The sequence below is a fragment of the Hylaeus anthracinus genome, unplaced genomic scaffold (genome assembly GCF_026225885.1).
Source record: "Hylaeus anthracinus isolate JK02 unplaced genomic scaffold, UHH_iyHylAnth1.0_haploid 11982, whole genome shotgun sequence".
NCBI lineage: Eukaryota > Metazoa > Arthropoda > Insecta > Hymenoptera > Colletidae > Hylaeus > Hylaeus anthracinus.
This window is the reverse complement of record NW_026534330.1, coordinates 1855355-1927443: the sequence shown is the minus strand read 5'-3', so window position 1 is coordinate 1927443 and position 72089 is coordinate 1855355. Positions and strand designations below refer to the sequence as shown.

General features: G+C 40.6%; 3 protein-coding genes across 3 annotated transcripts; 1 reads left to right on the top strand and 2 right to left on the bottom strand.

The window, feature by feature from the left end:
- The first annotated feature begins 2135 nt into the window (after positions 1–2135).
- LOC128885879 (solute carrier family 28 member 3-like) lies at positions 2136–8055 on the top strand. Its single transcript, XM_054140196.1, has 12 exons — positions 2136–2380; positions 2629–2694; positions 3796–3961; positions 4040–4211; positions 4304–4469; positions 5360–5554; positions 6320–6481; positions 6540–6633; positions 6715–6874; positions 6981–7149; positions 7505–7844; positions 7915–8055. The coding sequence occupies exons 1-12, from the start codon at positions 2351–2353 to the stop codon at positions 7998–8000; spliced, it is 1806 nt and encodes a 601-aa protein (XP_053996171.1). The 5' UTR covers positions 2136–2350; the 3' UTR covers positions 8001–8055.
- Positions 8056–8113: 58 nt separating this feature from the next.
- On the bottom strand, positions 8114–9902 carry LOC128885880 (ceramide-1-phosphate transfer protein). The gene is made up of 4 exons (XM_054140197.1): positions 9420–9902; positions 8916–9124; positions 8666–8841; positions 8114–8607 (listed from the first exon to the last, which is right to left on the bottom strand). Exons 1-4 carry the CDS (start codon positions 9545–9547, stop codon positions 8485–8487), a joined length of 636 nt encoding a protein of 211 aa, XP_053996172.1. The 5' UTR covers positions 9548–9902; the 3' UTR covers positions 8114–8484.
- Positions 9903–17328: 7426 nt separating this feature from the next.
- Positions 17329–70177, bottom strand: LOC128886495 (uncharacterized). The gene is made up of 3 exons (XM_054141432.1): positions 69023–70177; positions 23507–23709; positions 17329–21152 (listed from the first exon to the last, which is right to left on the bottom strand). The coding sequence occupies exons 1-3, from the start codon at positions 69123–69125 to the stop codon at positions 19593–19595; spliced, it is 1866 nt and encodes a 621-aa protein (XP_053997407.1). The 5' UTR covers positions 69126–70177; the 3' UTR covers positions 17329–19592.
- Positions 70178–72089: the final 1912 nt, after the last annotated feature.

Genomic DNA, 72089 nt, shown 5'->3' with positions numbered 1-72089 from the left:
GAAATAACCACCGAAGCGCGTGGACGACAATTATCGCTCAGGAAACGCATCTCATAATTTTCTCGTGGCGGTCATTACACGGAACCGAGCGCATTGGTCTTTTCCAGCACGCGGTTGTTCTCCGTCTCGATCGCAACCAGATATCGAAGATTGCTGCTCTGAGTTTTCCCAGACGGTTCACATCGCTTTACATCTTAATCCAGGGCCTGCGTATAATTCCATAGAGATATTGACGTGCTCTGTACTTTCTTCTGGAATCGTAAAAAAAAAAAGTAACAATTACTGTGTGTATCTTCCTTTGCACCAGCTTCTTCAACGAATTGAACAGGATGTAAACTTGATACTTAAATCAATATATATAGGACGAGGATTGACATTCGTAATCACAAAATAAAAGGATTTTCAAATAGGCGTTTTATTATTAAAAAAAAAAAATCTGTAAAATGCTAGTTACCGTGTTCGGAGTAAAAAGATTTAAAGAGTACGTCTTTCGCGTTTAACCGTAGTCGTGTATGCATTCATTTTAAATAAACGAATCGGCTTCATTTCATACAATTTATGTTTGGTCAAGAAACAAAATTCGTGTCCCTTTTGGAAATCCCTTTAGTTTAGTTATATAATTAATAGACCGCGGATGATTGCGCAAATTAATATATTCGCATATACAGAAAGAGAATTGAAACTTGAATGAAAGCAAGTCTTATCTTCTGAATGGTATTCGTTCGTTCCAAAAATTAATTTGTTGGACTTATTGATAAATAAAAAATACGAAAAAAACAAGACTGACTAACATATTTTAAATAAATTCCGATATTCTTATCTGTACCCAATCATTAGGTTGTACATCCAACAGTATTCAACGTAACGTTATTTTACATTTCTGGACAAAGAATACGTTGTCGTTCATTTCGATAAAGGACACATGTGTAACCATTATACTTTGCGTTTAACTTTGCAAGAGATGATTGCTCCAAACGTTAATAAATACTTAGTTTTCTGCGTAGCATTAGAATAAATTGAGATTACATTCAAATGTAAAAGACTGGCCATTTTTTACCTCATCTTTGAAATCGCCTTTGAAATGAGATTAAAGGTGAATTAATTAATTTTTCTATTTAGATATTGTTTCTCAGGATTTTTATTCTATTTTTGGACATGAGTACTCCCTTGAAATAAATATTCCCAAGCGAGACTTCTTTTATGCGGTCTTTCTCCATCGCATAAAAAAAAAAGAATATTTTCTTCAATATGATATGAAAAATCATTTGTCATAGCTATATATTTTAATTTAGACTGACGTTAATGATGTCGTTGTACTTGCATACTGTTGCTAAGTTCATCAAAAATCTTGTTTGTTTCTTCAAATTGAGCGTTGGAAGTAGATAACCGCATGCCACGTTTAATCGATTGCAGTAGATAGGCACTGTAATTAAAAACTCTACGAATAGATTCCCGGTTGATAAAGCGTTAACCAAGCAGAAGTCGGAGTCAACACGACAATGAAAAACCGGTGGAATAACTTTCACAAGTTGACGCGACCGTCAAACGGCCACGCGACTAGTCATCGACAAAGAATATTGTCTGACATATGCAACGATAATTCGTGATAAGCCATTCGGCGCAATTTATTATATCTTATCGCCCAGCAGGTGGAAATCCGTGATAGTTACAATGTTTAACTCGTGCACCCTATTGCAGTTTGAATCGGATCGCGTGAAATTAGGTCAATTGCAAAATCTTGTACTCGAAGTTCATCGTTGTACCGGCACGGGCTTCCCCTACATCCTTATCATTGACGTACTGTCGAACGATAATAATCGCCACCGATCAGTTTATCGAATCGTTCGTTTCCGTGCACGTGAACCATCGGCGTCGCGCGATACCGATGTAACGAAACACAACTCCATCGGTAGGTAGCAGTTGTAGCTTCCGCTTGCTTCGAGGCGGATCGCAATTAGGGACACGGAATTCCCGGTGACGATCCCGAGCATCGTTTCGAAGATCAACGTGGAAACCGCGTGGCCATCGAAGGAAGACGATGTCCTACGCCGATCGCGACTAGTCACTCGAATCGCGAATGGGAGAAAGTGATTTTCGAAGAGCAAGATAGTCGACGCTGAACCACGAGACACGGATAACTCTTATCAGCGTTATCTGCTATCTACGCGAACGATTGTCATCCGGGCCACGAAATACCTACGCTCGTCAATTACGCTCGGTTCAGTTGGAATAATTGTTATTCCTTTTACTCGGTTACGAAACATGCGTTCGCAGGTTTCGCGTCAGTATTGAAGAGCGTCTGTCACGGGGAACACGATATCGCTGCTTCGCTGCTTCAGAACGCGGAAAAATGTCCGGAATCGCGAATCCAGCATTCGAGGTATTCTATATTTAATATTTCGTGTCCGTGATTTCTTTCGATACCGTTCATTTAGCCACTCCTTGTGTCACGTTTTTTTTTTTTTTTTTTTTTTATTCGACAGTCTAACAGCGATACTTTCACTCGAACCTCGTTCCGTTGCCTTACGATCATTTTTTCCGTGACTAGATTGTACGCGATCGAACCTTCGGATGATATCGGTCAAAAATCAACCGATCGTTTTCGACAAAATGTCGCTATGTTTGCAGGACAGGGAGCTGATCACGTTAGAGACTGGTAATCGAATCGATGAGACGAAAGACAAGACGAGAGAGGTACGCAATTTGTTTAGAATTTTTTGCGTCTGCAGTTACAAAGGAATGTAATTGTTTCACGGTATCCGTAGCACTGTACGCGTTAGCGACAAGATATGTCATTGTCTCGTCGAGACGAGTAAATTCGATTTGAACGCGTTACGCGCTTCGATCTTAACCCTTTTAGCGCCGACCCAGTAAATTGAACCGAGAAATGCTGAGCTTAGCCGATGTACTTTGATAAAGTTTTGAAACAAACGTTAACAGAATTTAGTTTTAGATGATAATTACAAAACTTGAAAAGAAATATGTTAACGGCTTGTTAACCAGGCGTTTGAAGCAAAATTATTCCGTGAAGTCGACTACATTTCCGCAATCAAGCAAAAATATTCGAATTAACTTTGGCAAACTTTATTTACGTATGAACTCAAACATTTTCTCGGGTTTGGTATACAATATAGATTTTACTAATACCCTTCATTTATACGTGTACGCGTATAACGCGTGTATTATACGGTTGTAATTATTCTGAATTGTTTTTCACGTGTAAAGAAGCACTGAATTTATTAATTACACGGGTACGTGTGTAATTAACACACGTGTCTTCTGATATCCGTGCCTCGTAAACGTTTAAACCGGATACACGTGACACGTGGTTAACATAATGTAATGTCAACGACAGAAATATGATAAAATTCTAAATTACTAAATGCATCGGACCAGGTTACCAGGACTTCTTGTTTCCAAAGGTAAACGTTTGAACAACGACGATATCAACAACGATATCGGATTATGCGTGAGTCACTATGCATTCATGCTTGAAAATCACAAAACTTAACTCGTTAGGTGGATTTAATAGTTCGGAACACATTTATATTTTCACATTGACGTTACATTACGTTAAACCTAATTATAATACTATAAAATATGTCTCTACAGCGCGATGGGTGACATAGAATTAGTTCAATTGACTTATAATGTAAAATTAAATAATAAAAATAGTTTCTACTATTATATAATAATGAAAATAGAACACTACGCTGTGATATATGTACTTATAATAAATAACAGATCAATGTATTTTCAAAAAACATCGTTAAAACCCAATTTGTATACTCGCAGGAAAAATCACCTACCAAGTCCTACAACTATTTAGCAATTGGGTACGACACTCTGAATAATATACTGCTGGAGCACCCCAGGATTAGCAAATTACTGTTCCTAACTCTCTTGAACGTCGTGATATTGACCTACTTTGTTTTTGCCACTTTATATTGGAACAACTACAGTAGGTTAACGTAATTTCGTTAAGATTGCGTAGCCAGTGTAAAAGATACAATTAAAGGTACACGTTTCTTTCTACCAGACGCCGGGTACGGTTTCGATTGGTGTCACGGTTACGGAATGTTAATCCTACTGTACGTGTTTGGCTATGGCGGAGTTCTCTATAATTCTGTTATGAAACGCATCGTCAAAAAGGCATTCGCTCTATGTAAGCAGCCCTTTCAACAGTATGTCAACAAATTCCGATCAAGCAAGTAAGAACATTTATGGATTGTAACGTACGATCTTGGCGTATTTTAAACAGTGCTTCAATTAATATAAAGTGTTTTCCTCTCGTTGTTCTCAGACACTGCGCCGTCATTTGGCAATCGGCGATATATGTATGCATATTCGGTGCTATAATCGTCTTTCTAATTTTCGATACAGTCGACTCGAGGGAAAGACTGATAAGTGCCGGCGGTATCGTTATCTTGATTTGTTTCGGATGGATATTCTCCAAGCATCCCAGTCATGTAAGCGAATCTGAACCAGACTATTATTAAACGTTTCTTAAACTCGTTACAGCGATTATGAATTATATATGTTACGGTGAATGTGATAAATTCTGGAATATTTATCAAGTTCACCGGTGATCTTATTAATGGAGAATGTGATAAATGCACTTGAAGGGTCTCGGGAACTAATGTACTCTTGAAATCTGAAAACCGTCGCGAAACCGTACTTTCGATAGAAATAGTGGCAAAAAACACCGTTTTCAGCCATTTGTTCTGAAAATTTTGAAATTTTAGAATATTTCAACGCTTTTGAAATTTTGAAATTTTAGAATATTTCAACATTTTTGACATTTTGAAATTTTAGAATATTTCAACACTTTTGAAATTTTGAAATTTTAGAAAATTTCAATACTTTTTAAATTTTGAAATTTTAGAATATTTCAACACTTTTGAAATTTTTAAATTTTAGAATATTTCAACACTTTTGAAATTTTTAAATTTTAGTATATTTCAACACTTTTGAAATTTTGAAATTTTAGAATATTTCAACACTTGAAATTTTAGAATATTTCAACACTTTTGAAATTTTGAAATTTTAGAATATTTCAACGCTTTTGAAATTTTGAAATTTTAGAATATTTCAACATTTTTGAAATTTTGAAATTTTAGAATATTTCAACGCTTTTGAAATTTTGAAATTTTAGAATATTTCAACACTTTTGAAATTTTGAAATTTAACGTCCTTACAGCCGGACATTTACCACGAAACCGTCCAAATATTGCGAATATTACTTGCATGCATTTTGCTTTCGTGGGAACGTGTCCGTAAGAATCCTTTCGGTAACCCGCTAGCGTTGAGGGTTTGCCACCCAGCCAGTGACGTTTCCCCCTTGTGTAAATTCATGTAGATTCAATGGAGAACCGTTCTATGCGGACTGATTCTGCAATTTATCTTTGGTCTGCTGACGATTCGATGGGCCGTTGGACGAGCGATTTTGAAGTGTATCTCCGACAAAGTGGCAACGTTCCTCAACTTTGCCAAAACCGGTGGAGCCTTCATCTTTTCGCAGAACCTTGTCGACCAGGGAGTCTTCGCATTTGCTGTCAGTGGTTTGTTTTAATCTTTCGATTGATATTACGCGTAGAGGATGTTTCATAAAATATTTATATAAAAGTTATGTACTTCAAATAGAGAAATTATGTGGTATAAATAATTTTGTCGTAAGTGAAGTAGTTGGAAAGACTTGAAAAGCAAATTAAATTTTTTAAGTGAAATCTTATCTATTTTTATGAATAAGATAACGGTATTTGTTTAGATAAATTCATCGACCTATAAATTGTAGGCTATAATTCATGGTCATTTATCGTAAAATAAAGCTTTAAATTGAAATTTCAAGTCAGTAAGTTTAACGCAGCTCGCCAGTCGGTCAAACAAGGATAAAAGACAGAATGAAGGAAAGAAAGTGATCTATCCTTTTTTGACCAACTGGCTGACTGCGTTACTGATAAACATATGCTATTATCTAATGGATAAAAGTATATAAGGTTTCGCTTAAAAAAATTGATTTGTTTTTCAAGTCTTCGCCGTTACTTTACTTCAAGGATTGCTTCAAGGTAATCGGAGCTGCCTCTCTTAAACGTAAGGTTTACCTAACTTTTTTATATTATTTAATTTGGTGTGTAGAAATTACAGTTTTGACTTGGAGTCGCTGTATATTCGATTGACAGAGTTCGCGCTAGAAAAATAAGTATTCCGCTCCTAGTGCGCATTGCTTAGGCCAAGATTATTCAGTACTCGGAGAGTTGACCAATTTTTCATAGCAATCGACAGATAGTTCAGACACCAATCGTTGCACGTTGCTTTTCAGGTGTTGCCAGTAATTTTCTACTTTAGCTTCTTCATCCAAATTCTCTACTACCTGGGCATCATGCAGTCCATCATCTTGAATCTAGGCCGTGTTCTGCAGAAACTGTTGGGGACGACGATTTGCGAATCAGTAATTAGCGCTGCCAACATCTTTATCGGAATGGTAAGGAGATAAGAAACGTGACGATTATTCGAATACCATAAGTTTTCGCCTATTTCAGACAGAATCTCCATTACTCATCAAACCCTACTTGCACAAATTAACTACGTCGGAGTTGCACACTATCATGTGTTCGGGTTTTGGATCGGTATCAGGTTAGTAACGAGAAACTGCATGATTTATATTTTAATCGATTCTTTTCATCGGGAGGATTGAAGTTGTCTAGTTCTATTTAGGAACGGTGTTGGCTGCCTACATCGGGTTCGGTGCGAATCCTGCTCACTTGATAACGGCTTCGCTGATGGCGGCACCAGCATCCCTCTGTTTCTCCAAATTATTTTATCCCGAGACAGAGATATCTTCCATTTCGAGCGATGACATTAAACTGGAAAAATCGTGAGTCGTGTAGTAAGGGAACGGAGTTGTTACCCACTGTTCCCTTATATTACACTCCTCGATGAGACCGCCTCGAATACAAATTGATATCTATTAATTCGTTCAGAGATGACGCCAGTTTGATGGACGCCGCCAGCAAGGGTGCAGTGGCAGGGATTCCCCTAGTTTTGGGCATAATCGCCAATATCATCGCATTCGTGTCTTTCATCGCGTTGGTAAATGCGCTACTGTCTTGGATAGGCCTGCTGGTTGGTTTCGATGGATTGAGCTTTGAAGTAAGTGAGACAATAGGACGCTTCCATAAAGGGACGACTTATAGCAAGTCACAGAATTATTGGCATACGGAAGGAGTATCGTGGTGTGAAACACAACAGAAATAATCAAAGATTTTTCGATTTTCATATTTATAAATCATACTATTAATGTTCATTCTGGTAGCTTTATTAATTTCATAACATAAGTGCTATGTTTCTTAAGTGAAAAGTATAGAAAAATCTTGTATTACTTCTTTTATCTTTCATATGTCTATTCATTCCTGTGGGTACCAATATTTTTGTGAATCGACGTACTTGAAAATAGCCCGTCAAAATTGATCGTCATAAATACTGCTAGTCGTTTCATATTTTCTAGTTTATATTATCGAGGTTGTTCATGCCCTTAAGTTGGATAATGGGAGTACCCTGGGACAAGTGCGAGTATGTCGCGACTCTGATAGGTCTGAAGACTGTTGTCAACGAGTTCGTCGCCTACCAGAAGTTGGGGGAGTTCAAAAATCAAACGTTAATTTATGGTAGGACCGAGGCGATTGCTACATACGCAATCTGTGGTTTCGCGAATCCAGGTTCCATAGGAATCACGCTTGGCGTGTTATCTACGTTGGCACCGGAGAAAAAGGAAAATATCGCTAGCGCCGTCGTGAGGGCTTTCATAGCTGGCAGTGCAGTCTGTTTCCTTACGGCTAGCATCGCTGGTAAGATATTACTCGAGCACCAACTTTATCTTCGTGATCTGTTTTATCAACGAAGTGACGTTATTTTCAGGAATGTTAATGCCTGCAGAAGATATAATTGGTGCGACAATGGCATTAGATTTGACTCTTGCGAATGGCACGTGCAGCAGTTGTTAGTCGATTGAACGAGTAGCCATTACAAGATGATTCATTAGTTTGAAGACTGACGTTATGTATTCCTTCTGTGAAGTATTTTTGTATATAGACAGGGTTAGAGAGAAGACAAGCTCTTCGCTAATATCCATTAATATTATTATACAATATTATTTTATAATAAAAAGATTGAAAAGATAAATACACCCCGAATCATTGAGCAAACCGATTTTTCGAATTGCACGTACTAACTAAAAATAAATGACGAATACTATAATAGAAAGTACGGGATCCTAAACTAGTGCATTTTGTACATTTTCCTTACTTATAAATAAAAGTGAATATAATGTAAGTAACAGTATATCACAAAGCGTTGACAATGTTTTTTTCCTAATATGGTATTGTTGCTTATCACATTTCAAACACGGAATGTTTAAATTGTGTGCTCTTCCAAATAGCTCAAACAAGCAAGTGCAGCATTTTCATTCATTGATACCTAATTTTTATTTTATGGCAGAGTGTGAAGTTCGTGAATTTCATAAAGATTATGGGTACGGTTGAACACATCAGCTGTTACTTCTAACATTTTTGGTAAGACATCGACATTTCTTTGGACATCTGCTCCGCAAACCTAAAACAAATTTATTGAAATCCAAATTATATTATAATTGTTGCATAGAAATGCTTACCTTTTTAAATAAGAGCTCCCTAGTGGGCATCGTGTACATAGCAACCACCGCTGCTTTTCTAATCACCCATGGATGATGTTTGGCTAAAGTTTTATTGTATGCATCCTGGCAACAACTAGATGTCTTTTCGGTGTCCGAAAGGTCACATAGCCGTCTAAGAAATTCTCTTATAAAATCTGAAAATTCGATTGTTATGGGTAGCATAAAAATCTGTAGTTCTGCACAGACATACTTTAGCATAGCAAATTACCTAAACCTCTATGAAGTCTCAACAGGGTACGTGCTCCATTTGTGTAATCTCCATTGCCAAGAATATTATTCTCCTTCTCATATATTATCATAGACTTGACAGTAGTGTAATTCTGATTGTCTTTGCTTACCAACTCGATTAGTATCTCGATTTTTTGCTTTAAATCAGTAGATACAAAGCTAAACACACTGCCCATCAGTTGAAAAAATCTGTGCGTAAGGATGTAAATTATACTCTGCACAAATTAGGTATACAAAAAAATCCAGATGGTAGGAAATCTACTATGTCTTCAACAAGTATTTCCATAAGTACAATTCAAAACACAGAAAAACAAAGAATATCTAACTTAGAATCTATAAATTAGAATATATCAAAAATAGAAATTTATCTTTGATTAGAAGGAGATGTTAAAATATTGGAATTATCTGAACTTCTAACTTCTAGCTTCTTGCTGATTGAAGGTTATGTTCAACAAAGAAAACAATTGCTCTACTGTTTTCTTACTTGTACAGTTCATTGTAAGCATCCAAGTAGGCTTTGAGGTCAATATCATCGTCTTGTAAAAGAGCACGATCAAAATGATCATGGACTAGCCTCAAGTCAAAGAAATTCAATTCCAAACCCTCCGCCATGTCACCGTATCCAGTTGTATCCAGTACAGTGAGTACGAGTAGCGACTGACTTGCCACGAAGGTGCATACGTACTTATGTGTTTATTATTTCTTGCCATTTGAGGGGAATACGCTACGCTGGACGCAACCCATTCTTCTTCATTGCAAGTCCCATAGCGCGTGTATGAAACGCTGGGTAGTGATATTTAAACTGTATAATTAGGTTAAAAATTCAATCGATACATCATTACTTATTATATTTGTGTATATACATCTATCGGTCATGTATCAAAATTAATTTTTTTATTCTAACGATATTTTTGAGACTGATACATATATTGTCAATACTCGAGCAATTTGATATGAATGTACATATTTACGAGTCCCATGGAAAATGAGTAGTGCTGTCGGAAAGCTCGGAAAAGCGAAGCTCGGCTCGAATAATCAAGCCGAACCGAGTACTCGAGATGAGCGAGCCGTTTGGTTTAAAAGCGACCATTCTCGAGTTCGAACGATCAGTTTTTTCATATACGCAAGTTGGTCACTTGCACATGATGTCTCTTCAAACGGTATTCTCGAATTGGAAACGCTTATTCGAATATGAAATGTTTCGTATGTTTTGCATTAGATGGATAATGACCACACGAAACGTTATACTACAATAGTTTATTATTCGTAACATACATTGCATTCATATTTTGCTATATTGTATAAAAGCCCGACCTCACGTTCATATTACATTAATAAACCAGCCTTTTAAAACAATGAATGGGACGTATAATTGCTGCAGAGGAATAAACAGCACTATAATTGTTAATATATATCCTTTATTCAATTTATTGCAATCATATATATTCCATGTATAAGAGTATATAGGCAAGTTAATGAGTAATAATTTTTCACATATATTCACATTTTTTTGCTTTTCTCTGCATAGTTATATAATTTTTTATTGTAATTATCATAATGCAACTTGTAATTGTTGATTTGAAAAAAAATACCGAGAAATGTGGCGCCATCTCTCGGCGAACCGCCAAAGTTTGCCGTGAAACAGTTTCCACGTTGCTCCGCTAGATAGAGCCACATGTTTCGATATTTTTATTTATTTAAAAAATCAATTAGATGTTGAGATATAAAACAATCAGATGTTGAGATATAGTAATTACGATGTAAAATTATATGAATATGTAGGAAGATGTGAAAAATGAGAATATATTTGAAAAATTAGTTCGGTCGCCGCCGCTAGATGGCGATACCAGTTTGCTTCTTCGTTTGTTCTTTATTTAAAGTGCATGGGAATGAAGTCCCATACTGCACTACTATGTGCACATAATTTGCCGCTTTTACTTAGCTTTTTCGTAAATATTTTTTTACATTGGATCGCCGGTAACTTTGGATCGAATACCTAAAGAACTTTTAATTTGCATTTCCATCCGCGTTTACAAAATTAACGACCGCTTAATTCCTCCGCGTAATGCTAATGATTGCAAATGGCATTATGATTCTCCGTTGAATTCGCCAGTTAATATACCAAGGCGAAACACGCCATCGTTAAAGCTGCTAGTACTCGTCAAAGAAATTTGTTTTCGTCAAGTTATTAATGGTACTCGACGATGGCTGTGAATGTTTTACTTTCAGCAGTACGACTTCTATCACGGCTTCCTCTATTTTTCAATAGGACAACTTTTCAAGGGTGGTTTATTTGAAACTTTGGAACAGTTCACGACCATGTACAGTCTACGCGCGCTCTGATTGGTCGGGGTTTTCGCTTAATATCTCCTTAACGAAGCCCCATCCGACATTTTTGCAAAGGAAATTGTTGTTCAGAATCGTCTCAGCTACCCCCCATTTCCGGCTCCTCCCCGACTTCTGGGACACCCTGTATACTTGAGTTACGCTTACGACACTACAGAATAATACAACATAGTACAGCATACGAGGTGTGGCTATTAAATAACGGAACTGACACTGTAAAACATTTTATTTTAATTTCATACATATTTCCTTATTATCACCTTCAACATACATCCCTCCTTTATCCTAACAACGCTCCATGCGAATCTTTCATTGGTCAAAACAGTGCCAGAAGTGTTTTTCTGTCAGCTCCTTCAAGACACATGCTGCTTTTTCTTTCACAGCTTCAACAGACTCAAATCTTGTTCCTTTTTATGTAGATTTTACCTTAGGAAATAGGTAGAAGTCGTACGGCGCAAGATCCGACGAATAAGGCGGATGGTCTAACACTGGGATGCTGTACTTGACTAGAAACCTCTTGACAGACAATGCAGAACGAGCCGGCGCATCTCTTGGTGGAGAACCCCGATAGATCGGTGGATCACGCGCGCAATGTGCATACCCACCGTGTACCTACGTGTACCTGTTTCAACGTTGAATCGCTTAGCGTGGCCGTTACCAGCAACTATCAAGGCCAGTCACTCGATTACCCGCGTTTCTTATGCACCCAACGTGAAACCGTGCACAGGACATACGAAGCCTGGCACGTAATGGACGGCTGACATTAGTTTACGTCGGCTCTTTTTCTACGAGACGCCGTCGATAGAACTCGCGTCGAAAAAGAACCACGGTTCGACGCTGCCCCGTTGAAAAAGAATTCTTCAAGCCAGCACGAATTCTGGTAAACGGTCGACGACCTCGTGCCGTCGCATTTTCAGTCGAACTCCGGAGCAAGACATTGTCGGGATTTTGTATGAGAGCAAAATTCTGACGAGGTTTATGCCAGAGGTTGAACTGTGTAATTTAGAGCAATTCTACGTGTTCAGTACGTTAGCAAACGTTTTTTCAAAGGTTTCAGTGTCGCTGGAATACCGTTTGTGTCGGTTTCCTATAAACGCGAATATCGAGCGTTCGAGCCTATGGAATCGAGTGAAACCTGAAATTTATTATTTAAAGGGTTGCACCGTACTGGACGTTTCGGTGAATCGTAAGAAAATCGTTCGCATAAATCGACGGATTAGAAGATTAAACGGACAGATGCTTCTACGGTGATATTTGTATTTAAATGGATGATATTGCTATTTAATCCTGAGCAGGCACGGCGATTATGATCATGGCCCACAGGCTGTGGGACACATGCGACACTTAAAGCGTAGTAAAAGGATTTTCATCTCTGCAGGATTTCTATGTTTTTCTATGTTTTTCACATCTTTCGGTACATGTTTCTCAGCTATGCCTTATCCGATCGCACCAAACTTTTTTTTAGGGTTATTATAATATTATGAGCATTAATGTTAAGGTTATTATACTTATGATAATGCAAGAACGTGAAAAAGCCAAGATTGAAAATTAAGAACTTTCGGAAAGAAATATGTGTATACTCTATGAATACCGTACAGTCACTTACTACAAGCACAAACTTTTCAAAGATATTGTTCCACTGCGATAGATACTTAAACAGCCATGAATATTCCACATCTCTAGTCTGGTGGAACACCATAATAAAGAAAAAGGATTCGATACGACGTATCGTGGTATTCGTGGTTGTACGACGGTGGCCAGCAAAGTGGACGCGACCACTGTATCAAGAAAACAAATTGCATTCTAGGTGCAGGTGTGCCTTACGCGGCCTATATGCATATGCGTCGTGTGCTGCTGGCAATCTGACGCGGGTAACGTAAATTATTATAAATACCAGTCTCGAACGAGCGTTGTGATACTTCTGTCATTCATGCTGAACGCGTTAATCCTTGTTATTCGTGACTTGTCCGGCTCGTTACCAGTTCCGAATACCGCATTATCATCCCGAGTTCCTTGGAAACCTAAACTCTCGGTTCGCGCGTAGTTTGGTCGCGTAGTTGGCTTCATATCGGCGCGACGTCATGGACTATCAACTGGTCCTGTACTTTTCCAGAATCCCATTTAACCCGTAGCTACGACTAATGATGTCGTATAATTTATCGATGCGTTTTACTTTATTAAAGTCAGCAAATAAATTACCGCGGTCTTCTCGTCGATTCTACCTAGAATCGACCGCTTTTCACGCACACGCGTACGAGTACGTGGAATGAAAATTACACGGGGACGTTAAGTGGGCGGTCCCGTAAACGCAAGAACGAGTCCACGGCTGAACCAAATAAACAATCGCGAATCTGCGGCGTCCAGCGACACCAAGGTCCGCCATATAAACACAAATTCCGATCAAAGGACACACGAAAAAGTCTCTGAAAAACTGCCGTCCTTCGCAGCCGCAAATTGACTCCATTTTATTGTTTGGTCAAGGCTTACAACCGTAAGATCCGAATGCGTGGTTGTTACCGCAACGATTTGGTATCGTTCACCAAGGTATGGTGGAAGCTCTGATTTCGCCATTTTTTCTTTGTTTAGTATTGTAAAAATCACCTTCATTTTTTTTTTTAAATGGCACTTTTTGACTTGACAGTATTATAGCCCGTGTCGAGACGAATTCAACGACATAGTGCATCGTGAGCTTGTGATACAAGAGGTTTCATCCCGATTGGTCAAACTATCTCGGCGTAATCGATAAACAAACATAACATAAAGAAAAGAAAAGAAAATATACATGTCGAATCGAGTCATCTCCACCTTTTCGAAGTCGGTTAAGAATCGAACTGGCTCACTTTTACACGGATTCGGCCGAAAATAGAAAGATATAATAATTTCACGGTGTTGCGTCGTTGCACAAGCCTTCGCCATTTCTAAAGTTCATCGCGCGGTCTGTGTAATCTTCGTTCGCGATCTTACGAAAACCCGCGCTAATTAGCGGCGCGAGCGCGTGCCTCGTACGCGCGGCTAGGAAAAAATTGAGGAAAATCGCGCGTAGGCGTTTGTATAGATAAATAAAAGAGCGTGAACAGTTTAGAGAGGAGAGGATAGGGAGCGAAGTCGAAGTACAGCGAGTGCGAGAGGTGCCAAGGCCTCCAGGCATACTACTTTCTAACGACAATCACTTTTATGTAACGGCCATTATTCGTTCCTTTTATTACAACAAACGTAAATACAAATATCTCGTGATATATATATAATTACACATGGGCATGGACGTGGAAAGTATCGTTAGGGTAGCTGAACGAATTTCCAGCCGGGACAGATCGCATGTATTGCAGGGATTAGGGGGTTGCGTTACGCGGGGACAGGGGATAGACTTTACGGATTCCTCCGACGAGGGACTAGAGGACCTCTTTGGCGATCGACCGGTTTTACAGGGTTTCCGCAGAACAACGTCTGTCTCGAGCTTTTCCATTTTTTCACCAGCTCTGGCCAACCCCCCTGCGCTCGGATGACTTCTCACGTTCGACCCAAGGACCGCTCGGTATTACATTTTTACAGACGACCATCCCGTTGACGCGCGCGCATCGTTTCCTCGGGTCTGTGTGGTCTAAGAAGCCACGGAAATAAGGTGATCCGAAGTGCAGAGGGTTTGTTCCCCCACTTGCCCTGTGTGCACGGTCGTCGGCTTGCATCAACGTCGCGATCGAACCTTGCTACGGAGGGACACGTTTTCTTAGCCATTAGGGTGTCTTAGAAAGTATTGCACGTTCCAGAATCTTCATTTATTTAGCGAAAAAGTTAACAAAACTACAATATCGATGATGATCTTTTATTTGTGTGTGTTACAATTGTGATAACGTTTTGATTATTTGGCAAGAATGGCGGAGTCTTCGTGGGATCTTACAAGAGAAGTTAGATGGTTGGTACTCCATAACACGTTGACTGACATGCTATCCGTGTATGTATAGGTGACATGGCTATTCGTTCGGGAACTGAAGTTCCGAAGGAATAATTAATCCAAATAATTATTTTCTTTGAAATTATCTTCAGAAAATGAATAATCAAAATTTGAATTCAATTTATACATAGGAAAATTAAATTGTGCAATAACATTCTTCGTCGCAATTATAAATTGAAATCAATTTTGCTCATTCGTTTTCTATATATGATTTCAATCAATCATTAGAAAACTTCGAATGGTACTGTAGGACCATGTAAAATTAAATATTTTAATTTAAATACAAGCAGGTCGTGCCATCAAAATTTTAAACGCATAATATATTTTCGTAATCAAGGCAAAAACAACTTTCCGTTTAGGAATAACTAGGAAGCAGAGTGTTTGAAGTGCGCAATATTTTCTAGAACAGCTTAATGTTTTTCCCAATAGGATATCTTCGTAACAAAAATTTGTCGACGAAGGAAACAGAATTTTTCCATCAAAATAATAAATAGATGGAACAGAGATCGATCGTCATCAATGAGAAAGTTTCTTCGTGGAATTAACTATTGCAACGAAATAACTAGATATTTTGCGATCCATTGGTACGAAGGATGTTGTCTGAAATAATTCACAAGGTTTGATCGCTCTGTCGTCGTTTAAATAATTCTTTCCGTTAGCGATTGTTACCCATATTTTTTCCATTACACTTTGTCGGATTACAGTTTTATACGCAAAGCACACTGAATCGCAAGTCGTATATTGTCACACAATCGTACACAGATTTTATATATTTGGATGTATATATATATATGCGTTTATATCCCTTCGAAAATTACGAAAATAAATGATGAATCTTTATTTGGCGAAGGCGACTTTGTCTAAATTGATTCAGTTTACTGTACAAAAGTCGTCGTCGTCGTCGTACACGATTTCAAAAGGAACGCCGTGTTATATTCGCTTTACGATCCGAGGATCGACCGATTCTTACAGAATCAACGTAACTTGACTAATAATGCGTTTTATATACATGTACAATAAATAATCGTTCAGCGATCTCAATCAACCGAGACACTAACCACAAAATAGTCAACATATCTTTTTTTACATTTCAATCGACGATTTAACCTAAAACAATTAAGTATTTATGTACAAATCTACTCATTAATTACTGTTTCCTATACAATTTCATTCTTTTTAACATTTTTGGCACTTTATTAATTAGCATTAATTCGTCTTGGTAACGACTCGACGTTACGAGACTATCGACGATCGACAGACCACAACAATAACAACAAGAACATTAAATATGAACCTCACGTACGAACCTCTGAGAAGATAAACTGATCGATTTCACTTTTAATACATTATATAATTATAGATGATTTTTAAGAAACAATATAGAAATAACCTTTATAATGTAACGTTTTTTTTTTTTTTATATTTTGTAATAGAGTGAGTGCTATGGAAACATTTTATATCAGAAATACAATTCTTGTCTAAAATTTCGGGGACATTGGTCATACCTACTATACAGCCAGTGTAACAAGTATTCGTACAGGAACCATTTATTTTAAATGGCTTGCTGTACGAATACTTCTTACACTGACTCTACGTGGCTGTGTTTCGGAAATTTTTGAACAAGAATTTCGATAAATAAATATTCTATTATAAAATGCGTCTATACATATATGCGGCAATGCCCCTTTAATTTTGATTTATCATTAGCGAGAAAACTTGGTTTCTCAACGGATTCTCGCACGATTTATTTAAATAGTAAATTATCAGCAATTTATATATCGGGCTTCCATCAATTTTTATTCCATGTAGTTGATCGATAAGGCTTCCAAGAGACTCGATATACGCAACACGCGATACTTCGGTAAATTACATCGTCTCAGTTTGCTTCTTGTTGCTTACAAAACGCGGCACTACCGGCTCGGTCGTCGTTCGTTGTCTTTCCCTTCTCTTGTTTCAATTAGCTTCTTGGCAATTAACTTGCACGGACCGAAACGTTACGAGGTGCACTGTATGGTTGAAGAACCGATCGCACGACCTAATTACGTAGTTCAGTCACTCCGAATCGGAACCGGCCGCCACTAGTTTACTTGTTCACTTTTATTAAGTTGTTGCAAGTAATGTGTAAAAAGTTTCATAGTTGTCGTTTTACGGATCAGTTTTTTGGGAAATATCTAAAGAATTGTTTAGTTTATTGTGACGATAGACCTACGAAAAATAAAGGCAAGTGAATTTTCTACGAAAAAGGTGCAATTATTTACACGGAACATGGCGTGGAATCTTTGAACTACATCATTGAACTATATTCCATAATTTTTCAAAGGTTCTACACGACAACTGAAATAAATATAAAATTACTCCAGTAATTCGTAAATGCAGATAAAAGTTCAAAGTTTTCATGTCATGCTATAGGTAAACTATCAACTGCATGCACAGAAAAATAGTACCCCTTTTTATATAAATTTCCCTTGTCAATATCTTCAACGAGCATTGTTTTCACTGTAAACGTAATAATTTTTTAGATATCTTTGAAAAAACTCATGCATTGGACCTACCGCGGTGCGTAAACATACATTTTTATATATAAGAATTTTTACATATTGCTCGATGAAAAATTAATTTATGAAAAATCTTTGTCCTACAAGAAATAGATTGTTAAGATTGTTTGTTCATAGTCAAATGTAAAGTGACTGGATTACATTGAGAGGCTGAACAGAAGATGTGAAACGAGAGAGTAAGGGGAGATACAGGAACGGAAATTATCATCCCGATTGGTGGCAACCGGAAGTCGACGTTAGTTCACGCGTCGTCAAAACGGATGTTCGAGATTCGACCGATACCCGGTTACATTTTTCTTTCCGCCTTCTATTTTAGCTAATTATTTACAATGGTGTCCATTCTACACTTTCAGCACGGCAAGACGATAATATGGATGCGCTATGTACAAAACTTAACAATTGAAATCATCTTTCGAGCAAAATGGTGCAAAATGATGTTGTTAGAAAAGTTGGCAGTTTTATACGAAGACGGAATGATATGACTACTGCAAAGATGGCGACAGATCATCGATAAAAGTACATCTGAATTAAAATGACCTAATTAATTCGTCTTTTAATTTAACCTATAAATATTATAAAGGTTTTGTTCCGACACAATAGAAAGGGTCGAGATGCGTCGATGGTCTTCGAGTCGCATTCGACAGGTGTGCAGCATCACGGCAAGCGTCAGCGTGAATGGAAATTACCGGTTTCTCTCCCCTCTCTCTTTATTTTTCAATTCAGCACACTCTTCGGTACAGTACAGACTCGCTCTCGTCGCGAAGGGAAACTCTGGGGTATTTTCTACAAGACCGGGCCGACCGTAATAAATAACAGAAATTTATAAAACCATAAACAGAAATTGGCGCGAAACGTCCTTGAATTTTTCACCTTCTTCTTTTCCACGAAGGAACCTCGGAGATCGCCTCGCGAGGAATACTTGAGCCGGCTATTACGAAACTGGTGTAAGTCTTGATTTTTATCGATATATAAAAGATTCAGTTTTCAGACAGCGACGGAGGCTGAACAAGGCTTTCAAAATAATTGTGGTGTACGTACGGTGTGTATGACGAAAATTTCATTACGTCCTTACGTTTTCTTGATGTTCCAGATCTAGGAACGTAAAGTTGTTATGGCAGAAACGTAAAATCGATAACACTGTAACTAACCAAGACTGTTAATTTGACCCAAACATAATTTAAACTTCTGTTGTCGTAACAATAGAGAACTAATTATATTAATAAATTGGTATTAGCCTACCACGAATGTTTTTCGTTTAACAACCTAGCACAAGTTGCATTTTCACAAAAATAACGAGTCTTTTACACGAACAAAATCGTCATACTTTTTAGGCACTACTCGCGGAAGCATTATTTTTCAAAAAAATCGACCAACACCACGTTCGCAACGAGCGGCTCGATCAACAGTCGATCGAAACTCGACTCGAGTCGAGAATCGAGCACAGTTCGAATCCTGAAGAGCAAAAAAAGCTGCTCCAGGCAGCGACTTTCTCTCAACACGAGTGCGACGATTCATCGCGGCCAGAGAAGGACTGGATTGAAGTCTAGACTGCAGACAAACATTAACCATATTCCGAGCCAGCGTGCAATAAAGCTTCGCGAGCCTAGTTTGTTCGACAGTCGCATATTTGGTGCTTTTCCGTGGCACCCTACCGCGCGTGACTCGGAAAGTCCTGCTTTCGGAAGTGTGGTAATTCGTCAACACACGAAAGCTGAAACCTGTGGAAAATGTTTCCTCGAGATTGAAAGGAACCATCCCTTAATATACCCGAAATGGAATCTCAATGAAAAGTGATTTTATCGATGCGTTATTTGAAGTAATGTTTCTTTCGCGTCGACGATCTGACACAAGGCGCTTCGTTGGCCTTCGGATTTAAAGAATCTTTCCACGGGCTCCGGGTAGGTGTTACAGGATCACTGAATCTTGGCTTGGTAAGAGAAATGGACTTATGGTTGGGATCTTGGTCGATGTCACCCTCGAAGAAACGACACATCTCTCTGACAGGGACAGCTTTGGCTCCTCTGTTAAGATCGTGCAGAGACCTGGCTCGTTGTTTCCCTCTGGGACTCGGTTTCGAGGACGCTCGTCCGAGATCCTCCGTGCTCCTGGCTAGCCGACCGCCTAATCTCGAGAGGGATTCAAACAACGTTAGCTTCTCTCGCACTGGCACGTAGTGATCCACGCTCTGACATCGTTCCAGGAGTCTGGCCACGTCTTCCTCGCGCGGGGGTTCGGTTAAAACCGACAGGGAAGCCGACGACCTCGGCAGGGCAGCCGAGATACAACTTTCAGGAGCCTTGAGAGATGTTTGCGACAGCTGACGAGGTACCGGAATCCTGGACGATAATTGGGCCAGACGTTCCTTGCGTTCTTGAAGTGTCTCGACGGTGGTACTCGTGAGCTGCTGCGTTTGTAACAATTGCCCCTTTTCTCGTACGCTTCTTCTCTCCCTGGCTCTGCTTCTCCTCTCGCTCATGTCTGTTCGGAGTATCCCGGGACTCGTGTTTCCGTTCTTGGGGCTGTTGTTGTTCCTTTTGTCATCCTCGTTGCGATGATCGTCCTCGAATCTCACCGTGGAAGTTTCGCTCGGCTTCACCGGCGGCAGTCTGCTGATAACGTCCTTCTCCTTCCTCGATCTGCAAGTGTCGTGAACAGTACTCGGCTCCTTCTTTGTCGGTGTCAGACAAAATTCGTCGTTGTCGTTTCCAGAGTAGATCCTACTCCTCGATCTACTGGAACCGTACGTCTTGAGGACTTCGTTATTGTTCTCCTCGGCTCTCGCTTTCCGCCTCTTCGCGTCTTCCTCCAGAACTCTCTTGCTTCTGGCCTCGTTTTCTCGCCTCCTTGCCTCCTTGTACCTCTGAATCCTCTGCTCTCTAGTCTCCGGCTCGGGAAGAGACACCGTGGAATCCACGGAATCCACGCTCGAACGACACACACCGCCCCAAGGAAGGCTGTCGTCGCTGCCTTCGCTGCTTTCGCTGCAACCCCAAACCCTGGTCACGGCCGGCTCTTTCGTTATTATCGCCGGTATACTGCGAAACTCTCCGAGCAAGTCCTCGTCGCTCGAGTTGCTGCTAGACCAACCGCGTAACTCGCTTCTGGCCCTTCTCCTGGACTCCTCCAATATCGTCGCGGCGCTTCTGGAGTCTTTCTCCGTCGGTGAATCGCCTGGCCAGCAGCGCAACTCGCTTCGCGATCGTCTTCTGGACTCCGTGGGGCTATCAGGAAGCGGGACCGGGCCTCTCGGGCAGATGGTTAGGATCTCCAAGAAATTCAAGCAACGCTGAGACCGAAATGGCGTTTGCCTGACCAGTTCCGCTGCGATTGCTCGGACCCAGGACCAGTAGATCGGCTCCGTGTCAGCCTGAACAAACAAATACGATTCTACGTTAATAAAGAGTGTAATACGGTTTTCAAATTCTGACGAAGAAAGAAATCAGCTTGGTTCATTTTTATTTTTGCCCTTTGTGCTTCAAGCAATTAGATTAAACCTGAGAATTTGTACTATACATACTATACGTACATCGACAAATTTGTTTCCCTATTTATACACATACTCGCCACTGTAATTCACCTAATGGTTTAAAAATTGCAGTGGGAACCTTCGACTATCCTATGAAATCACATCGGAATAGGTGGAGGATGGAGATTCTTCCCTTCGTAAGTTACAGTCCTACGGCGTCTCTACTCGTTTGTTTTCTCCTATCGTAACGAGCTCCGGACGAAATAGACATCAATTTCAGAAATGAGTTTTTTTGTCCTCGACTTTTCCTTCTCAGCGAACGAGTCTCAGCCGAAGCAATTCGGTCTCTGTTCGATCAAGATGTTACGAGACGATTGCACGGACGTCCTTTGAGTGACTAAGCCAACGAGGCGAAGGAACTCGTTCGCCAAGAAAGGAGGATGGTGGGACTCCTTGACAATGGTGGGTCATGGGAGAATGGCGTACGGATCTCCCACGCGTCGGTTTATCGTCGAGACTGCGGCAGCGGATTTTGACCTTGCCTACTGACCTTATTACCTTCCGTGCCTCGAACGGATACGAGTTACGTCATCGGGCGCGTCCTTCGCGGTTTATCTTTATCTTATTCGTCAACCTTGGCGAAATTCTCGCGACGTTATCGATCGCGCTTCCGTCCGGGTCTCGAACTGCTCGATCGGATATCTTTGCTCTCGAACTAAGGGGTGGGAGGAGGATTCGAGCTATCAGAGCGATGGAACACGATTGATCAATACACGATGTTCCGACGATGGCGGTACAACCGGACAGTGGGTAATTGCTTATGGTAAAATAAGTAGAAAATGCAGAATAAAATTTGTTCATGTGAACTTCGTTTTCAATAAAATCGAGTTTGGAAAACGAGTACAAGTGTATGTAAGTAACTGTGAGCTTCGGTTTTTCAGGCGTTTCAGGCGTGTACATACATTGCAAACTGTATGAAACATTTGTTATACGAAGATTTCATGATATTCTTGTTTCTATTTAATTTTAGAATAAAATTCTTAATAGTTTTAATCATTGGTAACAAACATTTGGCATTGGAAATGCATTGAATTTAACTTCAAATAATAAAAATGCAGTGAAAGGGTAAAATGAAAAATACTGAGAGATGTCGCAACCCTTCCAACATCTACTGCAAGAAGAAGGTAAATGTATATAAATACTTGGACACAACTTTCTTGCTGAAAATCCAAAAAATATTTCATGGAGATGTATTCTTCATTCTGTGGATTTTTACGTTATGATCGTGACTTATCGACGGATCATACATGCAAACGTGGAATTATTGGCGCGACGCTTAGAAGACGACACGCCGTTGAGGACAACAAGCAAGAGAAGCATACTGTACGTTTTCAACGAGAGCACCGATCGAGATTCGTTATGCAAAGCAAGGAGAAAGTCAGGCGAATTGAAATTTTTGGTGAAGTCTAGGAATCAGAGTCCATCGGCTGAGACTATGGCCGCGGGGATTGTATAACGTGGTAGAAATCGAATGGCGGCACTGCTAGACCGTAATTAGAAGTTGCAGTGTCGAGCAAAACGGGAGCTCCTAGAGGCCGACCAATGCGAGAAAGTGTTTACGGGCAAGGAAACGGATCGTGCCGCAGATAAAGGCCATTTACATGCAATTACATTGCGTGCTGCTGAGAATTATTCTGTCTCGCCTATCCTTCTGATTTTTCGACTTACTTCTGGTTTACAACTTCGACCGCCTACGTCCTCCGCATCGTTCTACTTACGAGGAGTATCAGGATATAATCGATAGAGCACCGTTAAGTCGGACAAATGTGTGCAGTTACATTTAGAAAAAATGTTGGTGACTTTGAAAAGATCGAGAAAAATGGCACAAAAAAAATATAATATTACGACGCTGTCCTTCGAAACCATTCAAACTCCCATGTAGTCAAATTTCGTATCTTTAAATTCAACAAGGATATTCAGGTGTTCCGTTTCTCGTGACTCACCCTGTATAGTACTACCGACTTTCTGTCAATCGCGTATACATGGGTAACATTTGTAACAAACGAATTTCAACAGATTTCCTGTAGGTCTCACAATGTTCAAGAAATAGATTCGCAAAAAGAGGTGGTTTGTCTGGATGTCGAAGTGGTACTTGACTGCTAGCAAATCGTGAACGATACACGACTATATGAAACAGTTTAGTCGACGGAAAGTCGATGGTATGCGTCTAGTTTTAGTATGAGACATCGAATTACCCAAAATGTGGCAAGAGTGTGGTCCTGCGAGTTGCTCAGCGTAAAACCAAGGGCCAACGCATGAGGTTGACACAAGCTGGGTGCTGCCTGACGTAGGTTCAACGCCCTCAGAGGTAGCCTCATCGGTGTACCCTCAACCCACAGCCAACCCATTCTGATGGAAACGATCCGCCTCTCTGCTAGGTCCTCCACGTACAGCTCGCCTGAAATAAACATAAAATTAGGGTTCTAACGAGGATCAATCAGACCTAGCCAATTCGTTGATTTGAATTAATATTAATCGGTCCCGCGGTAATTGAGGGTACGCGCAACGACTATTAGCTTCAATCGTATCTAATTAAAAGTATCCCGTCGAATATGTATAATTTATTTGCGACGATGTTTCCACTCGAGCCAGAGTTCACATCGACGAATCGAGTGACATTTCTTATATTTCGTGGCTCGCACTTTCGTGTCCGCATCCGTTTCCATGGAAACGGCATCGAGTAATTCGCAAACCCCATTGATGTATTTAATCAGAAGTTTCTATCTTCGATTCGAGCGAAAGCGGATAAACTGTAAGCCCCGGGTTAGTCGAGAGATTGACGTCATTCCACTGAACCGCGTAGGAGTGAAGATGGGCTTGACATTCCAGACACCCTGCGATCTCCCTCCGACTCGTTTCGATTCGCTCGAGCAATTACCACTGAAAACGGCACCTAAACACGCCTACACGCCGTCCACGATGGATATTCGTGACTATTTCAGTCTGGCCCTAAGGTAGAAATAGACGTCAGGAGTCTCACTGCTCCTGGGGGTGGGTTGCCTTTGGCCTCTTCCAATTTTACGGCATCCATAAAAAACCCCACGCTGATCCTGACAAAGTCGATCGCTATCAACCCTATCTCTGTCCGACAGCCCGTGGCTGGTTTCACTTTCGCACTTTAATCAACGAATTTAACCCCTTATTGTTCCAAGAATATTACGATACGAATTTTAGCCAACCACGCGAACGAACTTCGTTAATTTCGAAGTGCTTAAGGTTTACAAACACGATGCATACATTTTTTAAGGATATTAGTAATGGTGGGTAAACGCAAAGTACGAATAGAAAAGTATAAGAGTAAGACCTCCGATGGGTGGCAGCTGGTATCTTTCGTATTTGCCGAGGTAATACTTCCAAAAAATGTTCTCAAAGTTTCATTAAATTATATACATTCCCCCCTTAATTTAATATGTTAATTAGAAATGCTTGCGGTTTGAACTTCGGATAATTCAGTAAAATTCCATCTCTGAAATAGCGTGTTCACAGCGGAATACTCGTCAAAAAAAAAAAAAAAAAAAAAAAAACACCTACAACGCCATAACTTTTTTAATTTAAAATATTTCTAAATACGAAAATTGCGATTTATTTTGAGTATAAAAAATGATGAGTCGATCGAATGCTTTGACAGTAAAATTTCAAAAAATTCAAGAAGCGTAGTTAATTCATTTGGGCTGCGAACGACTCATGCGTTACGCACGAATAGGTAACGGTTCGACTCGAGAGAACGAACTTGGAACGCGTCTCCAGGGAGCTCCGGAGGAATCGTTAACACCCTCGCTCTTGCGTGGCGAAACTCTATTATCTCGACTATTATATCAAACTCGAGCCGCCGTACAGCGAGGCGTACGAAGTGACTCGAACAAGTCGTCGTTAAGCACGTCCATTACCGCTCTCGAGGAATTCGTTATCAGAGGCGAAGTCTCGAAGGACGTTCGGTGCTGGAGCGTGGTATCGGAAGGACGCGATCGACCGGATTCCTAGGATTCCTAGGCCGATAACGCACGACCAGTAAATTGGCGTAGAGGGACTGCCTCGAGGTCCTTCACCTGCATTCCTCGGGCATGTTTGTCCGCGCAGATGGACTCCGTGGGCAGCGTGTTCGACGTTGGCCGACCTACGACATACGCCCCCAACTGGTTTCCACGGAAACCAGCTGATGGTCCGTGTATAGCCATGATCATTTCCATATTCGCATCGATCGAACGAGCTGAACATAGAATCACGGGGACACCTTCGATGACAAGCATTTTCAATGTAGAGCCACCATCTAGATCATACGGCGACTCGTTAAAGGGGACAAGCCTAGCGAGTGGGTGCATATTTAAGAATTTTTTTTGGGACAAACGGAAACTTTCCTGGTAATTAATTTAAGGGCATTCGGAAGAACATTTCTTAGTGCATGTATCGCAATTTTGTAACTTTTTTAATTGAAGATATTTTTAAATACGAAAATTGCGATTCCTTCCGTAATTCACTTGTGTACCGAGGAAGAAAACTTGTTATTCCCATTTGCCTAGCAGTATTAGCAGTGATATCAGAATGGATGACCGCTATGCCGATTTCTCGTTACCTTCCTGTCACTTTCGTTTCTGTTAAAGTAGAACTACCTTATGCTCCTTTATCAGTTGCTGCCTTACAATCTTGATATTACTTTTTCGGCATCATATTTCCGAAACTTTAGTCGATGCTATCGTTAATTATAATTTTACCCCCGATTACAAATCCTTTTATCCGATCGATTTCAAATTTTACCCTTAGGCAGGGTGGGGAAGGGGTTACTGGAGGTGGTTACGGTGGTCGCTGTGATCGGTCGATGCTTTTAATAATTCAAAAGCGAAGTCCCTTCCTTACTGTTCCTTGTTTTGTGTTTAAGAAAACTAATTGTCCGTATTAATTTTAGCATAGCAATGATCGAATATTAATTCGGGTAAATTTCCAGGTTAAAAATAAACAAGATGCGAGCTGACTCTAAATCATTGAACCAGAACAGGAGTTGCGACAACAGCCTGTACTCAAATCGCTGTCCTTCGCACTCGTCATCGCGGATACCAGTCGGCAGCCCCGAGAAAGTGCGAATTAAAAAATCTGCAACATAAATTCTCCGCACTCGTTCTCCTCGGTTCGACGATCCGGGGCTCTAGAAATCGGCACGCGGCGCTCGCATAAATTACCTCTGGGCAAAATATGCAGCACGCGGTGACACGCGAGCCTGTCAAGTCGATCGTGACGTACGTGATAGCCTGGAAGAACTATCGGGATCACGGTGTTTCGCGCGCGCTGAGAAATCTTCCTGTTTCTCGTCTTTTGTTTCGTCGTGTCCCGGGCTGTCGTTATCGCGAAAGTGTCGCGAATTTCAGCCTTGGCTCGATCGGCCCTATCGCTGGATTAATTGTTGCCGCGGGAAAAAACGCCACGTCACGTTTCACCTGCGTGAAAATGAAGAAGGAAAGCGCGCGATCGGCCCTAGTTTCTGGAACGAGTTTTCTAATCTGTTTCGACTGCCAGTTCCGAACCACTTCGCTAACAACATTTTTGCAACGATGAATCACGCCACTTTCAGGGTCAGTCTATTTGTCAGAGTCGACTGGAAACGGCGCTTCGTGAGATTTTTCTACGAAGAGAATTACGAAACGCGTGATTCATCGTCGAGATAATTGAAACAAGGTGGAGCACAATATTTTTGACGAAAAGCAATTACGTTGAGAGGTCTATTTGGCGCGACGAACCGAAAAATTAAGCGTACTTAAAGAATACTTTTTATAGCCTATAAAAGAAAGAACGATTTCAATGTTTTTTTTCTACTAATAATACCATTCGTAAAGAGTATACAAATATTTTCGTATGAACTTTATGATTTATTGATTTATATTAGAGTTAAAATAGCTCGTGTCGATATAATTGATTTAAAAGATATCATAAATAAGTAGAAGTGACAATTGAGGTAGGAATTTGGAAGTAATAATTGAAGTGATAATTCAAAAAAAAAAAAAAGAAGAAGAAGAAGACAGTTCGCAACTGTTGGAATGGTTTACCACGTATCACTATAGCGTTGCATGTCAACGAGGACGAAGTAACGGTATCGAATTCAGCCTAGGCGGAACGAAAGAGTCACCCGGTATACGTAACAGCCGTACGTTATCCTAGGATCTGAGGAAATAAACGGTTTCCTGAGTGAAACGTGCTACTGCGGTGTGGGCTGGCCACGAGGGGCAAGATAAAACATGCGGCGACGCACGTTAAGCTTCTTCCACGCAGAACCGACCGATACCTGAAGTCTTCTGTGCGTTCATAAATATTCATGCACTTCCGTAATAAAAATTCGTGAATGGAAAAAGGGATTGTCCTTGGACGGACGTCTCGAAGGAAGAACACTTGGTTACATTCACCTCTTCCTTCGCGTCCTTGGTATAACGCCGAAGTTATTCGAAACAGTCTCCGCTTCTCATACAAGTATTAAGTGCATGCGTAAATTTTGTAGATTATGTTTAGATAAAAACACTTATTGTTAGTTCGTAAATGCCGATACATCATTTTCTGATACCAAGCGTTATTAATGTTGACATGACTGGTCAACTTGTACCCAAAACAAACAAATGGCAGATCCTTATTTATAGCTGTACATTAAACTAACCACGTGACATTTTCCCAACCCTCGAAGGATCTTCAGAAGGAAGTGATAGGGCCTCGCCGAGTCAATTTTCTCAAATTCAGAAGTTGCCTTTTCACGAATCAATCGATACTTTTCTTCGCTGATATAAATACATGTTCCTTTTTGGTACATTTATCGTCATAGTTTTTTAATAAACGTGCAAACACTTATCTCAACTTAACCAACAACTGTTGTTCCATTCATACATATTTCTACCGTCATCGAATCTTCGTCGTAGCTTCGTCAATATAAAGGACAAATCTTAGTTTTCGGTAGTGCTGGTTTTCTCTCTTCATCAGTCATCAACTTATCGCTTATCAAGAAAAAACTGTCGCGTACGAAGGCCTCCAAGTTTCAGGAATAAGGTCACATACTCGTGTCAAGTATTGCTGGTTTATAATACCAACGAGGGACTTTCAGATCGGCAGGATGCGGGTCTAAAGAGGATCGTTTTACTTATGGGGCGTCCATGCGTATGCCGTTGATACGACTTTGCGGGTTTAATGGACCGTGAGAGAGCGGATGATGTCTCTCCTTCGGGAGTCTTCGACTTCAAACACGATTCCTACCATCGACATCGTTTGGCTGGATAGAGTGTACAGTTTCCCGGTCGATGGACTCCCAAAAATGGATCTTTTCAAGCAGAAAATACGATTCAATACCTAACAATTCCAAACAGATGTTTCGTTGCTTCCGATGTCAAAGATTCGAGGGAACAGAAACGCAATGGTATTCTCTTTTTGTATTGGTGCAATTAAAGGATTAAGCTACCTTTACGATGTAACTTCTACTTAAAAAAAAAAAAAAAAAAAAAAACCTGTAGCTTGACTTGACACTTTTCCTAGTAACAATACGTAGAAATTAATGTCGGTCAATAGTTTCTGCAATATAAGTATAGTAATGTAGAATTTGTACATAATACTCGTCCTGTATGGAAACGTTAATGGTCGAAGTTTCGTTACCGTTCCCAATCTTCATTTATTCATTGTATATTAAGGATCGATGAAGGAAAAAGTATCGATTCTATCCCTTGGAAACTATAAAAAAAGGAAGACGAACATCCACATGCCCACGATGCGGCAAAAGAAAAAACCCTATCGATCCCACGAACCTCACGGTTGAAGTATGAAGGACAGGAAAGGAGACCCGCGTTCCGTGCTTCCTTTAGGAAGCCTTCACTTTTCCGTTACCTCGGTCAACATTGAAAATCCTGTTTAACAAACCACCACTTTTCACCTCGTTTCTTCACGCTACTCTGCCTCCTGTCAGTCCTGGCGCGTCATCCTGGTCAAACAGGATCCCACGTCAGCCGTTTTTGCCCCCGCGGTCGTGTACCCGCGTGCACCATGAATTATTTATTCACGTGGATCATCAACGGGAACGCCCTCGATTTTTCACGCAGCCCTCCATCCCAGACCGTCTGTGCTTTACTACCGTCGCTTTTTTTTCTTCTCGTGTGCATCAGCACGAAATCCTTTGTCCTGGATGGGACAAAGATAGGTATATCATGACTGACGACGGTACGCGTTGCGATGAAAAGGATGTTGCCGTTCATGTAGGCCTCGGAATCCTACGCGATAGGATGTCAGCCTACGCTAAAGCATTGCTCGGAACTGCGATTTCAACTTTATCCTAACGCGTTGATTATTCAACACCGTTAGCGGTTCTTGATTCCTTTAATAAAATGTTTTCCAAAAGAATTTGGTTTTTAATAAATATCAAGTGGTGTAAAATATATGATGTATCGTAATGGAGTATTTATACATTGGCAAATACTCTCGGATCATCACGAAACTTACCTTAGTTTAGTTAGTTGTTTTTTACGATCATAATTATACTGATGTATCAGTGCTTTTCAAGAGAGGTTTCGGGATTTTGTTTTTCAATCCTAAAATACGCCTATGAGTGTTCCTTGTGGCGCACACTTACACGACATCATCTTCACACCAACAAAATCCTAAATCTCCTTTTGGGAAACCCTTTATAGGACATTGTAGCTAACGAGGGCACTGGTTTCACTCGTTATCCATTATTCGAATAAAATATTGTCTGTACCTAACAGCGAGCTTCGTATCGATTAACGATCAGTGGCCTCCAAATTAGGAAGTTTCTCCGACTAGCACAGATTCGAAGTCGAACGCGAACCGGTAGTAAACAAGGAAGGAAATCTACGCCGCGTCCCGTGGAGGTGAAATGCGACGTGAAAGTGACAAACCCGTAATGTTAGGACGGAACGAGCGGTGGACCAGGACGGGCTGTCACGAGACCGGAAGAGATAAAACAAGGAACTCGATGGAAAAACGGTCACCGTTACTCTACACTGCTACGACTTTCTGGTGCACGGCGCTAGCGTGACAGTACCGTCTACCCACTTCATGTATTGTGATACCGACAAATGCAATGGAAATACAGTAATTTACTTTTTTCAGCGTATCGCCGTCACCAAGAAATTAGAGTGATGTTCATCTCGTACAAATGCAATTAACTTGGCGACTATTAGCTTCGCTTATCGCACTGTTGGACTAACAAGGGAACCCGACCTGCTCCACTTTGACTTTAGCGTTCTTTCGCAGGATGGTAGTAGCAGACGTCCCCGTAGCTGCGTGTTGAATGTTGCGAGTAGGAAGTGTAGGTATCCTTTGATAGTGGAGCAGATGTCTGGGTCGCCAGACTAGGGAGCTGAGTCGTTATTAACACTGGATTTACACTGGTTTCTAAATAACACAGAGAACGCATTTCCCTTAATATTTTTCCATCTTTCTATGAAAGTTCTAAGAACGATGTGACGAATAGTACGTTGAAGTTGAACTTCAGCTCGTAGAGGCATAGATGATAAAAGTTTGACGGACAGAGGTAGACGTCGACTTGCAGAGGTCGGGCTGGTCTGAATTCGAGTTGTAGAGGTAAAATAACGCAACTAAATGTGTAGCAAATAATTCGAATTAAAATAAGATTAAATTTCGACTTGCGATTAAATTTCACAGCAAAGCAAAAGGAACGAACGATACTGTAGTGTTGTAGAGGTTTTCGAGTTATAGATGTTCAAGTTACCAAGGTTCGACTGTATTCGAAAAAAGAAGAAACGAAATTTTCTTTAAACGATAAAACCACAAAAACTTACGGACCACCCTAATATTTTCATACCGATTTACTTCTGTGTCAACGATATCTACTCGCATCGGTCCCACCGTTAGGATTTATGTTTCAGAAAAAGTTTGTTGCCCCTGTCTCACCATATACGTTCCGTGGCAGTTTGGCGCCGGGCTCCTCGAAGCTCGAGGCACACCTGCGAGTCACAGTGTGTCTCGTCGGCCGAAACAAACGGTTCGTTAGTAGTAATTACACGGCGAACCCGTTAGGAACTTACGAGGGATCGTGTTTTTGCGTGCACCATGTTCGCGTCTCGGTTCGCTCTGGAAATCCACTCGCTTTGGGCCGACGAGTCACGAACCCCATACATGTAGCTTCCGTGACGAATACCTGTGTTTTTTGGGTGGGCTATTAGGCTTCCTTGGGTCTCATTCGTCCCTGTAAACGGGTCGATTCACCGCGACTCGACTTCCCGACCACCAGTCGGTTCCTAACGGTAGAATTTGACTTTTCAGAATCCCCCCATAATGGACCAGGGAAAGTAGGGGAGATCGGGGTTGAAAGTAACAGGGGCAGGAACAGCCTCTGCAGTTTCCAAATTCCTGAACGGATAACCCTAAGAATAAATATCTTGACTAGAATTCGTCGATCTTGAAAAGTGTACGAGCTACTCTAGAAATTGTGTAAATATTAGTAAGCTACTTATTGCAACGTTATGATCGGTATGTAGAAGATGTCGCGAATCAGTCGTCGCTACATTCGCTCGCGTTTACGAATTCATTGTTCCTTCTTCGATTAAAGCGGAATTATGCAAAGAAGACGCATTTCGTTCGATTCTAATTCTCGTCATAACCGTGACGCGATTTTTCAACGGAGGTCCAGAAAAGAATGCTTAATCCTCTTCCTGAGATTCTGGGGATTAGAATATACAAGAAAGGGCGCGGAAAGCAAACTGGCCGAGCATCCCCTTCTTCACGGTCATCAATCTTCTCATGAGAATCGTACGCTCGTCCTCGAGCAAGTCATTTATTATCATCCCGCTTTTCATCCCCTATCTGCGTATCCCTCGCACGCACGACACTTTGTCGATGCTGTGTATAAGTTACTTTTTTTCCATAACCTCCGCTCGCCCTGACATCTTGCATCGTCTTTCGTGAGACACCTTGCGCCACGAAGATTCACAGCGTATATTTCCGGACGTGATGTTGTCGTAGTGTCTTCGAACAGACGCCTGAACGCGAAACTTACATTTCATCTTGAAAGTGTAACGATGAATCATTGGATACGAATAGATTGTTAACCCTTTGACAAATGAGAATTTTTAAAAAATGCATGCTTCCTCGAAGTCTCTTTATTCAAATGGGAAAGAAAAGTAAATCGTAATATGGAATATGCACAATATCGAGAACATAATCTGCGTGGTTCACATAACACATTATAATGCTGGCGGAGTACATTTCGTTTTGATCACAAAATCCTAAAATTCTAAATTCAAATATTTTTAACAAACAATTGTGAAACAAGGATCGCGTAAAATAACTCGTGACTCATATAATCTACAAATAGGTAAACGTATTCAATTTCCTTTTGTTCCATCACACCCACGGTATACCTAATCAACGAAATTATAGGTTCCGCGTAGATAGGTGCTTTAAAACGCTGTGCCTCGAGTTTCACTGGTTATTTTCTCTTATCGATCGATGCGCGAAATGTTTTTCAACTGGAAAATTCTCTGAGAAACACCCAAGGTTTGTTCTACGAATGACAAAGGCTATTGTAAGAGGAACAATCGACAGGGAGAACGATGTCGCAGTATCGAAAGGATGGAGGTTAAACAAATATTCTGCGTAAAAGTATCGCTTCGTAGTGGGACCTGATTGAACACGGCTCCAGCAAATGATCTACTGCAATTTCCGCTTTCAAATTACGGAAACATAGCACAGCACGAAGCTGGACCTATGACTCTGTACGTGGTGTTTATCTACCAGTGATAGATATTTTAAGGGATGATTTTGTATACCGAAGTAAGACAAAAATGAATAATGTTTAAATCGGAAAAAAGTAACACTTTAACAGGCTAACTTATTTAACACCGAAGTGTAAAAACAAATGATTATAAATCATAAATACATAACGTATTGAAATTAACACTGAATCTACTATCTACCGGTCAAATCACCGTTTTCAAATTCTTATATACAGTTTATATGTCTTATATACAATTGTTTCACGCGTTATTCAATTAAGCACCACGTGAAATATTTTTGCGTTCAATTGAGAAAAGCGTCTCTAAGACTAGTCATTTGTCAAATCACAGTAGAAATAGATACAAATGAAACCTTGATTGGTTTAGTGTTAATGACCAGCAGTGTCCACAGTTTCCATAACGAAGCTAACAGAGTGCAAAGGGTATGAAACCTCTGTTCCAGTCCCGTCGGAATATTTCTGAAATGCATGCCCATCTCGAGGGCGTCGGAGCGTTCCCTGATGATACACTTCTCACAGACGCTTTCTGTTCCCCCATATCGGTAGCTGAACGAAATTATCGCGCTCCCGGAACTCAGTCTCGAATTCTCTCGACCGCCTCTCGTCGTCCATCCTTTGATCTTGCGCTTCATTTTTCCTCCGTCGCACTTTGTTCGGGATGCGATCCCCGTGGTCGTCGTTTGCAGGAGATAGTAGAAAAGAAGAAGAAGGAAGAAAGAGACGCGAGAGGGAGGCGAACGCGCAAGTAACGGATACGGGAAGACAGAGGAAGCATTCATGGAACAGCGACACGTGTTTCCTTACTCTTTTCTCTCGTCCCCCGAGCCTGTCGAGTGGGTGTCTCGAGATGAGCGTGAAACTTGGCTAATTGAACGCGAAATTTATTCGCAAACGAACCGGTAAACAATGGACGGATTAACATCGTGGGAAGCCTAACTTCTCCTCGAGAACTGTGGATGGTATCGATTCGTCGATACTGTAGAACCTCGACTGTTGCAGAGAAACGAAGCTGAAAATTCTTGCAATGACCGAGGTTTGCGCGATATTCGAGGGCATCGATTAAATAACGGATGAGAGAAGACGCGCATTTACCATAGCGTATCTCCATTATTTATGGCAACGACCGGCAATCTGTGATGGGCTGTCAAGTGGTGTCAACGATAATTGTGTTTAATAACAAACGCTGTTGAACAGAATTAAGAAATACGGCGATATCAGTTTTGACTGACAATAAACCTTTCGGTAAATTCTTCATCTTTGTACTAATTATTGTTACATTTCTCTGATACTCTTATCTTAATGAAAGTTTATTTACTTGTTTACCCGGATTGAGTATCGTAAGTAAATAATCAACGACACAATTAATTCGTTGCTGCAGGTAAACACTAAAATTAAAAAGTCTATAAATAGGCTACCGATAGATAAGTTCTTAAGATCGATCGCACAAGTTCTCTGATCAGTACCACACCTGAGACGGATCAGCTGTCAGAGCGCGAAAGGGGTTAAATCGAATCGAATTGGATAAGAAAATAGAGATTGACATCTCAGACGATTTTCTTGGAAACTGAAGACGAGATTTCCACAAAGCACGCGAAGCTCTAACGCGATTAATTGCTCTTATCTATTTATACTGCGAATTTTTATCGCGAAAGGAGAAAGGAGGGCCGTGTATAGACGATGACTCATGGTAAACATTCAGTTACCCTCCTGCGTTGGGAACGTGTCGGGGATTCAGAAAACGTCAGTTGAAAGTGAAGAAAATGACGTGGCGGGAAGAAAGGAGCCAGAACACGCGATTTAACGTGTTTAGAGGGGAAGGCAGAATAGGAGAAAGGACATCGATCTGGGTGTCCTTTTGGGTCGAACAAATTTCTAGTAGAGAAAGATACGCATTCCGGTTAGGAAGGCGATCGATGGACGTTGTCCTTCAATAGGCACCTAACAGATCGCGTGACGATGACTGGTACTTACTTAGTCGGATTAGCAAACGTGGGGAACCACAGGCCAGAAATATTTTTACCTTTGCTGCACCAGAAATGCAAGACCTTGGATTGGTTACGTGTATCTGTCGAGGAACATAATAGTCTCGATTTTTCACGCTAGAGCAAGTCATGTCAGCATGAATGAATTTGTGTTCAGGCTTGAGGCAGCCTGTTTTGTCAATGTGGAACTGATGTTCACAACTTCAATCGCTTACTTTAGTAATAACCCTTGACGAATCGTAGAGTTACGCTCTTTTTTTTGAAAGAACTAAGAAAGTCAGCGTGACAACTTCCTCTCGCTATAGATTCTTTTCTTGCTAAGTTTAATATCACAGCGATAAGTCGTTTAACGAATTCCTTAACATTTGTGACAACTAAGTCTCGTAACAGATCGTGCGACTATGAACGATTTCGTTGAATTAGCTAACCTCTCAAATCAATAGAAATACAAATATTTCAATTCCCACTGCAATAACAAAAAGTACAAGTACTTTTATACAGGTACCCTGTATCGTCTTCGCTAGAATAATTTTTGGATTCGTTTGGATTCGTTCGTAAAGTCAATTGTTGCAAGATCGCAATACCATAAAAGTAGCGAAACGATTAATGACGACTTGTACCTCTTCTATTTCTCCATGAATTACTTATTTCAATTTAACCCTAACGTCGAGTAACAAGGGCAATCCATTTGAGCACAATCCTCGTCCGCGATTCGGAAGTTCGCAAGATTTCGAGACGAGTAACAACGACGAGTTGCAACGGTCGCAAAACGATTAATCTCGACGCGGTCACAGAGAAGATCGACGATCTGCGATCACAAAAGGATAGACCAGGATCCCCATCGGCGACAAAGGACACACGAACCAGGACAAGGATTCTGTTTACCCAAGAAATTATCAAGATCCGTTCGAAGGGATCGTAGAGAATCATTTCGCAAGATTGTCAGCGCCGGGACACACCCAAACCGCCATTCGATCACCATTAGACTGCTCCTTTCTTGGGAATGCTTTTTCGTTCCCGTCGAGGACTCTCGTCGCCCACTTGGCGATTCGTTATTTGATCGATAACGGGGTGAATATACTTTTTTGTCTCCGATGGAAAATGCTCCCGAGGGGGTAATACGCCAAGCTGTTTGTTATTCTTTATGGAATACGGTCGCGGTGCTCCTGGCGGGGTAGCCACACGGTGGTTTCCATCAAAGCGAGAACATCTTGCGACGAGACGACATCTGTCAAGCGTTCCTACGCTTTTTCTTTAGGACTCAACTTTCCCGGCTTGCACGGACGCGAGTGCACTCTCGGGCTCTTGGCTCGAGTCGAGTGGGCTTTTCTTTTCCTACCGATCGATCGTGCGACCAAGCCGATTCGCTTTTTTTTTTTTTCTTCCTCTTCTCGCGCACAATTCGAGTGCATTATGCCAGCGAAACAATGGCACAAAGGTCCTGGCTGAGCTCACGTGTGGGGCAGTCCCTCCGTGAGCAGCTGGCGCGAAATTTTGCTGGAATTTGTACAGTATCTGTTGTCGAGGAATCGTTAAAACACTGAGCATATGTCATTCTAAAAGATCTCATGTGCTCGAGTTTGCGGTTCGCAATACGTCGATGTTTTCGTTCGATCGTCTGGGGCGAGTCCCATTCATTCCAGTGACTCACGTTATACAAATTGCAGTGTCTTCTGTTCCCGGACGTAATAGACGTTAGTGATTCAGGATCGAATAATCATTGTTACGATTTCTATCAATTTATTACCAAGATTCTCGAAAATAGAGAATTCTAGTCGTGGCTTCTTGATAATCGATAGCGAATACACTGTCGATAGCGAATCACTTGATGTTAATATATTAGCGAACAGAAAAATATATTTCTAATAATTTTCGCATATTCATCTGGAGTATCGGTGTGCTAAGTTACATAAAAATAGAAAATTGTCAACTGAGTGATATTCCTTGTAAGGTCGAACCAACAACGTCAGCCAACGGTCAACATCTGTCTAATTTCTCGTATCCAGTCATTAGTCATTAAAGCCGAGACGCAGCTGACAATTTGCCCAACTACGCAGCGTTGCGATTCTTTTGTCGACCTGTTGACAAGTCCGAAGAATGGGGACGATCCATTTTCTGCCGACGATCCGTGCTACCTATGTCATTCAACAGTTTTATTAAAACATCCAGCAGGCGTAGAGCACTGGGGCCAAACTATGGGGGTGTCGAACATGCGGGTATGTAATTCGAAACTTTTCAACGACACCCGTCCATGTTTCCTTTCGGCAAGCGAGCTTTTCGTTTCTGCGATCCACGCGGCGTGCCCTTTGAGAAATCTACGAAGATCGATCGATGATCCTGACGTGAATTCACAGGTAAGAAACATGATTTGCTCGGATGATGAGAACGTGAACTTGTGCGTTGAACGTGGTTCGCGAAACGACGTCGATTATGCAACGAGTCACGATTATGCGGCTCTAATTAAGGAAGTAGTGGGTTATCGTTCCCCTAGCTGAGAATATTAACGACTTTAGAGAGAAGGGTACCCTTCAAATTATTATCCGCTAATCTGACAACATCCGATGATGTGAGCATTTTCGATGGTCAGACTTTATGCTGGATTAAGTATATTTTGGAATAACATTTCAGGTTTAGATGAAACTATGATTGTAAACAATTTGTTGTAGTAAATAAATGACGCAGGTAGAAGTGGTTCCATTGAATGCGATCAAACAAAGTCAAGAATGACCGAGACATACAAAAGAAGAACTCATGGAGCTTTTTTCACATGCTAGACGCGTTCATAAAATTGGGCCAACCAGCCTGAACAAGTCAAGGGAAACAAAAGTACTTTCGTCAGTGTCGAAAATGTCATGCGTCCCTCGCGTTTCCAACGGTCGTGGTGACCCTTTTGGAAGTCTTCGACGTGATCACTCGTCCCAATAATTTGCTCCGTAAATTGCTGGGAAGAAAGCAAAGCGAGAACACGCGGAGCCAATGAAGAAGCCCCGTTCGTCCAGCCTTTCGACACGGTCATTTTCCGACCGGTAAATTTCCATACAAACAGCGGTCCGCTGCAGCCTCGCAGCGGGGTTAAAATTAACTGACTTTCGCACTGTGCGCCATTCTACCTCCCTGCATACGTATTGCTAGTTTAGAGGCTATTACTGTGATCATTAGAGCAACCGTTGCATGCGACTCAGTTGGCTAGGGATCAATTGAATTTCCAGTGCACAGATTACACTGCAAGCCAGAAGCTTAAGAAGCCGCTATTGTTGCACTGAAACGGAATTTCAAGAGTTTCGCCGTGTAAACACTCCAATAATGATTATGTACAAATGTTGAGGCTTGTATTTTGTTCACATTAACGCGTTAGTCGGAGGGTTTCTCGACAAGAAACAAGTGATAAATGAGTTACAACGATTAAAAGCATTTTTTGGATAAATGAATTATTAGTTATTTTTAAGACATTTTCGATTTTGCTTTCCATGAAAATAATAATAGGAACAGAACTAATGCAAACATTTGAGACAGAAAAATAGCTTACTGCTATTTTCAGGTGAACCATTCTACAAATCTTGAAAAAAATACGAGTTTAGGAATCTATTTACAAACATTCCCATCAACAAATCGCGTTATACGTACAATTCTTCGAGCTTTGTTCCAGTTCACAGAACTTAATTTTCATCATTGTTAATCGCGTTTCACAAATCCATTAACGCAATGGCCTGAGAAAAAGCGCGCAGATAATTATTCATTTTAAAACAGTATATCCCGTAGCGTTTACTGTACCGTGGAATAAGTCGTCAAACTTCCTCGAGAGGAACGACCGCTTCCCTTAAACAAACTGGCACGCCAGAGACGGAAGTAACCCGTAGAATCGCTCGTTCCATGCTCGACTTGGTTCTACTTCCCTCGGAGACAGTGGGACCAAACTCACGGAGGGAGTGACGAAAGCGATGGTAAAGGGGTGGCCACATAGTTGCGCACAATTGATGCCGGCTCTCATAAATCATGGCTCTTGTGTTACGACTGGGTAGCTGGTCGAAGGGTTGCGATTCGAGTCGAATTTCGTGGAATCACATGGACCGACTAGGGCGCTCCTGGTGTGCCGTTACGAAATTACGCCAATAAAGTGGCAAAAATATGACCCCTCGGTGTGATGCGTGTACGCGTGATCGGCATTTGCATTTCAATGCGTGTGTTAGTAGAATCCATTGTGCTTGCAGCTCATTGCAAAGAGCTGCGAACCAGTGATATCAGGTTGTTTCACGAGTAAAGCCAATTTTTCAAGGAGCTACGAAATCTATGGCTATAGATCTATGGTCATGGAACTGGAACGTCGCTCGAATACCTTATTGTGCTTACAGAGAACTAAGAATGAACAAACGTAACTGTCTTATCACCAAGAATATATTAAAACAATCGTGTCATTTGTAGAGTGATCGAATAATTTCCGTTACCTGGAAAACGAATTTTTCCTGATCGACTGGCCGACAGGATCCTTGGTCGAACGATCGGGGAACCCTCTCGGAGAGTCTTAGGGGCCCTCGAAAGAAGATGGATCTTCCTAACGCGCGGTGAGGTGTCGCGTGAGAAAGGGGTGCGAAAGTTTGGCTTGTCTACTCGGTAGCACGTTGCACGCCATGATGCCTTCGAAGCCTTTTGTCGGTGATTATGATTTTCTGTCGCCTGTTCTTTCTGCGCCCGTACAAGGAGTTAAGAAAGAAGCTGCGCACCCATCATCAGAAAAACCTGATTCATTTCTCGATCCCTTCTCGCATCCTACTCTCTCCCTGTGTCATTTCGCCGCAACGATCACCCTTACTCCGTAGAACCAGCCAAACTCTGCGGAGCTGAGTAAACATCAACGCAAGCCCGATGGAAATCGAATTGAAGCCAAGGACGAAATATGATGGCACAGAACGAACGGCACCACCGTGGAAGACCGGTTTCTGTCATGGTTACCCTACTTTTTCTCTTCGGAATCGCTGACCAAAATATTCTTTCCTATTGACTCTCTCTGTTCGCGACCAGGAAAAGAGTACTACGAGGGGTGGCCAGCCGTTGTTTGCTTTTCCCGAAAGCCAAACCACCGTTTTGTACCGCAGTCCTTTTCAGACGACAAGCCAAAATGAAGACTAATTTGTTATCTTACTGTACGTCCAGTTCTGCCCTCGGTGGCCCCATGGTTCAGGTGAGACATCGTTGCATAATGACATTTAACTCTAATAAAGTGGAACTTCTCTCTTCTCTGTTTCTTCTTCTGTTTCACTCTGTATAACAAGGACTCATTAAAAAGTTTCTAAAATCGTTTGATCAAAATTAATTGCGGGAAATATAGAACTAACTGGTATGTAATATAAACGAACGTACCATTAAATAACCATCATACAAACGTACGTAACACGTAGACTGCGGATGTTGATGCAAATTCATATTTTCACGGATACAGAAAAAGAATCGAAACTTAAATAAAAGAAAGAAGCAATACTCGGTGTTATTAAATAAATACACTGATCAGAGCGCTTATCCGTAAAGTAGTCTGCATCGATCTCCGCCATGCCTTTTCCATTAAATCGCTAAAAGAAATTACGGGCGAAAAGAAGCCAAAGAATCAAGTTCCCTGTTTATCGACGAGATCTCCCTTTCCAGCATCCCGTCGAGCAGCATCCTCGACTGCCTGACGACTCAATTCCTAACATGATCGCATAAAGAAGGTAGATCGAGATAACATTGTTGTCGGATTTTTCGTGACGACCATTGTATCGTACATCTGGTCAAAGGGTTGCGTTGCCATTACGCCGATTTCATCCCTTGATATTGAACGGGTCGACCCTCCAGAGAAGATACACCACGACTTCGTAACTCTTTCCTTTCAAGATTAATTGTCGCGTACGTTCACCTTGGGGTGAACAGACACTCGACTTCCGTCTGTGGCGAATTCGCCTTTCTTTCTCTTAAGCTGGAAATTCGTTTCGCCGGTAAAGGCGTGGATTAACGAAGAAATTTGCCATTTTGCGGGTTCCAACGGCAAGGCAAATCCAATTATTTCCCGTAGAACCCACAGGACGTAACACACCGCACCGCTACCTTTCGTCATCGAGGGCCTACTCGTGGGGTGTAATACGATGCAGGTATTATACCCCAACTCGAGGTCGCCTAATTGACCCCGAAGGGTATCGCGACCGTTACACCCCGACAATGAAAAATAAGCGCCTGCAAATTGGCTGTCCATTTAAGGGAATCTTCGAATTTAACAATTGGATGGGACTTGGATGTAATTCGCTTTTTGCAAAAGTGTGAAAACCGGGTGTCTTTTCATCGGCAGACCATCACGAGTCTAGAATAAAACTTGCTAAGTAATCCGCGGCCTCGAGCGGTGTACAATGAGGATTACTTGAAAAGTTTCCATTATCGCCACGAGAGAACTTGCCTATGTGTTGGTAATTTCAAAGTGTTATTATGCGTCCAGTTTTTCTCTTAATGGCTTCCTTAGTTCACATAAGAAGTCACTCAACGATGGGATTTAATCCTATTATAGTGGAACTTCACTCTTCTCTGTTTCTTTGTTTCACTCTGTATCAGGAGGACTAATTGAGAAGTTTCAAGAATCGCCACTGTCACAAGTCTAGGACAAAACTTGGTGAATAATTCGTATCCACGAGTAGCCAATTCGAAGCAATAAATCTCAGAAGTATTCTCGAAACAATAAACTTTCATTGAAGCTAGCAAGTAACCCTGCTTATAGTTTGCAGAGTGATTCTGCTTGTACCGTTATCGTTATCCGCCCTCCGTTATCCAGTTCGTTACAATAATTTTCATAATCCATCAGCGAACTAGCTCCCATCCAAATAAGCGCAGCTGTCGTAACACCAGATAACCAAGATCAGTCTAACATTTTCGTCGAAAGAAAACGCTTTTTTTTTTTTTTTAACGTATCGCTGTGCACACGAATCGACCCCCGTTTCGTAATCCAAACTACACGGTGCCCCTATAATAATTGTCACGTGACGAGCCGGTATGTCGCCAGCTGTTGCTTAAATTTCGCCCCACGAAAGAATGAGCCGCGTTTCGATGATTCGACAGGGCCGTGTCAACCCTTCCCTCTCTGTCTCTTTGGCCTTAGGGCGAATAATTGCGCGCGAAGCATTGCTCTAGCCTTTCAGTGAAATTCACCTGGGGGCTTTAGAAGTAAATCTATGCACGCCCACGGTGACTTCCCAGTTTCTTTCTGTTCGATCAATACATCCTCTCAGCGAGATTCTTCAGAATGACTTCCGATAGGTTTCAAACGTATCCGACTTGCTTTTGAACTTTCACCGATTTCGAAGGTACACAAACAAACATCGTTCAAAGTTTCACGGCAAAAATATAAAACATACAAAGAATTTGTGGTTTGCATGTACAATTCATCTAATATTCTTGGCGAGAATCAATATATGGCTGAAGTGTCGAGGACAAAATTGAATAAACTTCCGCTGAAAATGAGCGCTCTGTATAATCAACACCATTCGCATTTAAATCCTTCTTTCGTTTTCCTTCATCGTCGCAATTATTTACGAGCTGTCAGCTCCACGGCCCCTCTTCTCGTCGGTGTCCGCTTGTCAAAATATATGGCCACTATCCTCCTCGGCGCTTCTTTTCGAAAACCAGAATTACACGCAGAACTGGTACCCCTCTTCCTTCCTCTCGTAGAAAAATCTGCTGCACGGTGCACGTGCGTCGTCGTGTCACTCATGCTACTTGCAGACGGCTTGACGTCACTACCAGGATGTCTGAGAGCATTCCGTGTGAGAATCTTTGACGCTTTTTGGAGCCACATCTCTCCCTCGCTTTTCTCGCTGTTTTTTAATCCGCATCCCTTTCTCGTGTCACTTGTTCCACCGTCGACAGGCTTACGCAAATCTTTTTGAGGTCGGACGGATAATTTCGACAGATATTTCAATAGGATGCAGTAGATTTCAGTTACATCGAGTTTACATCAAAAGCTTTCTCATAAATTATGCTCGGCTTTGGTAAGTAGCGCGTAGTCAAACATCTAGCTTAATCTGTGTTTCGTCGATGTTGTGGCGCTTATTTATTTTCTAGCTTTTCAGTGGCGCATTTCTTCATTTGAAAAGCGTCCTGATCCCTTTCTGCGCGACTCGAAAGATGGAAAACCAGAATAGCGACGCTGCGTCGCATTTGGAAAGGCAGCAGTGCTGAGAATACCACCGATGAGATATGCGTCGTGTACGGTGATCATTCTGTAGCTGTCCAAATCGTTGACAACTGGTTCGGAAGATTCATAGTTCGAGATTTTCGTATGGAAGATCGAGAACGTAGTAGTTGATCATTTACCTCTGTATATGGGTGACATATCGATACTATTTTTATTATTATTGTTTTCAATTTAAATTGACATTATGCTTTTAAATTTGATAAAAAGAATTCAAATTCGGAGTTTAGGGAAAATCTGAAAGATTGAAACGTCGATGCAAATTGGAGATAACGATAATAAATATCCTCCGAATATTCTAATAAAAACAGCCAAAGTTCAGAATATCAAACAAATTGACGTAAGTAACAAATCGTTTCAAATTGGGAATCATAAAGACATTGTCCATCACGTGCAAAGATGTGGCTACATCGTTGAAGCCCCTCAAAACCGTACCACAAACGGCTACTATGGTTTCTATATCGACCAAAGGGGTGAGCTGTGTGTCCCCTGAAATCTTTCGTCTCTCCGGAAGTCTAATTAGAGCAACGTCGAATTTAACCGGGCCTACTCGCGAATGAGTACGGGTTCGATGCAATTTGGCTCCCAATCACCTGGTGTCGTTGGTCTCTCATAATTTCCGTAGCGTCTCAAACGGATGTTCCTTAAGGGTTAACAGACCCTTCGCGCGACAGCCGACGATGGTGTACAAAAGAGCGAAGCGATTATTGCACCCAAAATACCGTCAGCCCGAAACAAGATCGGAGAAATGGAAATCCGAGCCGCGATAGAATGCGCAAGGAGCATGTAGCAAAGATACCGCCCGTGGAGCATTGCGACAAAACCAGGGGCGTAACATGCAAAAGGAAAGCGGCATGCAATCGTGCAATCACGTCGATCCAACGCGCCCAGGCCAGCAATTACGCTGCTACGGCTCCCGTAAGTTCAGTTGGATCCCTTCGAGCGTGTCGGTCTGACTAGAAACTTTAACTCGCCCGATCGTTGTAACCGTCAGTTACCTCAGCGTGTATCGTTCCTCGATTCCCTTCTTCCTCATAGCGCGTCGATAAGAAAGAGCCGTAAGTCGAAGCTACATTTTTCTTTGATATAGACCCGTGTTTCTGCTAGGCTTTGCTTTATCTGGAGCGTACGCGAATAATTTTGTATTAAGGAGGTATTCTTTTTTTTTTTTTTTTTTTTGTTAAAACAAAGTAGATTTTTTTGTATTCTTATTGCTTAAAGTTTTTAACCTTTGCGTCCATACCTATTTGTATTTTTCTACGTAATTTTCTCTATTTTTGTAAAAATATCGCAAAACTGCTTTGCAGTTCTACATACCATAACAGGTTGCTCTGGAAACGACATCTTCAAACAAAGAAACAGCAGACGAAAATAAAATGCACTGGCTACTGTGTCATTGATCAAAACTTTCCATTGAAAACAAATTGATACTATAGAGAATCATTTTAAAACCGGTCTGGACCCATGAAATGTAACTCTGGGGATAAACTGACAATGAGTCGAGCAACGTAAACTTAATAAAATGATTCCAATTTAAAAGATTGCGTGCCGTGTTATATGTACCATATTAAATCAACAAGTAACCAATTTACAAGGATCTCGATACATTTCCAAAACTCTGGTAAAGAATTTCACAAACGACGCTAAAAGTCTAATCATCGCTAACTGAAAATTGCCTAGAGATCTACTACTATCGCGTATAAAATATTATACGTCATAGATATACTAGGAGAAAGGAATGGCACTGATAAATTACTTCTCTCTCCCAGACATAGCTCGACATTCAATTTTCTTATTGCAATTATAGCTTGCAAACTGTAACGACCAGTCTAGTCGATAAATTTTATAAACGATTTGCAGCGTTCCTGTTCTTCTAACCAACATTCATTCTCTTCAGATTGTATTTATCGAAAAATAAAGTTTTGAGAAAAATACTTTTAAAGTTTTAGAAAAAACAAAAAAAAACCTACGTGGTTTCTAATGTAACTTAAGAGTCTCCCACTTCAAAAGATCAATGTTCAGCTTATTTTCCCAGATTCAAAACTTTTTTGCCATTCTATAATGATTCGATAAGTTTTTCAGCATGATGTAGTCGGCGTTTGCCGCGATGCTGGGCATAATTATACACTTCCTTGCAAACCGCTACGTCCATGGCCATCATTATTTATCAAATTCATGCGAAACCTTCATTAAAGATACAGGAAGTCAAGAAGGTCACAATTCAAATTATTCCGGAGCCACATTGTATATGTTTCCCAGCAAATTACCAGATCATCGTGCTTTAAACTTTTATTGTTATTTTTGGAGAATCTTTTCTCATCTACCGTGAGATCTTCGTAAATGGATTCCATTGTCCAGTTCTGTATTCAGAAGAAGATTATGTTTGAAGTTTAAGAGAATTTTACTTGGAACAATGCTTTTTGCGTAAGGGGCGTTAATATTTCAAAATTTACTAGGTTCATTCCCACGATTTGGAAGAAACTTGAAGTAGAGGCATTGCTATTGTAGAAACCATGATTACGTCGATGTTTGTAATAATTTGTAAAAAACTACTATTTATGTCGAATAATTTCTTTTTATTAATTCTTAAGTACACTTTGTAAATGAACATTGAAGTATACTATCCCTTCGATGGCTAATAGCAATCCTCCAATTTATTTCTAAACATTTCTCTACAAAATCCATTTTCATATTTGAGCGACACTTGACAGACAGTCCTTGAGATATCGACGTTCTAATTTTGTTTACTAATTATTTCTTCACCGTTAAATATTTTGGCCTAGCTTAAATTCGTCTCAATCACCGCCCCTTTACTTTATCTAGGTCGCACGAGTATCGAGACTGCGAGGTATAGCTATTACATAATTGTGTAAATGGACGATTGTCGATCGGAACAATTAATAGGTACTGAACTCGTTTGTTCCGTTTACCTATCACAATTCAGCTAGTCGCGTCGTCCTTGAGACTGGACTATTGGATCGAGGGATATCGATCAAACGAATGAAAGCGATATCGCGAGGGAACTGTTCAGCGATTCGCCACCGAGAAAACCGCAAACATATAAATCCACGTCGCATCTGCATCGATTCCCTTAGTCAGCTACGTTTCTTCAGTTCATTCTCGATCCTACAATCGAGTCCACAGTCTACAATTTCTCAGTTTTAATTGCCAATCGCAGAGCCTTTGAACCTAGAATGAAAAGATCGAGTAAATTTTGCTCCTTGCATTACCTTTTGTTATTTCTTTACACTTTATTAAAAAAGCAGTGAAAATTACTCAATTTTTCCATTAAAAGACTATGCAGTGACCTTTCCAGGGTTAACCCAGGCATCGTTGTTCATCTTTGCTTCCATCTAAATGTCCAGCTATTTATAAACTATCGGTGACGCGAGAAAAGTTTCCATAATACCGTGGAATTATTTAACAAAAAGGTAAACCATGTCATCACAAACAATTCAACAAGTACTAAAGTGGAGGAAGTAAAAGACAGTCTAAAAAAGAAATGACGGCAAGTCTGAACACTTGATTACGTTAAACCAACTCTTTCGCCGAGAAACCTATGTATTGCCTAGAGAGTTCTGTCTAATTTAGAGTTCTAACATTCAATTATGAATAGTTCCAATCGTCAGATATCAGTTTACTTGCATATGAAGACATGCGGATTCAAATGGTTACTAATCATTCAATTGACAACGTAAGGAGCAGGTGTACTTTATCGAGCAATCAGCGCTAGTCGTGACCAGATTGCTAAAAGAAGTGTTCCTCGATGTATATGAGTACACTCCGCGGCGATCATATATCGTCATTATGAATATATCGCTATAGGCATACGTTGTAATCATCATAGACCGTCATCGTCATGTATCGTCATTATAATGAATATATCTTGTGTGCCCAAAAACATTATCTACATTTTCGTTTCTTTCATTCCAACATTTCCTGAATTCCTGAAGGCAAAGTTTGCACCGCAACATTAATACATGCACGAATTATGGTTCTTTACACCATTTGCGAATTCCGCGCCAGAAACGCGTGGAAATATAAGGTGGCGTTATTGCGGTGGCGCCATGAAAATATACGAAGGAATCTGACGCCATGAAAATGGCACGTTACTCGCGCCGGTGATCATTTCATTTTCCCCTCAATATTTAAGAGGGCACGAGACTGAAAAAATCTAGCCATTCTTGTCTGGCGTAGTCGTCTTTTAAAATTGACTTTTTATACGTTTTTCGATAAATATGTTTGCGATGTAACATGTTTTCGCAAAATTCTGAAATGTTTTTTCTTTTTCAAAATTTTTTTAAGATATCAAAGAAATTCTACGTTAGATCATAGTCATAAATATCTAGTTTGAGAAAAGTTTTTAGTACTTTTTTATTTCAAATATATACGCTATGGTCACAAAACTCAACCGAATATTAATGTTTCTTTTACGGAGCCCACTTGCGGACGCTGTCAAACAGAATAATGCCATGTTAATGGCACTGTGAGATCGGTTCTTGTTTGAAAGTTTGGAATCAATTTTTTTTTAAAAGATCCTTTATAAAGAAATTCATTTTAAAGAAATCAATCGAGATAATTCTGTAACACAGATTACGTTACAGAAATATTTCTATGAAATAATAGCGAGACGAATCTCTTTCAGTCACGTAGCAACTGCTGATTGCTAGTCGCGTCCAATGATCCTATCACTCTCAGAAAACAAGATAGCCAGAGTCTGGCAAACATTCCGTAGCCTTTGGCACACAGTGCGCGATCATAGTCGTCAGAGCGAAGACAAGTTAGAGAAGATGAGATACGGACACCGTGAGGCAACCTAGGTCCATAAGGGACACTGGGTCACAGCAAGCGGTGCAACGCCCTGACCTGTTTCCGTCCTTTTCTCTCCAGAGCCCCCATACACCTCTATTCAGCGTTTCTCTCTTCCTGATCTTTGGTATCCCTTCTCATTGATCGGCCGTCCTTCTTCGTCTCTGCCTTCAACGAGCTCCAGTCTTTTTCTCTCCATTGGCCCCCTGTATCTTCCTTCATCTTTCCAGCGACCACTGTTGACTCGTTCCCTCTTCGTTGACCTACCAGTCGCGTTTTCTCTGGCTTTAAACTCCCAGCCGGCACGGAAGTCCCGTCCTTGTTCCATACTAGCCACGTGAAACGCGCTAAGTCAGCTGTTCGCTGACTCCTCGCCAGACTGAGCCAAAGTTTCCTATTGATCCCAGCCTCTGCCTGTTGAACTCACTGGGCGCGCTTTCTGCGGTCGATTAGGTTGAAAACAGTCCGCGCCGAGGAGTTAGTAATTCCTGGGGGAACGAAGTTCGGAGACATCAATTTTTTATACTTTTCACACGGCACCCGGTATCCGTGGCAGCCCAATTGTGGATCACTGCTATTTGTCTCTGTCTCTATTCGCGGCTGCTGGAGTTCTTACCACTCGGTCTAACGAGGAAGTAATTTGTCGTTAAATCCTTCGGGGTCTTCGTGTTGGCTTTTGGGGCTGACATCCACGTCTCCTGATGACATTGGGTCTTTGGTAAAGGTTCTGTGTGATTTTTAGTTCTTTGGAGAGGAATAAATCGGAATGAAAAATGAACGATATTCGGTTTTCCTTTTTGGGATCACGTTTAATTAAGAGACATTAATGTTACATATTGTTCCTGAGATACATACATAAATCTAGATCTGAAGGAAGCATTCACTGTTACTCGAATCTCGAGTTTGCGAGTTTTTTAATACGCGACTCGCGCAATTACTCTGTTCCGAAATTATTTCCTGGTGCTAGTAAAATCAATAATCGTTTTATCGATTCTCTTCTTCTTACTACAGCTTTCTCTGAGCTAGACGATACTTGTCGGTCTTCGTCTTCCGGTACCTCCGACTCAGCTACGTTTACTTTTGTATCTTCGCTTGAGAAGTTCTTCAACAATCTCAAGAAATGAAACTTACATCATCTAATTCACGTGTGAAGAATGTGTACGTTATTATTTCCAGTCGTATGGTTTTACTCTGTTTTCCCTTTTGTCCAGGCTCGTTTCTTCGTATTTTCCATTTCTTAATTTCCTTCAACGACTTCCCAACAATGTGAAACGTTCTCACAGTGTCATCTATCTTCTAAACAACTGACGCTACTTCCTTAAGAATTGTTCACACTATCGACACTTTTCTTCCTCGAGGTATTCGGAAAGTTCTGTATCTTGAGTCGACTAAAGTTCTAAAGTGTATCGATATTAGGTCTGTTTTTCGAATTAGTCTTCATAGTTTCGTAATAAAACTTTAATTATTAGACTGCGGATGAAATGAAATTTAAATAAAAGTATCTCTTATCTTTTAAGCAGTGTAAGATGTACCTTTTCGTTGATATTTTATACATTTTTGAAATTGTGCACGTACTTGTACATTTTCCTACATTTCAAGATACCATAAATGCAGGAACTTCTATTAATTATGTACACACTTTTAACGCAATACCCCGTGTTTTTAGTTCGCATATTGTTGCGTAGATAAGATTGATCACAACGTGTTGATTGCTAAATTACGTAATTTTGCGTTGCAAAACAGATAGCGTTGCAATGTGTCACTTTTTCGAATATTGCTTCGACTGTTCGCGGTATGCTTCTCGGTTTTCTATTATTTAATATTCATGAGACCAATTCATTAAGTATTTGTGACAACCGCTAGGTATATATATGCTAATAATACCGAACTGATTAAGGTATTTAGTCCGCGCTGCATTGAATCTGCTTAGTACGAGAGAGGAGATGACCTTATTATGCAACTTAAACGATCTATATTTAAATCCTTTCAAATCCGCCATGCTAGTTGCCGATACTCGTAACACACCTTCTTTAGTCTATCTCTCGATTCAACGTTCCATACTATGCAATCTGTCCATGAAAATGTTCACAGCTGTTTACAAAGAATAACTTTAACAGCTTGGAATTTCTTAAAGCGGTATAAGGAAATGGTTAATACGCAGCATCAACTGAAATTCTATGCAAATTTTCATTTCATTGATTGATCTTCCAAGTTTCAATATTCTTTCGCATTCAGGTGCAACTTATACGGTTTGCATCTGAACCCTTTCAAGTCTTCAATTTTGATTATTTTTATCTGCAAACAATGATGTATGTTCATAAAATGTGAATAAATGTGTGCAAAGCGCATTATGAAAATTGGATTAAAAAAAATACTCAAACGGTATTAAAAATTGAGGCTCTAGACTGGAATACCCCCTTAGAGTATAGATTCATCTTGTTCGGATATAACAAAGGATTTTTCAAAACGGACTTGAAGATTTCATTTTTGAATAAAACACAAATATAAATATCACATTACATCAGATATCTTTTTCGAACGGAAATACACATATGACGAATACGACGGCAGACATATTGTACTAATAAAAAGCAAAATCTTAAAGCCCCTTTTAAAAAACCCTTTATTATTCCGTATCACATTTTCTTTTTCCGTCTTGATATATCGAATAAAGTCGTCAAATGAATAATAACCTACAGTCCATCTTCTTTCAGACTGGAACACAGTCCTTCTGTTTAATTGACGCAGCTATCCTTCTCGAGCGTCTTTTCATCAGGAACGGCCGACAATCCGACCAATTCATCCGACTGCTTCCATCAAATTTTTAATTAAGCCCATGAGCAAACCCCTTGGCCAGATGCTCGTGCATCTCTCTCTGGAGGCTTCCTCGTACGAATTTCGTAACCCGTTCCCCTTCCTTCTCCGTCGGTCAGGTTTGTCTCTGTCGGTTCGCGCGTGCAGCCAGAAAGAATGGCAGGGAGAGGGCCATTTCCTGTCCACCGTGCGCATTATTCTCATCAGCTGTTCGCGAGAGAGCCAGATACACGACGATTACACGCCGCGGTGTGCGTGTCCTCGTCGCTCCGGTTCGTGTCTCGTTAACTCGCCTCTTGTTCGTTTCGTTCCCGTTATCGCGTCTACTCTATCATTATTGAACCAACGCCCCGCTATGCAAGATGTTTCCCATCTACATAGTTAACCCGATCTTGATGATGTACAGTCCACTTGGGCAGGGAGACCCCGGGTCTCTCGTTCGAGGAGAAACGCGTTAATGTTATTAATCGCGAAGCGTTTCACAGCAGCGCGGTTCGCTCGTGTTCGATGAGTTATCGGCCACTCGATGAGAAAGCTCGACCGACGGGAGTCCTTTTAAAACGAGACGGCCGAAAGAAATTAATGGACATCGAGTGAGCTAACTTGTCCAGACTGAACGGGAGTACAGTCCCCTCGGGAAGACAACTTGGAGACTGCGTGCTTTTTGAAACGACGAAGAAAGTTCTCCCATTTGCGCCGACTACACGAGTTCAATGAAGCGCTGACCACTACGTGAGAAAGTTTACGAATTAATGAGCATTAACTGCGTCGCTGTGTTTGTGTCTAGACTCTAGACCGCATGGAGAACAGTCTGCTTGGAAAGGAGACTAAAGTTTGCTCGGGATCCAGAAAATGGCTAATGAAATGCAGTCCGATTCTTCATTGATATAAAAATCCAGCGTGTTTTAGAAAGGAAGACTCGGTTACTCGGATGCTGTCGAAATATGAACAGAAATTCATAATTTTCAATCATCTGTGAAAATATATGAATTTTGTATATATGTAGATCCACGGTCTAGCGAGTACACTTTCTTGTGGCTGTTCGCTAAAAACAGATCGAAATAGATCGATACATCTATGCTTCTTCAGCTGGTGTACTTTTAATGGCGCACGTTTGATGAGTTGCAACAAATGGAATTCTATGCAAGATTGCTGTTTCGTGATTTATCTCCATTATTCTTTTCTTTAAATCGTAGATGAAGACAAAGTCACGATACATCTTCGTGATGTCTGTTCAAGATCTGCACTCTCTAGTTTAGCTAAATTTGGATAATCGCAGTATCTCTGGAAAGAAGGCGCGAGAAACTAGGAGCTGTCGTACATGGAAGAGAGGTGATTACTAGCAACTACTGGAACTCTATGCAAGTCATTCATCTTCCCGGTAGATTTATTGGGAGATTATACTCTTCTTCAACTTGTAGACGAAGACAGTCATAACATACCGCTTTCGTGTCAGTTCAAGAAGAAGTGATCCTAAGTAGCATGCAAGAACTTCATTAATCTAGCTAATCTAAATTTAGCGAGACACAGTTCCTTTAGAAAGTAGACTCGAGTCCGAATAAATGAACCTAACTGCAAGATCTATATTCTTCCAACCGGCTTAAAATCGGCGAGGCATAATTTTATGAGAATATGTTTTAAGACAGCAGAACCTACTTGAACTAGAGCACTGCCCAAGTTCCATCTCTCTTCTTCGATCCATTTATTACGAGTTCGATATTTTGTAGACGCCAGGTAAATTGTTAGTAGAGATAGAAGAAGATTAGAGTTAGTAATAATAAGAACAAAGTCGTTGAAGGCAAAGTGAACCTAATTATATCCAAGTTCTCTATTTTCTAGCTAAGCTAAACTTCACCAAGGCAGAGTATCTTTAAAATAAATGTATAAACCAGAAGCAATCAAAGTTGGGAAACGAATCGAAGAATTACATCGTATTATGTTTATTAGGAGACATGTAGCTTCCGTAAAATTCAACAATGAAACAGATGCCCTAACGATAAGTCTTTATACGTCAGGTAGATTGTTAGTAAATTCTTATACGACAGGTAGATTGAAGAACTCTATGCAAGTTAACAACTTCCTGCTTCGTTTACTAAAATACCTCGGATATATTCCTTCAATTTAAAGATAAAAACAAAGTCATTGTCCTATACTATTGAAGGCGAAGTGAGCCTAATTGTGTCCAAGTTCTTTATCTTCTACCTAAGTTACCTTTACCATTACATAAATATTTCAGAAAAACTCTATGCGAGTCCTCTGCCTTCCTGGTTGATCCACGATGGGGTCTATATATATCTCAAACCTGGAGAGAAAAACTGAACGAACGCCATTATTTGGCACTAACAATTATAATTCGAAGATCGAACTATTCGAAAGAGACCAGGGAGCCTTCAGAAGTAACTCATCGTCATCGGCTGCATTCCGTCGCTACCATTCAACAGCCCGTCCTTATGAATAATTGAATGTCGTCCCACTTGATATGCAACACCGTAATAATTTCGCTATTCGCGTTCAATATTAATGATATTACCATTATTATTTTCACGGTTCGCGACGCGCTTGAAAACGCGAAACTGGCCGATTTTAACGAGATAGTCTTGCATTCAAACTCGTTGCTTTCTCTTTCAGCCGGGGAATCGTTCATCGCGACGGGCTTTCTTTTCTCCTCTTCGTCTTCGGTCTGCGCGACGAACTCGAGGGCGTCTAATTACACCCACTTGAGACCGGCTGCCTCGTCGTCGGCTGTCGCTAATTAATTTGTGGACGAGACGGCCGCGACGAAACACGTGCGCGGGCAAAAAATCATGCGGATGCCTCGTTGCCGCGAGAGAAAGACGCGGATCGTTCTATTGGAAACTTAACGATTAGGAAAAAGGGTGTCGGATAAGACGCGAGCTTTCGCAGATCTAAGTGTTAGCTACTTGTTAATTGTGACGTTTGTTCTTCTGGGCAGAGTGCATATAGTCTCGGAATTGTCTCGATCGTACGGTTCTCGATCGCCTGGATCCAGGGGAGATCCCCATTAATAAGACTAAATTTTTTTCTAAATTTTCGTTTAAGAGAGCAGATCACTGTAAAACCACTTTCAAGAAAGATATACTCAAAAAATGTTTATAAGGAAACTATAAAACGAATTGTTTTTTCGAGAGATGCAACCAGAATCGATTTCATTCTAAATCTGACAATGTTGTGAGTACCTTTTGAAAAAAGGATTTCGATAGAATTCGAATTTTGTTACTTTTGTGAGAGAGCTAGAAGAATATAAGATTAAAAAATTCCAGCTTAATTAATAGGTTCTATAATCAGTCATCTTTGTCAAATCTTTTAGAAAATATCTATGGAAGCTTTGAAATATTTCGTGGCATCTCCTTGAAACATTCGCTATAGACATTTCAATTTCCTAAATCAGCGATCATCAGATCAACTCAATGGATGTTTTCATTTCACAGATAAATTGCTTCCCATTTCGTGTTGCCCAATTAGTTTCACAAAGGTATCGTGGATTATCATAGCAAACCAATGAATCCGCCCGATTTCGCTAGCCAACCGGTTTCCTGGTTTCTATTATACCATTTTAGCGATCGGATTTCACAATCTTTTGCACCTTTTGTTACCGATGCAACAAAGCGACGAAATCTTTTACCGTTTCCCAGATTTCTAATTCCTACTACTGAATCGTAATCCCACGAGCACCTGTAACCCCCCTTACTTCATGCAAATCATTTTTAGAAAGTTCCCGCAGCGTCCACTTGGAAGCAAAACTGATTACAATAAAATATGATACTCGAGCCGGTTGGAATAAGAATCACGGTTGGTGAAATTCAGTTATCCTACATACGGTCGATTCCGATCGAATTGACGAGCTTTTCGTTTCGAGTTTCTTCCCACGTTTCGGGGTCCGTAATGCAACTCGAACGGAACGAAGGAATTTCTCGATAGCAGCTGACTTTGGAGTTACGTAACAAAAGAGAAGGAAAAAAAAGGGGAATATGCATATACTGCTTCTTTTTGAGAATTCTAACAGGTTGAGGTAATGATAAATCTAAATATCTCCATTATTTAGGGTCGTACGAAAAAACTCGAAATACGAAATGACTGATTCAGTAAAAAGTAAATAATATTCGTTCATCTATTTTCAAGATATTTTCATTTTACTTATATACTCTGAAGTTACAAGTAATGTTTAATGTGGTTACGCGACTCCATACGCATTGATGCAATAATAGAGTTTCGTAATAAATGATTTATATGTATTTTCTATTTCCAGTGGCGTAATTGAGGCACATCCTGCGGTAATTCTTTGCCTTTCACTATATAAACGCACCGCTTGTCGTCAGCACAATTTTTGGCTTTCGCTATAATTGAAACCTATATCAATAGAGAAGAAGAAAAAACTGTCATCCTCGAATAGCTTTTATAATTCTCATAATAATAACAGTGAATGTATTCTGTATTAAGATTTAAAATATTGATTGACGCGCCGAGGAAAGTATACCGAAAGTAGTTTCCTACAATTAAAAATTTCTCTCTTTACTCAGAAGAAAGCACACGTACGGTTGCATTTACAGGCTAACGATCAAAGAACTTTTACTCTTAAACAAACTTTTATTATCGACCATCTGGACTTGAGCACGATTCTGGAGTTACGTAACGAAGGAAAAGGGTGAAAGAGATCACGAACGCCGTGAACTATTCGATTGGAATTTCTTCCTAGACTCGAAAGAACTTGCCTCGATGCGACGCGACTGAAAGCGAATACATTCGATAGCAATATATTTCTGAAATTCAGTAAAAAAAAGACAGGAAATAAAATGAGAACATCGTGAAATAGTCTTATGTAATACTTAAAAATCCAATGAGTTAGTCAAATGTATTTAGATATTTAGGTATTTATTTATTTTTAAAAGAACTTTATATTGAAAGAAATTTAAAAAAGAAACGAAATGTATCAGTCGCTAACAACAACATAAAAGCGATACTCTTCTCTATTAGTATATAGAGCTATTTAGCATGTTCGTAAGGATTATAAAGGATATTATAAAGATTTTGTTTTTCAATAAGAAAAAATTACGAAGAAATCATTTCTCACGTTTAATTGTACTCGTGTGTACTTTCATGGAAAATACAAAAATTGGATATATTCTATGCCACTTATGCTTTCTTATAAAAAATCAAATCTTGAAGCCAGCTTCGGAGAATCTTTGGTAATTCGGTTGAAAAAGAGACTGCGAAGAATCGAGGAAGGTTCGATCGGCGTGCCTCGATCACGGATCCTGGATCACCGTAAATCGCTGGCACGAGTCGCACACCGAGACATTTTCACAACCGCTTTTCTCTCGCAAGGACTGGTTGCTGCGAATCCGGGGAGCCAGAACCCGGTTCCAGGCGATACAGCGTCGTAGAAATCCGGCTTAAAGGGGTCGACGCAGCAACTCCTCGATACTATCGGAGAAAATAGCCTATCGCCAGGGCAAAAAGTGAGGATCTACGCTTTACGTGAACGAGAGAGCGCTTCGATAAATATTCCAACAGGAAGAGACCGACGACAGAGCAAAAAAAAAACATTTAGAAACTAATAATCAATCGGCTTTTCTTAAAGCGGTCGTGGTTTTCCTTTTTTGAATTTTCTTTTTTTAAGGCGCGTGTTCTGGTTTATCCGGTTCAAAACCCGATTTTGAAAAAAAATTGTATTTTTGGAATCTTTGAAATATTTAAAAATACCCTGCAAAAGGATTGTTTGATATGCGAAAAATATACGGAGTAATAGAAGTTCCTTGGATATTTTTGTCCAGCCTAAGTGTATATACGCATAATTACAATTAAACGTTATTAAAAAAACAAGATTGTAAAGCACTTTAACAAATACTCTACTCGGTCCAGCGCAGCGTTCGTTGAACGCTGAACAATTCCGGATGCTTTATCATCCGAAGTCGTGATAACGAGCACGAAACGAGATAGCGCGTGGTGCTACGTACTTAAACTTGCGGCACTCCATTGTGTTACTATTTCTGTTCGGAATCGCGTGCGTTGTATGCTCTTATTTTAGCCAGTTGAACTTTATGCAAAATCCATTAAGATAAGCCTCGTTGCAACTAATTAATACTCATTTGACGAACGACTCATCCAGTTGGCTCCGATAAGGTCCCTGAGCGTTACTGTCGATTCAGTCAACTTAACTATGCCTACCTAACCTTCCGTAGCTCTATCCTAATTCCCCTACTAATTCTGTTCTTTTATAGATTTATTGATAAATCGATCAATTCGTATTTGAAACATTTGAAATGAAAAAATACGTAAAAATTTACCGTTGATTATTTTCTGATTTCATTTTCTACCATTATAATCTCTTCTCTCCAGAGTGTGTGTATAGTGTAATTCTGATAACTTTCGACCTCATCAAATATTGTTATTTATAAACATTCTGCGATCACAAATTGCTTCTTGAATATTTTATATATTTTCTATCGTAAAATTACTCACAATTAGTGAGCGAATCTGAAATGTTTCAACAAACAATGAATTCTACTGTAACAATTTCAATTTAAAATGACCACGATGAAAAATGTTTAAGTTTAATGTTTGCAGTTTAGTCGAAATATACATCCCTGACTCGTTTATGAAATCAAAATTTCTAAGATTGATCCTTCTCTATTCTTCTAATTTCTGTAGAATTCACCGAAGAAATTTTTTCTGTTTTACGTGTTTTTGTTAGATTTGAGCCCGTACCGTTATTGTTTGCGTAATTAATTTAGTTTTCGCGTGGTAAGTCTAATTATGTTTATTAATTTATTCGTTATTATTCGTTTAAAATTATTCGAATACATTTTGGTTCTCCTCTAGTACAATATTTCCTCGAGACTATTTTCTCGATATCCGGGAAATAGCCGTTTAACCATTTAAGATAAAGTCGGTCATGGACGTTTGCTCGTTCGGAATAAGTAAATCACGACGAAGTTAGACCGATGCAACCACGAATTCTGAAATTAGAAAGTGAATATTATTAAACCTCCTCGTCGGTTAATTGTGATATATCGGCGCGAGTTTTCTTCCTCAAGATTTCACCGAAGCAATGCACGCCAGCTATCGATATTCAAGCAACACGATCGATGATCGACCTGTGATCGATAGTTTCCTGATCTGTTAGGTCAACGGCATTTCTCAAAAGAAACAAGAATCTTTCTCCATGCCAGGAAATCGCGATATCCTGATTCCAAGGTGACGTCGAAGTCTCGATTAATCATTAAAAGTTTATCGGGTGATCGTTAATTATTGAAAGTAAGTGCTCGGAGTCTCGGCATATCGTGAGGTAGAGTGATCGAAGGAAATCAACCGATAACCTTGCCACGCCTGTTTTAATTATCGTCCTGTAATTAGAACAGTCTACATAGCCTTTTTAACCCTTTAACCTATAACACCGTGTCGGACTCGTCGTACAGAATTCGAGTCGAACATGAAAAGCACGAGTCAGAAGCGTCTTAAGGAAATCCACAACTTTCTTAAGTTGAAGGATAACCTCGAATACCCTTTGTTGCCATTCTCTTGGCAACAAAGAATACGCCTTTAAGAACATTCTCGAGTCCATTGTAACCCATCGTAAATTTTTTAACGATCAGGAAGGTCGAACTCACTTTCAGGATCGCCCTGTTGTTCAGTTTGCCTCCAAAAGCAGTCACGCCTTCTTCCTGAGCTCCCTGTCTCTTTACGTAGGCTCAAACGGATGAAAGTGAATTATTGAAATCGCCCACCGGAACGGCGGGCGCCTACGTTCTTCTCGAGCACCTGTTTACCAGAGAGTAATGCCAGAAGAGGAATCGTTCCGCTTCCTCTGGCCCCGTTCTCCTCGCGCAACAAATATTTCCAATCGGTGCTCTCGTTGATCTCTGCTTACACGAAACCAACGCGATTACTCGATGGAATAATACCACGGAGCATGTCTCTCGTTGCTATTACTTCTGTATTATCTAGTAGATTACTTCTGTACTCGATGTCAGAGATTTCCTTTAAATCGAAGTACCAAAGGTTTTTACAAAGGTGATTCAGAAGTTTGTTTTTTAATCGAACAAACATAGTGCGAAATATATATCTGTTTCTTTTTTTTCGTTTTCAATGAAAGTAGGAAGAATTATAACTAAACGTGAATGGTGTCAAGCGTTCATCACGATTACATTAATTTACTTGTGTTTCATTGAAAAATGAAATTCTAGAGTTCGCCTTGGAAAATTATATTTTGCTGTCTCCTAGTGTGTGTGCCCCCCCCCCCCCACCCACCCACCCCACTCACCCTCTCCACACCCCTTGAGTGCAACGAATCATTTATGTCCTTACTTTCTATTTACAATGGAAGTTCTCGTTCCAATGGGTAAACAAATAGACATGTATCTAGATTCGAATGACATACTTTTTTAACTCTCGCGTGAAAGAGGCTTAATGCCATCGTTTCCTCGTACGTGACTACCTACATACGACGAAGAGCGTAGCTCGAACGCCACGCTGACGGGGAGCCACGAATGGTAAATGGCACGACCGGGTCGACCATTTGAATCCCGAATACGTGTAAAAGAAGACTGGCGAGCATTTAGTGAAAGGCAGAGCGCGCGTCTTCCGTGGCCGAGATTCGATTCGATCGACGAACCTAAGTCACGATGTGTCGTTTCTCGCAACATGCATTCGATCCTCTCGCGCCAAACACCTTGTCGTTCGAGACCGTCCTCTTCTTTTCCCTATGTATCGCGAGATTCTCGACGTTTCTCGTTCTTGGTTCGATTACCATTCCGGCAGCTTTCCTGCCAGACTCGTTTTTCTCTTCTCCGATTCGATTATGCGTGTAGACTCGACGATTGGATCTGTAGACGCCACTCCACGAGTTGAATTCTAATTAGACGTCATTATGTCATTTAGCGACGATCGAACCGTTTTTGGCAATCGCATTCCTGTACGGATCGCCTTCGAACAACGTGTACGCTGACTTAATTGTCGCCGTTCGTCGACGAAGCGAGCTGCTTGTTTACGGACGCTTGATATTCTGACTGGGTACTGTTTCTTGTGTTTCTAGTAAATATTTGGATAGAGAGATAGAATGTTTCTCGAGATATTCCCGATTTTCAACGATTTTTTAACCATTTTGATTTTTGCCAATTACAGCGACATCTGTAAACCAAAACCCAAAAACTCATAGGTCAAATTGGGGTACTTTTTTTCGGGAGAATCTGAAATTGCGATAAAAAAAATGGGGATTCTAATTTAAGTCTTTTATCTTCCTCCAACACCACCCCCAAGAGAGTAACGAGACGAGCAACTTTCATTGTCACCTTTTTTTTTTATCCGATGCATAATTCTCGAGATATTTCAATGTCTTCGGATAAATCGTCCACCCTGTATACTCTGCAGTCACAGAGTTAAGCTTTTATTTCTTTAACTTGAAATACAATTTCGTTTTATAATTCTGCCTGTAATTTTTATCGAACAATTTATGGAACTTTCCATTGATTAAATAAGGGAGCAAAAGTTTATCATGTACAATTACACGAAATCTTAATCTGGATAAGAAAATTTCCCAAATCTGTATTACAATCATAGAACAGACATTTCCCTGGCTGAATGGTGCAATTTATACGTTCCGACAATTGTTCCGTCCTTCTTTCTCTTCCCTAAGGACCGCTTATGGGATTACTTCCCGTAAAGGTTGATGCCACCAGAGGGCAAGCTTCTCAGGAGGATTCTCAGCTGTGAAAGGATTCGCGGACAGTCCAAGATACTCGACGAATGGGGTCCAAACATTATCTGCATGTATACATCTTAATCCCTGGTCGTGTCGGGTTTTCGTCAATAGCACTTGTGAACCGTGCTTAATTCGACGCTGTGACCTAAATTTCAATGGCGTGCACGGACCGGCATGCGTCCTCGCAACGCAACGGGAATCACAATGCAAAACAGTCGAACCGTAGGCTCCAGTTTTGTAGAATCTCCGTTACGCGAACCGATATGGCGACGGGAATCAGATAGACGAAATTCGCATTGTGAACAGTCTTTCTTTCATTTTTATTGTACAATAAAAATTATAATTTGAACTATACAATTGGATATAGCGTGTGACTGTCCAAACCATGCATGTACAATATTTTTCCTCGCGATAAAGCAAATATATATACATATACAGGGTGTCCGAAAAGTCGGGGAGGAGCCGGAAATGGGAGATAGCTGAGACGATTCTGAACAAAAATTTCCTTTGCAAAAATGTCGGATGGGGCTTCGTTAAGAAGATATTAAGAGAAAACCCCGACCAATCAGAGCGCGCGTAGACCGTTCGAGCGGCCGCGGTAGCGAAGGCTACGCGCTTCGAAATATCCTTCGATGCACGTCGAGTCACTTGTCGCGTACGAGAGCGGCTACCTAGCGCGTAGCCATCGCTACCGCGGCCGCTCCAGCGGTATACGCGCGCTCTGATTGGTCAGGGTTTTCGCTTAATATCTCCTTAACGAAGCCCCATCCGACATTTTTGCAAAGGAAATTGTTGTTCAGAATCGTCTCAGCTACCCCTCATTTCCGGCTCCTCCCCGACTTTTCGGACACCCTGTATAGTATATGTATACTCAAATGTCACCCTATACCTAAGTCTGAGAAACGTTCAAGTATTATCATCGCCTACATGCGAACCTAACACAAGGAACGACTCGTCCGATAGCAGCGTTGGGCGCGAAGCGAACGAGCTACTTGTTGCGATATCATACGTTCCTGATAAAACCACGGTCCGGTCGCGGCTTATTTGCTGTCGTAAACGTGGATTCGCTTAGCTCGCCGCGATGTAGGAAAGCACAATCGATTTTACTAAATTCAAGATTATAGCTACGGGTCGCGAACGACCCTTGGCATGCATTACCACCCATCGGTTGGTGGCTAGGTCTAATAAGACCCATTATTTTTCGTCACCTTCAAGTGTCAATTGCAAAGCCTAGATAAGACGAAACCTTAGCATGTAAGAGCCACTCCCGACAGCATGTTATTTTTTAAGTGTTATGAGAATAAGTCGGTCACCATCTATGAAAGTTTGTTCAAAATCACGTGGTACGATTTTGTACTCCAAACTTCGGGCGAAAGGGTTTGAATCAGGGGTATAAGTACGGCCGGAATTCAGAGCGCGAGGCACTCTCTTATTAATCGTCAGTTAGTTAGTTGGACAATCGCGAGTTAATTAGCAGTTCAGTTTAGTTCGTTAGTAGAGTTGGAAGCGAGATCAGTAAGATATTACGATTCTTGTTTGTACCGTCTGAAATGAAACCAAATTACCGTATATTGTTCAGTAAATTAATAGGAATTCTTTAATATACATAAGTTTTGTAACCTTCTTTTAATTAATCGAAATAGATTGAAACTATTTCGCGTATAAAACATACATAAAAGTTCAAAAATTTAGTTTGCTAAGTTTACTGCAAACCTGAACTATAACCATTTTTGTCAAGCAAGCATTCGTTTAAATTATACGTATATTAAAGAACATAAAAGATAATCTTGCCTTCTTACTGAAAAAAACAAATGCTTCCTTTGGTCCAATTATCGCAAGTAGTTGAATAGTCTTGGATATGGTTACAAACATATACCGTGTATGTAACGACAATATTTGTGATGCCGGTGCTCGAGAAAAATATGTTTTCATCGAAGCGAAGCTTCCGCATTTAATCGATTAAATATTAAACTCTCTAGTGCTTTGGAATATACTCGAGCGAAAATTCGATAGAATGCAAATGTTACGAGGCACTGGGTAGCAACATGTTACGCACAGAAGGCAGAGCAATTCTAATTTCAATTCTCAAGCATCAGGAAGTATATTTCATACAACGTTGATTCGTATGTTTACCAACTCTGTTCCGCCTGCCTTCACTTAATGGCACCAGAAATAATTATAGAACGAAAGTACTAACCAAGTGCTCGATTATGTATTATTTGTTCGTTTAGATTTTCGCAAATTGTTAAAACGTGCATTTAGTTGCTTCTTATTATGTTGAAGTATTTATTGTGGATGCTACAAGTTTAAACATTCTTTTGCAACTGTGATATTTTATTGTACATACAATAAATTTGTGTAGGAGTCTAAACGAAAAATAAGGCACGGGGATTCGACGCCACGATCCTCGGATCCACAGTCGGCCGCTTTACCTACGCGACCGATCTCGTACCCTACGTTTCGTGTTCTTATTTGACTCCTTATTGTTGGGTATGGGAGGCGCGGACACTACATTTGTATAAATAATACAGTCGTTAATTTTCGCACATACAATAACATTCACACGTTTACCGTATTTTGTATTCTAACAGTTTCGGTAACTCTACTAGTGTAAAGCTCACATTTCCTGCGTAAACATATCAGTACTGTTATGATTCGGTGCCAGTTCGAGAATCGAAATGAAGAAATGAACGTATCAATAATTTTGTACAGCGTTTCCAAATATTTTTGTAACATGAAAATTAGACATTATTCCGTTAAATATTTTTTTTTTTTTTTTTGCTCTCTCGATATAAAATATTCAAATCCTTATGACAAAGTCGAGTATTATTTCTGTTTTTTTTTTTTTTTTTCATATTCTGGACTGTGTAATAGATATACCGTGTCACGTGTATTTGGCGCGAGGATTAATTTATGCGCAAGGTTTCGGCGTCACGTTCCAGTCGAAAAAATCCTGTGAACGTAGCCGGTACCTCGAGATCCTGTTCCTGGATCGACACGCGGACGTTGAAGTGTGAAACGTGTGTCACCATTCGCGGACACTCGTGCGTGTCTTGTGGGGCCCTTTAAGCCCTGTTGGCTACTCACAGGAACTCGATACCCCCCGACAGAAATCTCCTTTATGCACTCGAGCTTCGACTCGCGTTTTGCGAAAAATCGTGCCGATGCTAGAGGGGGGCCTCTCGACAGAGAAAGATAAAAATGTTTCGGTGATGAAACACAAGGGGTCTGGAGCCCCCTTTCCTTTTTTTTTTGCAGCTCGTCCTTTCGGATCAGAAATGGGCAAAATTCTTATATACAGTACAGGGAACGTTTATGTATCACGTGAATGTCCATACGCAATAATAATACAATATTATCAAAATTGAACCTAAATAGGAATTTATTTTACTCTGCAAATGTTATAGTATGAATTTTGTTTCCACTACTTTTTTATATTGTATTATTGCATACTGTGTGAATCTTCCTTAGTTCGTTCCATATTCAAATTTTTTGTACGCGTCATTTCTTTAAACTCTGCTACTAAAAATTGCAAGAAACCCCGAGAATTCGTCGATGCGTTGGAAAATTAGCGAAACGACCTCGCGGACCGGGGATAATGGTAACTTTCCCTTCGATTAACTATTTCTGCACGATTAACTGTCAAATTCGATGCGCCCAAAGAAAAATTGGGGCGATCGTGAAACTCGTGTGAAAATCAGCTTGGGAAGTTTTCGACGCGAGAGTTAGAAATGGTACTTGTATCGTTTTTTTCGGTGCGGTTCAACTTCAAATATGAGATGTAGAGTTTGGTCTACCTGTTCTCTTTAAATTACGCTCATTTTCCTATATGCAGAAATGTTTTAATCGAACAATATAATCAAAATGTTTCAACGCATATTTCTTTTAATAGAGTACTCAACATTTTAGAATAGAATACTCATCGAGACAAAAATCACTCGTTTGATTGATGTTTTACGTCAACCAATATGTACTATTCTTATCTTAAATACGTACTTATCTTATCTGCTATCGTATCTTCGTCGCGTAAAAATTGGAACAAAATATTAAGTAACTTCCTGCTTTATTCTAATTGGACGACGGAATAAAAACCTGCGAGAAAACTAGATTCAATGATTGCTTGGTACCAAATCATCGTTACACGATGTCTCTTCAACCGCAAATACGTTTCAACAAATAAGAAATAGAGACTTTTGTAAGTACTATACTAGTTAACTCGTATAAATTATTCAAAAAGTTTTTGTAATATTCATCGAAATATAAATGAATATAAATGTTTTGAATAAAAAAATTTACCGATAAACATAGTCACGGTGCACATTTAAACGAATGTGTTTTGTTAAAGAAAAAAATCCTAAAGGCCCTTTTGGAAAACACTTCATAATTCCTCTTTTGATGACAGTTGAACAAACTGTTATATCGAAGAAACTCATAAATCCGAATGGTCAAAACCTTTTTTAACGAAATACTTGGACAGGTATTACGATATAATGTTCAATGGAAAAAATTTCCTGCTACGAAGGAACATTGGAGCACTTCCAGAGGACGAGTTGTAAACGAAGCGGAGTGAAACGTTCGAAATTGGTAAATGACGACGAAGAATCGAGGAATCGGTCGGATTCGGGGACGTTTCCGTTAGAAAAGAAAAGGTCGACGATAATTGCACTGACTGGGAGGGGAAAGGTAAGTAGAAATTCAGCAGCGGCGTCAAAACCAGTACAGGTACGATAATAGACTCACCTGCTTTCCTTTTACTGTTTCTTGACCTGCCGTAAACGATGGAATTTAGGTACTCCACTTGTCAGTTATAATTAACCGTCCGTACAACAAACTTTCCCGTAAACCGAGCCAACCTCCGATCGAACGTTTCATCTTTCTTCGAGTTTCATCCAATAACTAAATAAATTTAACATTTATAAAATAATATTTGTTGCCATTCTAAGATATAATGTTACTTATTATCTAAGCAAAAGATTATTATTTCCTGAAAAATGTTCATTTCGAAACACGTCTAGGTCTTGCACTACAGTGTTCAATTATAGACTTTACTACTGTTATACAATACTTGTGCGAATGTATTGTTCTCATATATCAAAGGAGAAAGACTGAACGTCATCCTCGGAGATTCAACGAGAACTCGTTTCGCGTAATTGTTTGTCATCTGAAACGATGTAGGATGTAGCCACGTAATCGATACTGAAAACCTACTGCTCTAAATTAGATAAAGCGACGAAAACAACATAGTTTGTCATGGCTGGGCAAATACCATCGTGAGAAATCAGAATAAACTTCCGACGTACGATTTCATGCGAAATCCTAGCGATAAATGTAACGAGCTCTTTTTCGTACTAAGTATGACGAAATGTGTGATCCGCTATCGCGTGAAATATATCCAAAGAGATCTGTTTATCTCGAGGAAAAAACTTATGAAACGTTGTAGCGAATGTAATTTTAGATACACCTGTACTGATTGAAGTACTCTCATACCTGAGTTGAAAGATTACTGAAATGAGAGTATCGATAAGTAAACAGTTGATTAGTTGTGCATTAAAGTACGTTAAGCTGGAAGATGAATGAATGGCGATGTTCCAAAGAGGGAGAAAGATATTCGAACGTAATTGATAAAGATCAAACTGAGCATGAACTAAGAAAAACCAAGAGTAATTTCTTCATCGCTGAACTCCTACCACTGCATCCTTTTATTTATATAAAGCGTGATGCATTTATTCGTCAACGTAAGTCTGCGCAACTTTATAATAATGTACTTAATAGCTTCCTCAACGAAAAACCTTAATTATCACCTAATTGTTAGAAACACCAAATTAGACACCTTCGCCATACCTTACTCCATAGCTTTCCAACTGTACGGATTACCTGTGTTATAAGAGGGGTTGCCTCTATAATTGCATCCAATATCAAGTTTCCAGCATTTTCCTCGCTATTAATGGCCCCTATCAACGCAGTCCGCGAATAACGAGCGTGAAATTCCGTCGTCGATGCCAGCCGACGCGAGACTTTCACGGTGAAATTTCCCCGGGTGTCGTCAACCCTGACATTATGATCGTGGACGGTGTCAGGGCTACGATCCCTCGAAGGAACTGGAAAAAGGAACGAGTGTGGCTCGTCAGGCCACACTTAGCCCGTTTGCATGTTCCGCGAAGTGGATAACCGCGTAAAAGTATCCCGTTACCACGGTAGCCCAGATACCGGATTACGGAGCACGAATTGTCAATCGAACCGGAGGTTGCGAGTTTCCGTGGACTGTGCCGCGGAAAAAGGCGACCACACCGGCCCGACACGAACCGCAGGAATTTCACGACACGCTTTTTTATTCTCTGCTTCAATCACGACGATATATATATATATACTGTATAGTAAATTTCAAACAAATCTAATAACTTTCTAGTATACACGTCGTCCACAGTGGACCTGCCATTTTGTATTTTACAATTCTGCTATCACATTCGTAATTTGCGACCCAAACAACTCATGAATCAAGTTTCACGAGAATCTCGTAGAAAACTCAGTCTAACGTTGACCAGCTTTATTGGCAATTCAGACCACTGTACGATAAGTCTTCGACGGACACGCGTCTCTAAAATCAATTCGAATTCAACGAAGCCCGTTGACAAGCTTTATAACAGCCGCAGACGTGTGATAAGTTACACGATTATGGCTGATACAACTGTTTGGCCAATAATGGTAAAGTATGCAGGTTTATTGTACAACCTGTCACACCGACGTGTTCCATGCTGAAGTATAGTACCGCACCGTCATACGGCTAGCGTTGCAATTCGACGTGTGACTCAGTATACGATAAATCGTTTCGTCTATGGCCCCTATTGCACTAGCAATCATTCACTTCTGTATAATATACGCGGTGCAATCACTCACACTTTTCAGTTACTCTCAAATGGAGTTATTGGGTTGTCCGGAAAGTTCATGCCTATTTTTAAGAAAAATTCATAGGCGTATTTGAATTTTGATGTATATTTATTTATTGAATTATATATGTATCATTTTGTTCCACGATCTTTCCACCTGTTAAGGAATGTACACATGTTATTTGTTTTCAGCCATTCCGATATATTCAGACCTGTACTAAAAATCGACATGGACTTTCCAGACAGCCCGATACTTTTCAGTTACCGTCGAATAAGGTTACTCTGCATCTACGGAGTAATCATTGTAATAATCCTGATATGGACTTTCAGTCAGCAATTATCGTCTGGAAAATTCGATAACTGTCAAGTTTTGGGAGTGTCCTGCCACTGGACTTAAATTTTCGAAACTACCGTTGATATTTGTTTACCGTTAGGACGTTGTCGTAAAGTCCTATAATTGATTCCGTTGCTTTAGTAGCAGTTACACCTTATCCGAAAGAAATCAGCACACAATACCTAACATTTATGAACGACGGGCTGACAATTACGAGCTTGACGTTAAATTACAGCTGTATGCCCTGATAAATTAATTTAACGAGCACTAAAAGAAAACAAACCATAAAAACAAGGGTTTGCACTCCAGCGTAGCACAGACTGTCTCCAGAACTCGAGTATACACGGTAATCAATTTTTTCCGATCTGAATACTTGACGTTCATAACTCACAATTCATAACCATGTGCACTATAAGTCTACTTCGTTTCGTCAGTTAATCCTATCGAAAATCCGATATTAAGTATAGTTCGAGTGAAGCAATAATTCCGACGTAATTACTTTTGACTAACGGAAAGTAATTGTCGATATTTCATAGGAGATACCTTTCCATTTAGAGAACACACTACTCGAAATTAGCAGAAAAATGATATTGAAAGAAGATAGTGAAGCGAAAGAGGAGTAAGAATCACTTCAAACGGACGTTTGCTAGATGCTTAGATCGATAGGTATGAGTTATGGTCGATGTTATGGCCGCTAAGACTACTCGGCTTATTGTCAAATCAATTAGACACTTCTTCTCCGGGGTTATACGAAGTCAAATGTTTATGGCAACGAGAAGCATCGAACAAGAATTCATGTAAATAATTCGTTCATGTATATCGTATATTATATATCATCATTATGCGTCAAATACAATGGCAACATTCATTGCGTAGGCAACTGAATCAAGTTAAGAAATTTGAGATAAACTGTTAGTAGAACACTTGTAGAAATATAAAATGAAAAATAGAATAAAGGAAATAAGTTGAAAATATTGCTTCACCGCGAGTCACGTGCCTCGTATCCATAGATATCACAAATTAGAAGAATGTTACACATTCTCCAGACGAAACACGTGTTTCTCGCCTGTCTTGTCAAGCGTTACTAAACAAAATCACGTTAGATGCCGAAGCACGGCGCGAAACGAGATGTGCTTAGCGTTTATCATACAGGATATCCTCGACCACCAATTAAACGCGGAACAATCGCGTCGCGGCGAGATAAGATAGACGCCAGAACCGGAGACCGGACGAAACAAGACTCACCTCGTATTTTTGTCTCCTGTGGATCCAACGGTGGAAAACGTGGGTGGCCCTGCTGTCCCGGTTTCTTTAGCAGGACACCCACGACCTGCGGCGCCATCATCATCCCGACGAATCCTCTCGTTGTATCCACGTCGATCAGTTCGACCGAGTCATCTTTCCCGGATCGATTCCCTTTACACCGATGCACTCCGAAACCAAGCCCTGTTTCGGGTTCGCGGCGAGTCAAACCCCAAGATTCGCCGCGTATCACTTTTTCTTTACGAACAGACCGCCTACTTGGTCTGAAATTGAACCGAAGGGGCCAACGAACGGGATGAGCACACCGGATGAGCAGCTGCCGATTCCGTTCGGTTTAGAGACCGTCTGTCGTTTTATTGGCCAAGGCGACGTGTCACTTTAGCGAAGAACAAGGCGCCAGACGAGTGGCCCCTTTCCACTCCGTGTAGAAACGTTATCGCGCACTGTTGTCTCCTAGTACACGCGAGCGTGACCTTATCGGGCGACGAAACCGACGGAGCAGCGATCGGCTATCCGTCTGATCGACCAATTCGTCTCCTTTCGATTCAACCTCGTTCGATCGTTCCCTTTCACCACCCTTTCGTTCGACGACCTTCCGGCTAGGCCAACAGGGTCGCCGATAGCGGCTCGATCGAATCACCTGTTGACACGCGGTCACCGCCGTTTGTTGTCTTGCGGAGTCGCGGCCGACGTCAATGGTCGACTGTTGCGACAGAGGTTGCAATTACTGCAGCCAGATAACGTTATCGACCGGCTTTTGGCTTCGATGGGCGGCTAACGAGCCGAGCTCGTGTGTCTTCGAGTAGTTCGCTTCAATGGCGGTAAGTAGTTCCTCGATGTTCGACTCACGTCGTCGCCGTCGGCTTCGGGAGCTTCCGATCTTTAACGGTAACCTTCGTTTTCGAGCACTCTTCGAACGACGTAAATATGTTACCAGCAGCTAACTTCTGCGTCGATTTTCCACTCGTCGAGCGATTAAATCATTAGCGTCGAAAGGGACTCGACGAACTCCGTTGCTTCGACGATATTTACCAACACGATCCACCGAACATACGAACGAGTTCATACGTCCTTGCAAACTGTCACTAATCGAGCGCACTGGAGCGAGACACTCGTGTCTCAGTCTCGCGAACGAAATTTCTTTGGCCCCCCTCCCCCCCCCCAGCCCCCCCCCCCCGGTAGAAAAGTTTGTCACTAATTGTCGCGAGCCAGAAAGCGGTTTAATTAACGCGTACGATGTATACGAACCGTTGTTCGCAATCGACACGACGTGAAACGACCATCACTGATCTAGCATGGTGCGCGCACCGCGAACGACTAAACCGACGCGAGAGTGCATCGTGTTCACCGCCTTGCTTCCCCCACCGCCTTTTCCTCGTTTCTCTTTCTCTCTATCGTTCGGCAACCCTCGTGTGTCTCTTTGTCCCGTCGATGAGCAACCCCTGGACGCCCAGACCGGCGCGGTAATTTTCAACTTTGTACTGTCACTGCTGACGTTTTTCGAATAAGTTACGCTTAACCGCACTAACCTAACGCGTAACTCTTTTTTTACGATTTCGCTTTTAGAATCTTCGATGTAATAGATTCTTAAAAATCGAACTCGTTGAAAACGAAAATCAACGTTGCGCACGTATATGTTCGATCATTTTTTTTAGCAGCGCCTGTTTGTTAACCATGAAATTGAACCTACAAACATGAATTCACCTTTCTTTTCTGTACACGATAAGCGTTTATATTAATCGGAGCAGGACATTGTTAGCAGCAGAAGAGTGCTTTTACTTTTGTACGCTTTTGTTTTTTGAATCATTTTTTAATTATTGATTTTTATTTTTTTTTTAAACTTACATCATGTTAAACCACCTTATTTATTTGTGCAATTATTTTTGTTTCTATTCTTAGTGGTTATTCTATCATTTGTAGACATTCCGAAAATGGCTAAAACCTGTAAGGCAAAATATAAATTTAGACCTTGCAAATAGATTTCTGATGCCTAATTTATTCGAATGACACTTCAATTTCATGTCCACGAATATTTAAATCATTTGCTCAAAGATTCTAATACTACATAGAAAAATTCAACACGATTGTCCAATGCTCCCCTTGGTGGTGACTCGAACATTCGATGCCATTATTATAGCAACGGTGTATGCGTCGAATGTTTTTTAACGTCGACCACGATGGACCCTACACTTTCACGCCGTTGCTCTCATAATTCACCCTTTTCAGCACCCCTTGTTTAATCATATTTGCACGCGTCCCTTGCTATTTCCGTTCGATTAAACGCGAATCGGTTTCTACTTTTCGAGTAACTGATACTGACGCCGGTGAGTGTATCATTTCGACAGACAAATGAATTTTGATTCTATTGTGTTTGAACAAAGTATACGATTTTTCGTGAGTTTAATACGGTTGAGATCCTATTCCGTTTCTTTAACTCGGTGTTCGATCAGCGAATTACACCAAATGAACAGTTCAGAATACGTAATTATTTCTATAAATAGGCGAACTTCATTTATGAACAATAAGTTCTCGTCTTCCCTTGCTTATATGTCGATTTAAAAACATTTGTTAATGGACCTTTTAAACGGATGAATTCCCGAAGTTAACATTTTATATTTGATGTCTTTCCACACTCTTCATAACATCCTCCTTTCATATCAATCAGGCATCGCGGTGCCTTTCGGAATAATATTCATATTTTCAGTGGTTCAAATCAAATCTTTCTACGTCAATCGATCGTGCAATCTTACGGGAAACGGCGGGTGGACTACGCGAACTCGATCAACGCTTGACGTCAAACAGTCTCAAGACCACCGTCTGCGATTGCCGCGCGAAAAATGAAAAATACGGTGACACACTTTCACTCTCGACTCGCGGAGAACCTGCAACACAGCGTCCGCTATTGAAATTCCGTCTAATTGCCCGCGAAACGATACAGAGCGCTGTTTATCGGCCGGATAGCTGAAAACTGGCTGACTCAGACTTCCACCGCCACTTTTCCCAGGAACTCTTCGTTCCGTTCCCTGTTCGTGCGTCGCATGTGGTACAT

Bases quoted from the DNA above. Each gene is read 5' to 3' on its own strand.
- LOC128885879 (XM_054140196.1), top strand. From the start codon at position 2,351: ATGTCCGGAATCGCGAATCCAGCATTCGAG. The intron at 2,381-2,628 runs GTATTCTATATT...CTATGTTTGCAG, and splicing joins TCGCGAATCCAGCATTCGAG to GACAGGGAGCTGATCACGTT. The intron at 3,962-4,039 runs GTAGGTTAACGT...TCTTTCTACCAG, and splicing joins TTTATATTGGAACAACTACA to ACGCCGGGTACGGTTTCGAT.
- LOC128885880 (XM_054140197.1), bottom strand. From the start codon at position 9,547: ATGGCGGAGGGTTTGGAATTGAATTTCTTTGACTTGAGGCTAGTCCAT. The intron at 9,125-9,419 runs GTAAGAAAACAG...CCTTACGCACAG, and splicing joins GCTTACAATGAACTGTACAA to ATTTTTTCAACTGATGGGCA. The intron at 8,608-8,665 runs GTAAGCATTTCT...AATTTGTTTTAG, and splicing joins GGGAGCTCTTATTTAAAAAG to GTTTGCGGAGCAGATGTCCA.
- LOC128886495 (XM_054141432.1), bottom strand. From the start codon at position 69,125: ATGATGATGGCGCCGCAGGTCGTGGGTGTCCTGCTAAAGAAACCGGGA. The intron at 23,710-69,022 runs GTGAGTCTTGTT...TGTTTATTTCAG, and splicing joins ACAGGAGACAAAAATACGAG to GCGAGCTGTACGTGGAGGAC. The intron at 21,153-23,506 runs GTAATTCGATGT...TTGTTTGTTCAG, and splicing joins ACACTCTTGCCACATTTTGG to GCTGACACGGAGCCGATCTA.